Source organism: Euleptes europaea, chromosome 2 (assembly GCF_029931775.1).
Source record: "Euleptes europaea isolate rEulEur1 chromosome 2, rEulEur1.hap1, whole genome shotgun sequence".
In the NCBI taxonomy this organism is placed as follows: Eukaryota; Metazoa; Chordata; class Lepidosauria; order Squamata; family Sphaerodactylidae; genus Euleptes; species Euleptes europaea.
In genome coordinates this window covers 61,159,800-61,231,888 of record NC_079313.1, presented here as the reverse complement: position 1 = coordinate 61,231,888, position 72,089 = coordinate 61,159,800, and the positions used below count along the sequence as shown (strand labels likewise).

The following is a 72,089-nucleotide window of genomic DNA, read 5'->3' as shown; positions in this document are numbered from 1 at the left end:
CAGTGCTTTAGCTGCTTGTACTGCAGCATCAATATTATATTATGTTTTCATGGATCCAAATGGGTTTCTATAACCAAGTTTGGGGTGGATTGGTCAGTCTATCATTATTTTAGTATTCTCGAAGATATAACAGCCTTATTTCACCATTGTTTGACAACAAGTTACTTCCTATGGGATCAAGAATTTTATGAACAGATTGATGGAGTAGCTATGGGAAGTCCACTCAGTCCAGTAATAGCAAACTTTTACATGGAATATTTTGAAAAGACAGCATTAGAATCAGCACCTTACAAACCTACAGTCTGGTTCAGGTTTGTAGATGATACATTTACCATTTGGAGCCATGGTGAAGAAAAATTAATGGACTTTCTAAACCATCTTAATAATATCCATCCAAACATTCAGTTTACCATGGAAAAGGAAAACTCCCATTTCTTGATACCCTTGTCATCCGTAAAACAAACTTTCAGTTAGGTCACAAGGTCTACCAGAAACCAACTCACACAGATCGCTACTTACACAAAAACTCCAACCACCACCCCCGACAGAAAAGAGGAATAATCAAAACATTAATGGACCGTGCAAGACGGATCTGTGAACCACAGTTTCTCAAGGAAGAAACTAATCATCTAAATCACGCACTGCTAGCAAACGGCTACTCCAAGAATGAAATCAGAAGGGCCATTAAACCAAACAAAAAATCAGAAAACTCAGGAAAAACAGTCTCCCATAGGAAAGGTATTCTTGCCATTTATTAAAGGAGTCACTGATAGGATGGAGAAACTTTTGAAAAAACATAACCTACAAGCAGTGTTTAAACCCACCAAGAAAATACAACAAATGCTACGATCAGCAAAAGACAAAAGAGACCCCTCACCTCTACAGGAGTATATCGTATACCTTGCAGCTGTGGAGAAGTTTACATCGAGACCACAAAACGCAGCATACAAACAAGGATAAAAGAACATGAAAGATACTGCAGACTTGGCCAACCTGAGAAATCAGCAGTGGCTGAACATGGACTGACACAAACAGGACACAGGGTTTAATTCCAAGACACTGAAAGACTGGACAATTCTACCAACTATTTTGTCAGATTACACAGAGAAGCCATTGAAATTCATAAACATCAGCACAACTTTAACAGAAAAGAGGAGAGTTTAAGAATGAATAAGGCTTGGCTTCCTGTTCTAAAAAACCTCCAGACTAACAAAGACAACATTCAACAATAGCCATGCAGATTAGTTTTGGATTACACACATTAACAGATCACTTCAGGATACAATGGTTCCATATTAACATACCATACCATCATTAGCACATTATCTTGATACTTACAGGACAATGATTAGCACATTACTTTTGCAGGACAATACTCAGCTCAAACCCAACCCCTTTCTGACTATATATTACTCTTCCTACACCCTTGACACTGAGAGACACTGTCCTTCAGTGTTACTACTCTGAAGATGCCTGCCACAGTTGCTGGCGAAACGTCAGGAAAGAAAATTCCAAGACCACGGTTACACAGCCCGGATAACCTACAAGAACCAATTATTTTAGTAGTTGCATTGATACTTTTTTTTGGCTATTATAACAGACCATTTCAATTGAAAAAAATATTACTTTAAAAACTGTTCATTGTTATTTAAAACAAACTGTTCCATTATTTTGAAATTTGCTATTTATCTTTATTGCATGTTTTAACTTGGGTATTGTATTACCTTTGGCCGGGGAGGGCAGGTTATAAATTTAACAAATAAATAAATAAATAAAGATAAATATTTACTCTGTGTATGGTTTCAGATCAACCTGTGAGCTACGTATGACCATTTTTAGACAATGCCTATTTAAAGTTCAGATTGTGTGTGTGGGGGGGGGGGAAAGCAATGATCAAAGAGTCCCAGAGGCTAGGGACACAGTTGTGTCTGGCAAAGCTCTTTTTGCTTTCTCTACGTCTAGCAGAAGCAGAATAAATTAACAAAATAAGCAAACATATACAAATATGCTTGAGTAGCACATTTTATGGGGGCTCCAAAATTCTGCTTTTCTTAGATTGCTTTTTTTTTTTTTTTTTTTTTTTGCTGCTTTGGCTCAGAACACTCATTTTCTGACCCCTCCCCCGTTTGGGTGGGAGGTGTTTTTGACACCACTCCTTATAAGCAATAAGGAATTAAGAATGCTATTTTGTACAACATCCATTTAACAAAGGGAAGATTATTTATTGCTAGCCAGCTTTTTTGCATCAGGCTTTTGCTGAAAACCTGCCCAATGGTGCCCATACTTCAGAAAAGCAATGTGGGATTAGCCAGTTGCTTTGAGGTCAAGCAGAAATGTATTGGTTTAGAGAAGACTTTGGTTTTAACCTGTTCCATCTTGTATAGGACTGATTCGGCAATTATATTGGTCTGATCTGGTGGGATTGGTTAGGCCCTAACTAAGGAGTTTGGCAGGATTTGTTCAGGTTATGTACTAGAATTTTATTGTAGATTGGTTAGCACTTTGAGCTATTTGAGGATGGGGGAGGTACCCAAACTAGCCACTCATGGATGACCAGACCAAGAAAGATAGGGAAGGAGAGCCCTTGGTGATGAACATCACCATTTGAACCCTTATACTAGCATGGGAGGATGGTTATGATCTTGGGCACATAATTGTATACATGCAAAGAAAAGCAAGGCATGCCAGTTTTGAATTGGAGCCAGATACTGGCAACCCCATTGGGAAGCAATTTAGGAAACCTGAACTGTAGGATCAGTATGAATTGACAAACTATTTCTCTTAACATAATCTCCCTCAGCAGAGTAGTAAAAAATGACTGAATATGTAGCCCGTGTACTTAAGACCGTACGTTCATGCAAGTCTTGGACATCCATCTTTTAAAAATCACCTACTTTATATCCTTGAGTATAATAACTGCTATAATAATGCTACAAGGGAATGAATACTGCTTACAGTGCATATTACTTGCTCTAGTATGTCAAAAAGTGAGAGATTCACTTGAAGCCATTCCTAAAGACTTTAAAAGTTGCAGCAGCTAGATGATTCCAAGGATGGAAAGGCAATACATTATGTATTAGCTATAAATTGGTACGTACTGCTTTTATATGACATTTTTGTTCTTGAACAACAAAACAATTGCTATCAAAGCAAATAGTGGATGAAGTCAACAGTTCGTCTTAACTGGCTTTCCACTCACCTCTTCCACTGATCTTTGGGGCACCAATGGCCTTTGGCTATAGCGATAAATCTTGACTGAATTCAATCTTTGGGGTGCCTGTTTCAGAGAACTTGGCTAAGACTGGCTTTCCCAGCTGGTCATCTTCAAAAATTAAAAGTACAGTACTATGTAACACAAATTGAACACACTTATTGTTCATTTATTAGGATTTATAAGCTGTTCACTCTTCCATCTCACTGGGAAAGATGGCCCTTAGTTATATGCTGGCATTCAGTTTAACCTTGATATGAAACTGTCTGCACTCATTTTCTGTAGGAAACTGCTGAAATTGGATAATTATGGGTGAGACAAGAAGAAAAAAAGCACAGTGCATGTTAGCATTGTCACAGCATGCATTCCCCTCTGGCTGTTCACATAAGCAGCACCATATACTTGAGGTCTAGATAAATGATGTTTGTTTCTTACATACTGTTCCTTCAGATAGGAATGGTTCAGTATTGGTCTGTACAAGTATACCTTCTATTTTAAAAAAGTGATGGTCTACTTTTTCATTAACTTATGTGGTGAAATACTACATTTACAAATTATTTGTGCTAATACTTCATTGGGGATTAAACAATTGCTGTTCTTCTTAATGTTAAATGCACATCTAGAAGACTTTAACCATTCATGCCCTCTTGCATTGAGCGAAGAAGTATGAATAACATTGCCTTGTAAAACATCATCAAAAATCTGATTTCAAGAGATGGTCACAGTGCAGGGAAATGAAGCCTCTACTCAGGGCAACCTTCAGTTTGAGAGCAGGTTTTCGGGGGGGGGGTTATATTGGAGCCAGCTGAAGTCATGACCAAGGCAGTTCTTGTGAAGGAGACTGCTCATCCATGTGGGTGAGGAGTCTTCTTCAGAAGCCTGGTAAGCAACTGTAGAAGCTGGCATTTTTTAGTTGGAGGGTATATCCCTCTGGACAGGACTGGGTGAGCCCCATCTTTAAAATAACCCTTATGCTTGATGCAGAATTGTAGACCCACTGCCTGGTTGGTCAGACCAAGTTGGCTCCGATTACACAACCTCTACCTCAAAAGGGCCCCATAGTTGGGGCCCTAACAAAACCATTCAAAGATAGAAAAATGAAAGAAAGCACAGAGCCATGCATCTGAGCAAAGACAAAATGGCTGAACAAAAAAAAACTGAATTATTCAGCTTTTCGGGAATCACCTATTTGGCTTTGGGTAGATTCCCATGTTTTGGTATTCGGTCAACCCAAAACCCAAATATTGCTGAAACAGCTAATTTGGGGTTTATTTTTGGTTTGGGTATATTGATATGCACAGCCCTAAGACTAATTCAACAGCTGAAATTGACTTGTCTCAAGTTGAAATGTGGACATGCCAGGAGTCTTCTTCAAACGTTAGGTGCTTTCACACATGCTGAATAATGTACTTTTACTTCACTTTCAATGCACTTTGCAGTTGGATTTTACTGTGTGAAACAGCAAAATCCACTTGCAAATGATAGTTGACAGTGGATTGAAAGTGCATTATTCAGTATGTGTGAAAGCAGTTGTTTTGGAATGTTTTGGAGTCATTGCAGAAGTGAGTAACCAAGTGGACAGGGAAAATGATAAAAGGAGGAGAGAGATAGAATTGTTCAATGGGATTTAAAAAAAAATGAAATCAGACACTATAATGAACCAATAAATAGAAGTGAAAAAGAATAAATCAACAGGGTTGATAAACTGGAATACTTAGGATCAAAAAGTGTAGTCATCAGTAGAAAAAATAGGTGGAATCCAGGTTAATTTTTATGCAGAACAGAACCTTTCTGCCTCCTCCATTCTGCTGCGGCCCAAAATGCTACTCCTGGGGGACGGGGGACTCTCATGAATGACACAAGGAATAACTTGTGGGTCTGCAGCAGGAAGGGGAAAATGGCAAAAAGTACACCTCTCATTCTGCTAGCAAAAAAATTAGTTTGGATCTCTTAAATTATATAAATGGTTGAAAACAACAACAACAACAACAAGCTAGCAGGCCTAATAGCATAAATTTGACTGTACATAAAGATTCAATAGGTGTGCACTTCAAGCTAGTAGGTAAAGGTTTTCGTATGTCAAAAGAAAAGCCAGTCATATTGTAAGGTCCTTTCTATCATCAGCCAATATTAGTCAAACAAGTTTACAATTTACTCTGGCATAACTCTTTAACTTGATGCTGCTTATCTGAGAACTCACCATAGCAACACTAATAGATAAATTGATGCATACAGACTGGAGGGAATGTGGTCACAGGGAAGACGTTGAATTTGGATTCAAAAAAGAGGTCGAATCCCAAGTCTTTCTTTCTTTAATTCCCCCTGTTCTTAGACCAAGGTCTTGAACAATAAAACCATAAAACCTAAATACCCATATCTAAAAACATCTCCCTTCAGTGCTTCTCTGCAGCCTCTAAAAGCAAGCAACAAAATAAGTACATTGAGGGTCAGACTCCTCTAGGAGGAATTTAACCTTTTGCTCTAAAGTTAATAGTGAAAACGTGGACCATTTATTAAAACATGACACAATCCATTTTAGCCTAAGTTGAGATACATAAGGACATTGCAAAAAGATATGTACCAAGGAGTCTGCTGACTGGAGAGGGCAAGAACATAGCCAGTCTGAAAAAGGAATCCTTAGCAGATGGCCCAGCAAAACTATTGAAAAAGGGCAATTAAATCTTGAGTGCATAAAGGTTCTACATAACTTTAGACTAACTAGAGAATCCAAATAGGAAGGAAGATTACCTCTAGCTAAAAGGCCCAGAGCAAGCGGAGAACATGTCCTCCAAGCATCAAATTGAGTATAACTCTTATCTCTAGCATAGATTAGTTTGGCCACATGTTTTTTTACATTAATCTACAGAAAAATAGAAAAGGTCTTCTACATTATAAGAGTCCCTGAGGGTTAAGCTTACCAAGCTACCCCCAGGGGCCTCAAAAATAGATGAAACCAGACATGTACCCAGGCACAAGCTTCTGTTGAGCTAAGACCAAGCTTATAACAAAGGGCCAATGATGAAATGCACCTGGGAAGCCCTCCAGTTGCTCAAAGGAATGAGGACTGCACTCTACTTACAGAATTGTCTACAGCAGAAATCCATATAGGGGCACCATACAAAAGTCGTGCAATCGCCATTGAGTTAAAGACTCTAATAGTTACTGAATATAATTTGCCCCATTAGGGAAACCCCCCCACACACACAAAATTGCCTTCATAGTAGCCATAAACGTCTGAGTGGCCAGGAATGGCACTAAAAGGCACCCCTGTCTAACCCCCCAGACAATGGGAAACCAATCCCAAGTCATGAGTACACTGTGTGTCTTTGGTCATATCACTATGTTATAAAGATGTTATAAAGTTTGGTTCAATTTCAGTGAGTTGTGATGTCCAAATGCAGATGGTCCAATAAGCTATGGATTGTTGGTTGGTGCCAAATCACAATTTAAAACTAGGGTTTGTAGCTGTTTTGGTGGTACTAGCTGTGATTAACTGGGACATTGGAATGCCCAAATTGTCATTTGTTCAGTAATGCTACCCATCACAGTAGCCTAGGTTCTGTTGGGCTTTCACTGCCAGGGTGTGCCTGGGTTCTAGATACCTGCACATTGCATTTCATCGGAGTTCATCGGAGCTGGCAATAGTGCCCCCACACCTTCAGTTATTCTGTGGTTTTGCAATGGTTCTGTTAGGATTCCACTGCCTGAGTGCACCTGGGTTCTGCTTGGTACCTACATGTTGCATTTGATTCATCTGGGCTACCAAAATTGCCCCCGCTTGATTTATTTTGGTGCTGTGATTGTCTGGTTTGACATTGGTTCTGATAGGCTTTGCCACATTGACTTGTAGGACTTCTGGATTCTGATTTGGTTCTGTTTGCCTTGTGTTGATTCTTGGGGTTGAAGATACTGACCTGTGGTTGCTCACAGGCATGTCTCTTTGCTTCCCCCCTGCAGGATAAAAAGCGGTTTTACCTCCATTAGAAACAACAGAGAATGGATGTGGGGCAGATTTAAATGTCTTCATTGAAGCCTACGGAGAATCTTTCCAGGGCTCTGGGGGGCTGTTTTTTAAAGGTAGAAGCACCATGTTGGCAGCATAACTGCTGGTGACTCTCCTTACAAGATTGAGTCAGGGTGTCCAATTTTATTGGTACCCATTTTACCGGCGGGAGGAACCAGAGGAGGGCGGGGTTTGGGGAGGGGAGGGATTTCAATGCCATAGAGTCCAATTGCCAAAGCACCCATTTTCTCCAGGGGAACTGATCTCTATCGGATGGAGATCAGTTGTAATAGCAGGAGATCTCCAGCTAGTACCTGGAGGTTGGCAACCCTAGTTATGAGCCTGCTTACTGCCTTATTACCCGTGCCTAGTTGAGCCATGTCTTTGAGCTGCCCACCTACAGCACAAGCTTACTCTTTTTCTGTGGCGCCGTCAATGTCATTGGACACTCTCCCCAAGGTCACGAGGAGGACCTCTATGCAGTCCACTCTCCCTAAGAAGTGTCAGGCCATTTTTTAAGGTGGGCATTTTGCAGCTGATTTCCTAAGAAGAATATTATTTTGAAGGAGAGGCATATATTTGTGTTCTTCTAGTGTGGCTGGTTTTATTGTTTCATTGTCTGTTACTGGGGTGGAGGGTTAGATTATTTTTGCAAACCATCTTGAGCTACACATAAGGTGGCACATAAATATTTAAACAAACAAACAAACAAATAGCGGGGGCCATTCAGAAGGTGGTCCTGGAGAATTTTAATTCAACTCTATGGAACTTTACAGTGTAAATGCCAGGAATAGAGTTCAACTCCCCCAGAAGCACCATCTCGAACCTACCAGGCAGGTAAAATTGGAAGCAGCAGAGTGAGATGCCTTGCATAATCCAACATTTTATCACAGAGGTATCATGACTGATGGTATCAAGAGCTGCTGACAGACAGAGAAGAATAAACAAGATCACACTCTTCCTGTCTCTCTTTTATTATAAATGAGTAAGAGCAATTAAAGCATTTTCTGTATTAAATCCATGTGAATACACATTTTCAGGTGAACAGGGCAGGTAAATGCTGGGAGTGAGGCCTACTCATGTAGGCAGAAGATCACAATGAAGATTCTAGAAATGGTAAGGGAGGGTGAAAAAGCTTAAGGCTCGTATATACCAAGTGCTATCTGTAAAACAGTTTTATATCTTGCCTGTGTTACTGACCTTCTTGGTATACTTGTTGCTTCCTCTCTGTGATAATTGAGATGTGTCTGTTTTAGAGCTGCTATTTATCATTTACAAATGAACATCCTGCATGTTCAACCTTTTGAAAAAGTATTCTGCAGTAAAATCCCCATATTAGTCACCATTCACAATACAACGAAAATACTAAGCACAAACACCATTAGCTGAAGTACTGGTGGGCATAGCAACATGGCATAAAACAAATTAAGGCATAGACCACAGTGTTTGCATTCTGTTGGTCAGGAGCTCTTATCTTTGAGTGCATTGCTAATGTTATTATTTATGAAGAGGCTTTTTTGTATATGAAAGGATGAACTGCGTAGGAAGGGTCCTCTCTTTATAGATTCTAATGATGATGAGGGAGGAAGAGATCAAGCGCTCACATGTTGTAGAAAGAAGAAGCATCCTGTCCAGAATGACACTGGGAGAAAAGGTGAGCTCTAATACCTACTGTTTAGATTAGGTCTGTACGGGGTGGAGTCCTGATGCCACTGGAATTTAGACTAGAAGCCTCTTCCAGGATTTAGATCATTGAAGGTTTCAATGATATTTCAAAATGATAGCTGTGTTAGTCTGTAACAGCAGAATAAAACAGAAAAAGTGAAGATTGTTGTGGAATCCACAATCCAATATGGAGATCGATGGGAGTAGAATGGATCCAAAGTTAGCTCTCTCAAAATGTTTTGAAATTGATTCTGCTCATTCCTAATAGTATCACACATTCACTGCAATGTCCGTTGACTGTTGTTTCAGTTGTGTGTACTGCTAACACACATCACTCAAGGTGCTTCACATACCAGCTAAACCAGCATGGTGTAGTGGTTAACAGCGGTGGTTTGGAGCGGTGGACTCTAATCTGGGTTTGATTCTGCACTCCTCCACATGAGCGGCGGACGCTAATCTGGTGAACTGGGTTGGTTTCCTTGCTCCTACACATGAAGCCTGCTGCGTGACTTTGGGCTAGTCACAACTCTCTTAGAGCTCTCTCAGGCCCACCTACCTCAAAGGGTGTCTGTTTTGGGGAGGGGAAGGGAAGGTGATTGTAAGCCGGTTTGATTCTTCCTTAAATTGTAGAGAAAGTCGGCATGTAAAAACCAACTCTTCTTCTTCTAATATAAAAACAAAGTGTAAAATGAACCTATATAGGAACATCAATATAAGGTGTACAATGTCCATCAGTATGCCAGCCCTAGTTTGTTCTGGAGTGGCTATAATTAAAAGCCAGCACCTAACCAAGGTCATAAAATGTAAACAACAAAGGTAAGCTTGCAAGGTTAAAACAAAGGCATAAGAACTGATGCCAGATAAAAACTAAAACTTAAAGTCCAAGTACAAGTCTTAACTTGTCACCAAACACTATACAGCCTCTTGGGAAAGATATTCCATAATAGTGCTTTATACTTCAGGGAAGGCCCTGCTCCATATAGCTAAAGTAAACTGTTGTTAATATGGGACATCCACCAAGATCTCTCTGGAAGGTCTTAAAGTATGTTGAAGTTCTTAGCTAGTAATAAAACATGTTGTGTCCAGGTCTTTAAATGTCAGAAAAGTAGCTTGAATCATTTTCAGAAGATCAACGAAGTTAGGTCAAACGACCTCCTAAAGTATATTCCTGTAAGAAGCCAATGGAATCATTCATGGAGAGGACTGGGCTTTTTCTATATAATACAGTTCAATGTATTATATAAGGTTATCAAACTGCTATACTTATCCTTTTAAAAGCTTTTGTTCAGTCGGGGGGGGGGGAACAGTTCAATGTGAACACCTGTACTGCCTTCCTTAGATGGGGAAAGAAAAGATACGTTGTTGCTGAGTTGTGCCCTAACTGAATGACCAGTAGTGCATCTCTTTCCCCCGCTCAGAGAATAGCATTAAAAGAAAATGGAAGCTTGATTAGATGGTTTCCCTCTGTTATTGGCTGTCCCACTTTGAAATGGCCTTTATGTGATGTAGGAGGAAGATCAACAAGGACTCGATATTAATCACTGCAGTAACAATGGAAGGTTGACCTCAGGACAGCTCAGAGGTTTCTACCTCGGGCTGTTCGCTGATTGTTACGCCTTGTGCTCCGCACAGAAAAGTAAAAGAACAATTTGTTCAAAGTAGGAAAAGATTTTGTCCTTGTTCTCTTTCTTGCTGGCTCTAATTGATAAAGAATCAAAGTTGGGCTGCAACTCAAAGTGCAGTTGTATATTATGTTTGTGCTTAGTGTTCTATCTGGCATGGAAGCAAAGCCACAGAGAATGGCTGAGGCATTATCTGTTCATGTCATTAGTGTACTGCCCTGTGAAATCCTTGCAGGTAAATTAGATATGACTCACCTGTTAGAACATGCTACTATAATTTTAATATAATGCTCCTATCACTTGTTCCTCAATCCTCTGAGGTTACTGATACACTCAGAACTCTTGCACAGAATCTTCTCACCATTTGGTGGGAGATTACACAACACGAGCAAGTTTTGTGCATTCAGATGAGTTTTTCTTTTTAAGGGAAGGGGGAAACTCCTGCAAGTGGGAGAGCTCTGTTATGCATCAGGGCTTCTGGGCATGCATGGGTTTGCTTAATCAGTAGGGTTGCCAACTGCAGGTTGGGAAATTCCTGGAGATCCAGGAGTATAGTCTAGGGAGGGAAGGGTTTGGGGAGGGAACGGACCTCACCAGGGTATAATGCTGTAGAGTTCACCCTCCAAAGTAGCCATTTTATTCTGGAGATCAGTTGTAATTCCAGGAGATCTCCAGGCTCCATCTGGAGATTGACAACTCTATTAATCAGGCACTATTAATCAGTGTTGTTGAGAGGCAGTATGATCAAGAGCGTGGAAAACCTGGCCTCATATCTCATTGTAGATGTAAAGTGAAAATCGCAAAATGCATGTGAAGCACTTGTACATACAAATCTCTATGGCAGTTTCTGCACAATAAGCACAAAAAGGTACACATCTCTTTGCTAACACCAGCCTTACATTTATTACATCTCGAACTGTGCTGTTGGCTGGGAAGAAAGCATCTGTTGGGTAAAAAGCGGCTTGCCTGGCGCAGACACAAAGCTAGTGTGAGACAGAACATCAGTTCATGAGCCCCATCTGCATAATTAGCAGATTATTTGGGGAACTGGCATATGGCACCCCTAAATGCACATTCTTTGCAAGTCTGCTTTACAGTCACATTACAGATATGATTACAGTCACATTACAAATATAGATTACAGAAGTATGTGAAGTCTCTGTCGTGAAACCTCGCTGCATAATAAGCACTATCGCTCCTTTTTCCTTCACACTTTTGTGTGTGTTAAGTGCCGTCAAGTCGCTTCTGACTCATGGCGACCCTATGAATGAAAGTCCTCCAAAATGTCCTATCTTTGACAGCCTTGCTACATCACACTTTTAGGAAATCATAAACGTCGCTGGTGTAGTTTTCATGATAGCACAGACAACCACGCAACTCTGCTTTTGCCTTTGTTCACAGATTTTTGATCTCCCTCAAGTAAACAACCAGGAACCGAGAGGACATTGTGCATTGTTAGATAGCCTTTCTGTATAACTATTGTTGAGAGACAAGGCCAGTAGGTCTAAATTCTCCTCAGTGGTCACTCTGACCTCTTAAACAGCTCATGGATTTTATATATAATGCTAATGGACGTTGATTAGATGAATGAATGACCACTGCACTGGAAAATAGCTTTTATGTTTTAAAAAATACACATGGAAGTCCGTGATAACTTTTAAAAGAGACTTAGGGCACAATTTGAGCATTTCTTCTCAACATCTCGTTCATTACAGAGGAAAGTGCTTCCTGGCAGTGAGTTATAGACAGGGATAATGCAGTCAGATTGGTAGCACATTTGGTCTTTGTACAGTGCAGCCAATTTACAGCGACCCCTGGTGGGATGTTCAAGGCAAGTGATTAAGCAGAGGTAGTTTGCCATTGCCTTCCTCTGCAGTCTTCCTTGGAGGCCTCCTTTCCAAGTACTGACCCAGTTTAGCTTCCAAGATCTGACAAGATCAGGCTACACTATACCATTCCCCATCCCAAACAACCAATAGTCTCTCTCAAACAATTGAAGCCTCATTGACAATTTATCAGCCCACCATTCTGAGGATTTTTGGCATGGCAAACCAGTCTTGTAAATCCATCATGTCTGGATTGCACCTCACCACAACATGAAAAAATCTTCATTATAGTGGGTTGTTCAGGACACCTGGTTAAGCCATCATCTACAACATGTGTGTTGTTGAAACACTAACTCCAACATGCCAGAAATAATTAAAAGCAGATCCACCTTGTATTTCATTACCACACAATTAAAAAGCTGTCTGTATCTGTTAATGATAGTGCTGTTTAATGGATCAACTGAAGTATAAAACATTCAAAACAGACAAAGTGCTTCTTTCTCTCTCTTCTTTTCTATAATCTTAAGGTTTGTAATGGTACTCCAAAGAATGCTAGCACAACTCCTTCTGTATTCGTAGCTGCACAAAATTACAAAACACCAATGGAGTATATCCTGGACTGTACCTGCTCTCTGTATGGTCTCTCACACAGAATCAACAAGGTAATAATGGAATCAGTAGCTAGGGCTGCAATCCATGTACATATACTAGGAAATAATTCAAGTTACTCATTGAATTCAATAGAATTTACTTCTCGGTATACATGCTTAGCATTGTACTATGGATGGCTAAGATAAAACACAAGCCACATAGAATATGCCTATCCTTTCCATGTGCACTATTATGTGTGTATAAGAGGCTTTATTTGCCACAGGCACAGGGCTTGAAAAAAGTTGTCCGTGATTTGACTTCCTTTACCAATACTCTTGAGAAGGACTACTTCATCTACAGAAGCAAGTTGTTTCTTGGGGCAGCAATATTTTTAGGGACGCCACTAGGGCCTGAACCGAAAATAAATCCGAAAAAGGCCTTTTCAACTTCTTTCAGGTTTTATTTTAACCAGAATATTAAAACTAGGAATAAAGCCGAAGCCAGATAGTCGATCGCCAAATCAGCCAAATAGGTATTTGGCTTTTTCAGCTTTGGCTTTCCCCAGGCTTTTCACTATGGGATTTTTTAATGAGCTCGGGAGGGGTGGGGTGAGGAAGGCATTTTTGGAGTTAGAGTTCCCAAATTTTCAGGGTAGTTTCAAGGAGCTCTCCTTGCATGAAACCGAACGTTTGGTGAAGATTAGGTCAAGGGGTCAAATTTTATGGGGTCCCGAAGTGGTTGCCCCCTCCTCCATAGAAAAGCATAGTCAAGTTTACAATGCTTTTCTATGGAGGAGGGGGTCCAATTTTATGGAGCCCCAGATCTTTACCAAACTTTGGGATTCATGCAAGGAGTGTGCCTTGAAGCTACCCTGAAAATTTGGGAACTCTACCTCCAAAAATGCCCCCACTGGAGTTTCAAAAAAATCCCCATAGACTAAAATGGGCCCCAGTTTTTCAGTAAACCCAGAAATAAAGCTGAATACCCCTTTAACGGTATGGATATTTGGCTTTTTGTGGGTTTACTGAACAAAAATCAGACCCAATAAACCCGAAATTTACCGATTTTTTCCCCCAACCCTAGACCCCACTAGTCACAGTGGGTTTTTTTTCAGTTTTGAGGATCTTTTGTAATGTTGTCTAAGATGCTTGGACATAACTCTTGGATTGTGGGGCACTTCTACTTGAAGTAGGAAAATGACTTTCTCTGGACCCTGTGCTGGAATTATGGTCAGCATTTTGCCAATTTCCAGGCAGAGGTGGTGTATGACGTCCTTCTGTAATAGAGTATTGTTAATACTTTTCCTGATAGTTAAGCAGCTTGGGTTTTGTTGATCACTCTAACGGTGTCTATCTTATTGTGAAAAAACTTGATGTGCTGCTTGGACCCTATGTTCCAGGAGCGGAGCTGCGCTCAGGGGAAAAAATTTTTGTATCTCCTGACCTAGTGTCAGGCCCTGGAGTACAGAGTCCCTCAGAAAATCTTAGGCAGGAGGACTACTTTATACACACGCAGAAAATGGAATTATTCTTAATATGTAGGTTTAACTGCACTGTTAATAGAACCTGTATTACTGGGAAACTGAAACTACGTAGTACATTTTATTGGGTACAACTAAAATGACAATTAGGTTGGTCCTGATAAAAAGTACTACGTGGTTTTTGTTTTGTTTTAGACCAGTGCCTGTAACTTCTTTAGAGTTTCACTGACATCATTAAACCCTTGCATAGCTAAAAGATTGCACTGCCAAAGTGCAGGCATTGTGAATAGCACAATTGTTTCATTATATTTATATTGTACATTCATTACTGGATTATAGCTGCCCTAGAAGGATTCCAGTTTCTCTTGGATTTGGGTCGCCAATAGCTGGGGAGCTCAAATATCTTTGTCATCCCAATACTTTCTGAGATTGATGTGGATTTTTAATAACAGATAGATATTCACTGAAGTACAGAAAATGTTGTTTAACATATGTAAAAGGCTTTAATCATTAGAACTACCCCTTATAAGGAATAGTTGAAGGCAGCAGAAAAAGAGGTAGACCCAACATGAGATGGATTGGCTCAATAAAGGAGTTTGCAAGACCTGAGCAACAGGGGCGTGCATTCAGTAAAGCTGAACTGAAAAAAAAGGGCTTTTTAAACTGTAGCTGGTAATCCCAATCCTGAAAAAGTTGAAAAAATTCAGTATTTTTCTGGGATCATTACTGGATTGCCAGATACAGCAATAGAAACCCTTTTTAGAAGGGAAAAAAATGTTCCAGCATATTTGCACCAAGTGTTTTAAAATTTAAATTCCCCCCTCTCTTCTCCATTATAGTCTATGGGGAAACTTTCTGGGGCTCAGGTGGGGGCTTTTTTAAAGTTAGAGGCACCAAATTTTCAGCATATTGTCTGGTGACTCTCCTTAAAAGAACCTCTGGGTTTGGTAAAATTTGGGTTAGGGGGGTCCAATTTGATGGGCCCCCAATTTGAGAAAAAATGAAGCCCCATAAAATTGAACTCCCTGACCCAATCGTTACCAAACTTGGGGGTTATTGCAAGAAAAGTAATCACCAGCTATGATGAAAATTTGGTGCCTCTACCTTACAAAATAGCCCCCCTCCTCCAGAGCTTTGGAAAGATTCCCCATAGACTATAATGGAGAAGAAGGGTGGTTAAATTTAAAATGTTTGTTGTGAGTAAGCTGGAGTGGGTTTTTTTCTCTTTTAAAAGGGATTCTACTTTCTTCTTGTAACGAGGGTTTAAAAAGATCTTTCTGCTGCTGTAGCAGGAGAAAGGGATGAAATACTTTTAAAGGGGGGGGGGAATGCTTCAGCACATTTGTGCCAAACGTTTTAAAGTTTAAATCCTAGTGGAGGTCACTAATTCATAGAGTCACAGTAAATTGGAAGCAATTTGACGGAATTTAACACACACGTCTTTAATAATGGCATTGATGTAATCCCAAAGCTTAGGGGTTTTCTTTTCCAGAATTGTGTGTGTGTTGTACTTAATATCCTTTTTACGTATTATGATGTTCCTCTTGAAATCCATGCTTTCTTAGGAACAGATTCTCCTTTTATGACGATCTAAAGCTGCTATTACAAGAGAAAAATTAAATGTACAGTGGATGTATAAAAACATCTACGGCTGGCTATATATAGATTTGAACAGAAGAAACAATGTATTGCGTTATTTAACTGAAGTCAAATGTTTTAGCTAGCAAGACTGGAATCCTAAGCAGGTTTACTCAGAATCTTTTCAGGTCTAGTCAACAGGGTTTACTCCTAGGAAAGCGTTCTAAACTGAATTGTTTTTTCTTCTCCCTTTCTGTTATTACACAATGGAAGTTTGATGGCACTTTACACACATTGGCTGTTTACCAACTCACTTTCTTTTAGTTTCTAGGTTGCTGGGTTTTTTTATGTCTTGTAAAAAAATATGTTACAACCACCTATTTGTTTTATTAGCAGATCTGACTAAGGTTGTCAACTCTAGGTTGGGAATTCCTAGAGATTTTGGAGCGGTGAGGGAGCTCAGCAGGAATGTGATGGCACAGAGTGTATTCTTTAAAGCTGCCATTTTCTCCAAGAGAACTGATCTCTGTAGTCAGAGTTGTAATTTTGGGAGAACTCCATCTTCCATCTGGAGGTTTGCAACCCTATATCTGACCTTGCCATGAAGTAAAAAGTAGAAGTGCTCTGTGAGCAGCAGATTCAAGAAGGGGTCTCATTTTTCCACCTTTAACCTTCTTTGTGTCGCTAAAGACCTCAGCTCCATGACAGGGATTATGGTGGTGCCATTTTGGTTTGTGTGTGTGTGTGTTCAGTGCAAAATAGCAGCCCAAATAGCCCAGCTTAGCCCAGGCTTGTCAGAGTTTGGGAGTTAAGCCTGGTTGGCCATGGTCCATACTTCGATGGGAGACCACCTAGGATGACTGGGGTGGCTATGCGGAGGAAGGCAACCATCTCTGCACATCTCTTGAGTGGAACACACAATGGATGGGGTTGTCATGAGTCATTTGTGGCTCAACAGCACCTTCTTCCAGTGCAAAACACAGAATGACTGTACTTCTAAAGTTCCACCATAATTTTCAATCTAACTTTTGCTCTCATCCAAACTTCCAGTGATTTGAGTAGTGAAAGAAACATAAGCTTTGTCCAGACTGACTGAAAGATTTCCTTTGTATTTGTGCTCATGGGCAGAAGAATGATTGTTCCTTAATGTTTCACAACCTGAAGCCGAAAAACTTGGAAGTAAAGGCAGTTTTTATAAAATGTCAGAGTGCCTCTGTGATGTTTTACTCTTTCATTTGAGCTAATTAAGAGATGCAGAACAATGAGATTATATCTGCACCTCTGAAGTTCTGATGTACAATGACTCTGATGACTTAATATCTGTTATTTTCCTCTTTCATCTGTTGAGTAATGGTGATTAGGGGTCTTCAACACCAGTTGCTTGCTCTTTATGAAAAAGTCTATTTAGGATTGTTCTTAGTGTATCTAAATTCCACCTTTCTTCTGTGGAACTCAAGAAAGTATACATAGGATTCTCAAGAGGCACTGATTAGACCCAGACCTGCTTGGTTTCAGCAAGGTTGCTATACTGTGTGCCTTCGGACCATAGCATGAGGCTATTTAATTAATAGAGTCTAACTCAGGATATATTGCCCTGGCCTGGATGGCCCAGGCTAGCCTCATCTTGTCAAATCTCAGAAGCTAAGCAGGGTCAGCCCTGGTTAGTATTTGGATGGGAGACCTCCAAGGAATACCAGGGTTGCTATGCAGAGGAGCGCAATGCAAACCACCTCTGTTAGTTTCTTGCCTTGAAAACCCTATAAGACAGGGGTGTCAAAGATATGGATCAGGCCCGCCGAGGGCTTTTATCCAGCCCACAGAGCCAAGGGAGCCACCCCCGCTCCTCTCCCCGCATTCCCGCTTCATCCTCGCCAGCCAACAGTACCAGATCTTGGCGTGGGCTTAGATCATGTGATCACAAGCCAAAAAAGGAGCTCTTTTCAGCCAAGAACTTGCAGGTTGTCATTGCCCTGCTCAGCCTCTGCCTTCCACAGCCCCAGAGCAGACTGAACAGCTAAGTCTGGAGCCTGGGAGAGGAGGAAAGAGGTGCTCTTCTTGAGCTGAAAGCAGGTGAGGCAGCAACACTGCCTCTCCTAGCTGCAAGGGGGCTTCAGAGAGGCAGCAGGAAAAAGGGTCGCAGCCACGACTCAATGCAAGTTCCTGGTGGGGCCTGCCTTTTCTGAAGCTCGCTTTTCTCTCAAAGCTCCCATCGCAACTCACTTGAGATAAACTGAAATTATTGCTTTTTGGAAGCAAAAATGACTGGAATGCTGTGTGTGTTACAGAGCTAAATACACACACACATGGGGTTTTCTAGAAGGCATGGTAAATAATACATTTTACAGATGACCTTAATGGGATATGGTAGGTTAGAGCAAGTGGCACAGCACACCAGCCTACAGGAGCAAGACTCTGATCCCTGCCTAGAGTCCCTCAGATAATGTAAAAGTGTAATTATTCATTAACAATTCATGGAAGTCAGCCCAATTTATTCTATCGTTTAAAAGAGTTGGTGATTATATATGTATATTTAAAGAAAAATATGTATATAATATACAGGGACATGTTGTACTTTTGCCCCGCTCCAAAAAATATAGGTCCAGCTGTGCCAGCCAAGGCAGTCACCCGCCCCGACTAAGTGACATTTATGTCATAGCCAGCCCTCGTAACATATGAGTTCGACACCCCTGCTATAAGGGGTCACCATAAGTCAGCTGCACCTTGATGGCACTTTACACATGCAAGGATATATTATTTAACATCAAGCTGCATTTATAGGATCTATTTAGATGAAGGATGGTTCAAAGGTACATGATGTCACTTTTGTTCTAAAGCTAGGGGGTCTGGGTTTGGCCAGATCAGCAGCAGGAGGTGGCCTGGGGATCTCGTACACAATGACCTCTTTGAAAGACAGGAGAGGTAACAACAGGATGCCCACATTGCCAAGGGCATCCTTGAGCCAACCTTGAGCCTCTGCTGGTGGCAGAGGAGCAGGGGGGCCACCAGGGTGGGGCATTGTGCAAGGGTCTGAAGTGCTTCCAACAGGACCCCAAGCAGCCTCTCGATGTGCCCTTGCTCCTCCCCAATGTTCCTGGCAACAGCAAGAAGCCCCTCCAGGTACCTGGCAGCCACCATCACAGATGCTGCTAGCCCTTCCATGCACAGGTGACCACTAGAGAAAGCATCCTGCCACTCGCAGCTGCTCCTGCTCGATTCCCACCCACATGGAAGAGAGGGTGGGGGATGAGCTGACCTGGCCGTGGGCCCCATGCCCAGGCAAAGGGCCAGAGTTTCTGGCATCACTGGGGGCACCAGCATCCAGAACACCCAGCTCAGGAGGCTGCTGCCTGCCTCTCCCACCTCCACTCTCCCCATTCTCCGTTGCTCCCATTCCACTGCCAACAAAGAGGTCAAGTCCGGCCACTTCTTGGCCCTCCCTGATGTTCAGTTGACGTTGTCGATCACTTCCAAGCCCTGTTCCTCACAATGCTAGCTGTGGCAGCCTGATCAGCTGTTCTGCATCACAGAGTCCCTGGGGCAAGCAGCTGAGGGCAATGAAGGGCCATGAAAGAGCCTGCATTTTTTCTCCATTTAGAACACTGTATAATTGAGCCCCCCTGGCCCAATCTTCACCAAACATGGGGGTTCGTGTAAGTAGAGTCACCAGCAATTATGCTGAAAATTTGGTAGGTCTGCCTTAAAAATTGCCCTCCAAAAATCCCCCTAGGGCAAAATGTACCTGAAAAAGCCACCCCCCCTCCCCGCCAAAAAAATCACTTTTTCAAATTTGCCCTTTCAGCTCCATTGAAATGGTGCCTTTTTTCGACCTTTTTCTTCAATTCAGCATATCCAAATGCACACCCTTAGTCTGTGATTGGTTTAAAATGAGCATGTTGCATTAGCTACAAAAACAGAAACTTGAAACTGCTAAAATATTTAAAGTCATTTTGAAGCTGACTGAATATGGTGAGATTAATTACTGAAAAATAATTTTCATAGCTAGTGAGAATTATCTGATTAGTACTGGTAGAATTTGTAGTGATTTTATTGACTAAAGTATAGATTGCTCATCATTTAATGAATTTAATGAATTAATTGTGTAGCAAAAATTTTGCAGTGGGCATTGTCAGGTTTGACTGATCTGAGTGTAGTTTTCAAACACGTGAAAGCCCCTTTTACTGGACCTTTTAAAAACTGGGTTTTATTTGTGCCATCTCTAGTTCAGTGTCAGTCATGCGATATCCTGTTGCCATGTGAAGGCTTACATAAGGGTGGTTTAGGATTGCTACTGAAAAAATCGCTATTTGTTGGTCTTTGAAGACCATATAGCCCATTTCTGAAGGGCGGGGTAGTTAGGTCATGGATGGGAAGGGCGCAGCCGTGCTGCCTCCTGAGAGGCTTCCTGGACTGGACAAAAAATGTTTTTAAAGCATTAAAAGCATGAAACCCTGTGAAACTTGCCCACTGAGTTTCACGGGGCTGCGCCAGTTATTTTGCTGGTGTAGCTCCACCATAGTTCAAAGGGGTGTTCCCAGGATGAAAAGGGTTGGGAAGCTGCCTAAGGGCAGTCTGCCCCTGGAAATGCCCCAGGAATGCCCCCTCTCATGCCGGCACGGGCACTCGCTTCCGCGAGCGTGGCAGTGCTGGTGCCCGAGGCCATGCCGCTGCGCCGTTCCCAGGGGATGACATAACTCACCCTGCGCTAGCGTCTGTTCCATTTGTGTGGCACAAATGGCGTAGGGGTAATGCCGGCTCCTATGCGGCCCCGGCCCTCCCATTCAGGATTGCACGGTCACAATGCAGGTCAAAAAGCACTTTCCTGGGAGTAAGCCCTATTATGTAGATGTGATTAGGATTCTGAGCAGATCTGCTGTTAAGTCTTCAATGGACTGAATAAAATAAAGCAAAGTATATTTTAAAATCAAAAAGTTCACAAAATAAACATAATGATATTAATCACTTAAAAAACAAAAACAGAATTTTAAGTCACTGTAGGGAAGGAATAGTGGGGAAGGAACCAGTCTTTAACTAGTAAAAATATTCCGTACAAAGAACAACATGGTGAGATCAATTTGTTCTTAATCTTTATTGGTGCAATGCTGCAATAAATGTACTACTACTACTGGTGAGATCAATGGGTGGGAAGAGATGCCTTGTTCATCTATAGCAATGTCATAGGCACTGTGCAAAAAGCATTCATGATGTTGCCCTAAATATTCACAGCACCAATTAATGCACTGTCTGGGGAAGAATATTTTAGTGGCAAAATACTGTATTTGAGATAATGTAAAATACTGTCCTGGGATAATGCAATAAATCTGCAAAACAACCAATTTATTGAGAGAAGACTCAATAATAATTCACAGTAATAATAATAATAATAATAACCTTTCACTTGTACAACAAGTAAGTTAATACCACGAGCTATCATTTGAAAATACCCTTGAAGTGTTTATTGATGATGAATAATTAGTGTGGCAACTCCATGCATTTCATTGGTCGCTTGCTACAAAAACAGCTAAGCCAATAATATGTACAACAACATTTTCAGTTCTTCATCTTCTTCCCCCACTCCCTGAATCGACATGAAACAGTTCTTCCTTCTCTTTCAATGTAAAAAAGAAGGCTGGAAATAGAAGAAAACATCTGGCCATTTTAAAACCAGTCTTTTCAATAACTTATTTGCCATTGAATCTACATTCAAAGTTCAATTTTAAACATTATAGGTTCTTATCCCATGTTGCAGGGAAATCCAAAGGATGTCTTTGGTACATGCACAAAAAAAGTGGCAACCTGGGCTATGAATTACAAAAGCAACATGACTTGTACATTGTTAGTTCTAGCAATTTCATTTCTTAATAATTTAACTATTTCCTTCCGACAAGGAAAAATATCATATGCATTTAAAAGATCACTGAATATAACACTTCCCTGTAACGTACATAGAGAAGGCATATCTCTCTGATGCCCCGATTCACAGTAAAATATGACAATGCGTGGAAAGTTGTTTACATGCAAGTTGCTTCAAGCGACTGTTGTGTGTCTGATTTTGTCTGACAATATGATGTGCCGCCCTTTCCATCTGTCTTTAGAGTGGCAAGAGATGGCATTTGCTACCTGGCAAACCTTTTGCAGGAGAATCTTCCTAAACAGCAGGTAAACCCAGGGGTCTAAGATCTGATTGAGGGAGGCCAAGCGGATTGCAGTCAAGAAGAAATTGCACTCTTTGTCAAGTTCCGTGCTTTGAGTTTGGTTGCAGGCCATTTCGCATTGCTTCATAGAGACGGGGCTGAAGGTCACTTGCAACATGATAATCTGTGAAAACAAGAGAAAATGTGTTTGATGTAGACACAGAATTCCTAATTTTGCGATGTTGCTTTACAAGGGACACTAGGCACCTGCATTAAGGGAATGGGAATGGAAGAGGTAGTTTGGAATTTCCTGCATTGTGCAGGGGGTTGGACTAGATGACCCTGGTAGTCCCTTCCAACTCTATGATTCTATGGTTATTTGAAAAAAACAACACTAAATCACTACTAGAAAAGTGCAGTCCCTTTGTTCAGTCCCTATTTGCTTTCAGAGGTGGTTGTTGCGAGCCTTTTCCTGTTGCACATACTTATTCCTCGGTCATTTCTTTCTTTTGCATTATTTCAACAGCATTTTTACTACCAAGTATATGTCGTATATGATTTCTACATTAAAATATTATAACAATATAAAAATAACTGTGGTTATTTTAATGAGAAAATTCAATGTGAATAAACAAAAAATGGTATCAAAACTCATTGGTTGGATCCACACAGGCAGGAACCAAATTATAATGGTGTGCTTTGAAGTTTGCGTTATGTTAGAGTTGCCAATGCAGGCTTGGGAAATTCATCAGGGCTGTTAGAAAAGACAGAAGAACACTTATTTCCTTTTTTCAAGTCCAGTTTACTCCATCTCTTAAAAAGCTACTAATCTGTAAAGCAAAGCAACTCTGCAATTCATCTCTATTTTATACATCTCTGACAACCATGGGACATAAGTTTCTGAAAAGGACAGAGAACCACAGAGTATTTATTTTCCCATGGATTAGCTGGGGTTCGTTTTTCATTACCTAAGATCTCTATAAAAACACCACTCTCCTAAAATTTGGTGCCGCTTAAAGGTGTGCAATAAGCTTTGCCTTCACCATCATTAAGGTTCATCAGGTTCTACTGTGGTGAAAATATTTTCTAGTAACCATAATTAAATGGGAAAAACTAATTAGATTTGGCACAGAATATTCTGATACTATGTTGGTATGACAATTACTATGCCCAGGTCTGGTTATGTGTAAAATGTGTATGTGTTTGGAATGATAACAATGAGCTGTGAATTAGCATTTTAATTATGATAAAGAAACAAACCAAGGCACAATTCAGCCATTCAGTTAGCTTGCTGTGCAGGGATCGCTGAGTTCTGCTGAAAATACAGAGAGCCAGTTAAAAGACTCTTCTGGTGTTGAAAGCCATTATGCTAGGTGTTTAGGGTTCCCAACTGCCTGCTAATGGTGGGCAATTGCCTGCTGCCTGCGCTGCTGCCTTCCAACACTCAGCTGGTCGGAAGGCGGAAGCGGGTGGCGAAAGGGGGGGCAGTGACCAGCACCCCTTACATGATGATGTCATTTCCAGTCTGACGCAAAAGTGCCGGCATTGCACTGATGGGGTGATCTAGCACTCTTCCCCATAAACTCTATGGAAACCATAGAGTTTTTGGGGAGAGTGCTAGAGCATTCCCCCAGCTTGATGCCGGCTCTTCTGTGTCAAACCAGAAGTGATGTCATCGAGCAGGGGATGCTGAACATCGCCCCCCGAACCCGCCTCCTTAAAGCTCCTGCTGGTTGCCAGGAAAGTCCTGGCAACCCTGTAGGTATTCCAGTCTTGGGGACCATTTCATATGGTCTTTACTTAGCCAAGATGGGACTATATAAGGTTGTTATAGAAGACAAGTATTATAGCTAACCTGTGCTGAGAAAGACCATAAGTGTATAACCTCACAGGTACAAAGCAGCATTAGAATGTGCATTGTCTGCAGCTTTTTAAACATGTTACCTTGATATTCGGAGAGCTGCTAAAGAACAATGTATTCTCCACAGCTGCACAATTCTCTGGAATTGGATTGAATAAGATAGTGGCCTTGTAGTAAAGTGGTAAGATGATCTCTGTAGATAAAGGTAAAGGTCCCCTGGGCAAGCACCGGGTCATTCCTGACCCATGAGGTGACACCACATCCCGACGTTTCCTAGGCAAACTTTGTTTACGGGGTGGTTTGCCAGTGCCTCCCCCAGTAATCTTCCTTTTACCCCCAGCAAGCTGGGTACTCATTTTACTGACCTCAGAAGGATGGAAGGCTGAGTCAACCTTGAGCCGGCTACCTGAAACCAACTTCTGTCGGGATCGAACTCAGGTTGTGAGCAGAGCTTGGACTACAGTACTGCAGCTTACCACTCTGCACCATGAATTTTCACCATGTACCCAATGACTAATCTTTCACAGAGTTATGTGACTGATATTTGCATGCTTTCCTTATAAAACCTTTCGATGACCCTGGCTTCCTATCTGAGAGTGGATTATTTCAGTGGTTTGGGAGCTGCTGCAGTGCCACTGCTTTAGGCACCACTGGGATAATACCAGACACTCTAGGTAACCTGGGAAGAGTCTGTGATGCAGTTTCTTCTACCACCCAGCATGAGTCCTCTGGAAACTTGGAAATGATGGCTTGAGGGAGAAGCCAAAGTGTGAGCTTTTCCCACAAGGTCTGGTGTTTTTAATTTTATCTTTGTGGCCTCGTGGCTTCCACATTGCTAAAGAAATATAAAGATCTGAAAGTCTGTTGTGGTAAACCTTTTCTTGAAAGACTCAAAGCAATCAGAAAAGAGGAGAAAAGCTAGTGGGTGTTCATAAGAACCAGGAAAAGGACCTTGCTTTCCTTGCTTTCAGGTTGCACTTCATCACAACCTAATTGTAATATTCCAAACCATTAGTACAACATAAAAATTATTATTATAACCATGTCTATGTCCCTGCCTGTGTTTATCTAAAGGGACTCAAAGAATATTTAGTGTTCTGTATTCAGTGTGTTTCAGAGGCCAACACCAGGTTTGTTTTAAAACTCTGGAACAGAACAGAAATGGCAGTACTTTGGCTCTCTCACATTTTTAAATGTAATGCCATATAAGCATATAGTAGCCTAGATGAAGATAGTGGAAATCACAAGGAGATAGTGGAAATCATTCTTTTGTTCAACAAATGCTAAGTGTTCTTGTAATATTTGGAGACCTCAGCAGACCTTCTGAACACTAAAACATGGTTAGATCTTGGATGGAATTAGCTGCTCAGTCCTAGCCATTTTTACTTATAGGTAAGTGCCACTGCGATGAATGGTGCTTACTCCAAGAAAGTATACATTGGATTGTAGCATTCCTAATCAATGAAACCAACCTTTGCGATAACCTGTGAGTATCTGAACCAAAATGAACCTGTTCATGAAATGTCAGTACATTGAGACTCTTTAGTATGCACACCTATGTATATTTTACAGTGCCCTCACTTGAAATGGTAGCTCGTTGTCTATTGTAACTGTTGCTTCAGTCTGTTCAATCTCTCTCTTATACAGTGGTAAAATGCTTAGATCTGAATCATGCATCAGAAAGATAGTTAACTTTTGAAACACCCATGCACTCTTTCTGGAAACACGTTTTTATTGTATTTCTTTAAAACATTTCGATGCCGCCTTTCCTTCCAAGTCAGGGTCCCGTAGGAGGTGAACATTAAAACATTTTAAACATTAAAACAGTGTTGAAACTACAAATGTATGTAAAATATTTAAAATAATTAAATAAAACATATAATCACATATAAACAGGGATGAGAGCTAGTAAGAGTTAGTGAGGGGATGCTAAAAATAAAAATTCTTCTGCTAGAATTGGTGCAGAAGTTATATTATTGATCAAATAAGTTTCTGTTACCCATTTTAAACACAAATAGCTTTCTAGGTCTCATTCAGTGCTGGCCCAACCACAAGGCAAATGTAGGCAACATGGGGCTGCCAACCTCCATGTGGTGCCTGGAGAACTCCCAGAATTACAACTGATCTCCAGACAACAGAGAACAGTTCCACTGGTGAAAATAGTTGCTTTGGATGGCAGCCTCTATGGCATTATACCCTGCTGTGGTCCCTCCCCAGGCTGTACCCCAAATCTCCAGGAACTTCCCAACCCAGAAGTGGCAACCCTAAGGCAACTACTTAGGACACCACATTTGAGGGGTACCAAATAAGCAAAAGGGGCCTCCTTTTTCCTGGAGGCTGAAGGAAGCTGCCACCACTCACCACCCTTCTTTCCCTTCCTCCTAGCTGTCTCATTCTCCGCTGCTGCTCTACAACCATCACCTACTAGCCCAGGCATGGGACAGTGTCGGAGCTTCCTGGGCTTCTGCTGCTGGAGCCAGCGGGGTGTGGGGGGGGGGAGGAATATCTATGGAAGAAAAGAACTGAAGAGAGTGGAGGTTGTGCCAGCAACAGCAGCACTCAGTCTGCTCCTGCCTCACCCAAGGCCCCGCAAGAGGAGGAGGAGGAAGAGAAACAGCAGCAGCATGTCTCTTCTGCTCCTGCCGCAGGCTGGGCTTGGCTCAGCCTCAGCCACCCTCTATGGTGGCATGCCTGTCTGTGGCAACAGAGAAAGGTAGTGTAGCTTGGGTCCTTGCACTTCCCACTATCTCCTCTGGGAGTGCAGAGTGGAGTCAAGGAGAAGCTACGGTCCTACAGGAAACCCTGCAAGATGACTGGAATACTGTGGAAGAAGCAGGTATAGGAACATAAATAGTAAATAAGTTCAGTGATCTAGCATTCATGCATCCCACCCCCACCCCTAAGGTGCTCCAGATCTGCTATAGCAGGAGGCTTTGGCTGCCCACTGTACTCTGAGTAATGGTGGGAGAAAAAAAAATTAAAAGGCCATGTTGGCTGCATTCCTATGTAACTTCTGAGTAAAACTCAGAAGTCATGTAGAGGTAGATCTAGAATCACTGGAAACTCGGAAGTCATGTAGAAGTAGATCTAGAATCACTGAAAAATCTATGGTTTTACCATAGAGTCTGGTGATTCCTAGAGGTGCCCTGTATCACTATGTTTTTTCACTATCACTAGTACTGCTGGGCTGGGAGGACAAGTACCATTGCTCCTGTAGACAGGTTAGCCCTCCTGATTCCAGACAGCCATACTGCAGTGATAGCTTGAAGAGAAGCTGGGCATTAACTGGCTTCTAAATCCTCCATCTGTGTTGACTCTGGTCTTCTGTAGATATCATGATAGACATGGAGTGCTTTCGAAGAGCTTATCTATTTTACATTGTTCATTCTGAATGAATAATACATAAAACATTCATTTTAGACTTCTTAGTTTTATCTCTATGGGGTGTGTGTGCGGGTGTGTACCAAAGTCATACTTCCCTTGAATTTGTTTTGCTCATGACCTGTTGGTCCACGAGCATAAAGAGCAGAAATAAAGGGAAAAGTCATAGTTCACCCTAGAGTGCCCAAAAACCTTAGGCTGGCACTGCAGTCATGAACATGACATTTTGAAAATATGGTAACAGTATTGTGACTAAAAGCTCAAGAACTTTTTCTTTCTCTCTCTCTGTTTTTGCAAAACAATACAATTTATTATATCTTAAATAATCCATCACAGTTAACATTATAAAGTTATACATTATAATGTTTTCTCAAGAAACGTTTGTCAAATTTTCTGTTGCTACGACACGTCATATCCTCTTTTTAAATTAGTCAGAATGATAAGAAAAGTTTCTTTGCATTTCAAGATCCACTCATTGGCTGTGGGGCTTAAATCAGATTTCCAGTAATGTGCAAATAAGCAGTTTAGCAGCTGTTAATATATGGGAAATTAGATTGCGCTTATCTTTTGGAATCATAGCTGTGTAGCTTAACAATATAACTTCAGCTGAAAAAGGGAAATCTACCGTATACCAAAACCTTTTTTCAAATAATCTACAAGAGAACCAATTTTTTTTTTTTGCTCTATCACATGCCTACCACATGTGTAAGTAATCTGCATCAGATGATCTACAGGACCAACATATATCACATGAATCTCTGTAGAGTTAGATAATTTATGTGGTTATACAAGTGCCATTGATGTAACATTTTTATCAAATTTTCTCTAAATCCAAGGGGAATTGAAAAAGTTAAACCATGCATAAACATATAACTCCACTTTCCTTCAGAAACGTCATAACCCAGATCTTTCCCCCATTTGGATTGAAATGGATGTTTAGACACATTGAACATAAAACTGCATGCATTTCTGAAAGTAACTTCTCCTGATTCATGCATATGGTTTCTTCAAATCTTGTCAGGCATCTGATTCCTAAACCTCTATGCAAATACTTAATCAAAAAGCTCCTGATCTGCAAATACTCAAAACCAATTAATGTTACCATAGCTTGCTCAATTAACTTCTTGGAAATCAACAGTAGTATTACCTACCATCAATCAATTATATGTATCTAAAGTGTATAACTCCCATTTAGCCAAGGAATTAAAATCAATTTTTTTGCAAACAATCTAGGACTCTTACTACTAATGCCAAAGGTGAAATATCAGGTGATTGTTTTTTCTTATAGCCATCCCACATTTGCAGGAGACTGTTTATAATCCTAATTTTTTTATTATATACTCTGTTCAAGAACCTTTTCAAATGAAAGTGGTCTTCTTAACTTTTAAACATACAATTACTGATTGTTAATCTGTAATTTTTAATCCACTCCCATTTTGTATGTTTTCCACAATTCTCCAACTAATAATATAAATTATGAAGCAATGACACCAGAAAACAATGATAAAAAGGGCAATGATAAAACAAGGGCTACTACAGCTATAAGCAAACAAAAGACATGTTTGGGTGATAGCACCACATGGATACCTCCCTGGTGTTGGAGGCATGGCCAGTGAGCAGGTGAGCAGAGATGTAAGAAGCATCTCCACCCCATTCCTCATAACACATGGGAACAACAGCATATTGTCTGAACCAGCCCAACTTGTCTCTCATTCTAGTTAAGGGCTGTGAATTCCAGAGGATTTAAACCCAATTGAAACAAATGGGATTTGAATAACATTTTCATTGATTTCATCACACCTAACTACAGAATGCATAATTCAGAAGTAATTTCCAGTTATTTTCTTGGAGTATTCTTTGTATAATGTAGAAGAAGAAGAGTTGGTTTTTATATGCCAATTTTCTCTACCTGTAAGGAGTCTCAAACCAGCTTACAATCACCTTCCCTTCCTCTCCCCACAACAGACACCTTGTAAGATAGGTGGGGCTGAGAGAGAGAACTGTGACTAGCCCAAGGTCATCCAGTTGGCTTCACATGTAGGAGTGGGGAAAACAATCCAGTTCACCAGATTAGAAACTGCTGCTCATGTGGAGAAGTGGGGAATCAAACCCAGTTCTATAGATTAGAGTCCTCCTCTCTTAAACACTACATCACCCTGGCTCTCAGCATCATTATTTTCAACATGTCAAAGTACTGAACTGGAAAAACAAAAATTGTAGTTATGGAAAAGATAATATAACACACACATATTTGTGTCCACTTCTAATTCCAAGTCTGAAGGCAGTAAAAAGACACAGACTTCAGCATATCATGTGTTACTATGATGTATTCAAGTTATGGGAATTTTGGCTCATAAGACACCTGGGTTTCCATCCTTGGAATATATCTGCTTCTCTTCTTTTGTTTCTTGTTGCTATTTGCCTCAAACAGATTTCTTCCTGCTGTTGATTTAGTAAGGTTGTGACTAGCACAAATTATTATCAGCAAATATAGGGAACAGCAATCATATTAAATAAATAACATTTTATTTAGGAGGCTAAATTGATGCTTTTTCCATTTGGATAATTACCATGTCTGTAAGCCTAACTGCCACTGAGTTCTCCATGAAGTTGCATTGAGATAGGCAGGGAACAAACAGATGCATGATTCCCTCTTTAGTTATTTTCTCCCAAAAAATTATACTGCACAATTTCTTCCCAAAGTGGCTCACAAAAAATCTAAGATATAAACAATAAAAACAACATGTCAAATAATAATCTACAGTGAAAAAAAATATACACACCATAAAAGCCCAATCAATTAACTGTTGCATACTTTATATGCCCCCTGAATGAGCTCCAGATTGCATGCTAGGGTTGCCAGCCCACTGACACCGATCAGCTGGCCAGTGGTGGGACTCACCAGGAGCAGGAGGCAGGCCTAGGCCACTGTCACTCATGATGTAGTGATGTCACTTCGCATTGCCAGCGTCATGGTGATGCTCTGAAATTTGGGCAGAACTCTATGGTAGAAACCATTTTTAACAGAGATTTTGCACAAATAGCAGAGCATTGCTGCGATGCCAGCGACGTGATGATGTCACTTCTAGTGCAAGCTGAAAGTGACATCACCAAGTCACCGGTGACGAGGCCTAGGCCTCCCTACCACTCCTGGTGAGTCCTGCCTGCCCCCTGCTGGTTGCCAAGAGGGACCTGGCAACCCTATTGCATGCCCTCCTAAAAATCAGCAACAAATATGACATTTTGACCTCCTCTGGGAGGCCATTTTACAGAGTGTGAGCAACAATGGGAAAAGCTTGTGACCAGGCCAAAACGTATCTTACTAGTCTGCACAATAGAATTTTGAGCAGAAACAAAAGTGTCATACTAGTTGATATAGGAAAAGATGATCCTTCCAAGGCCATAAAGGGCTTCAAGATCAGAACCAGAATCTTTAATTGAATTCAGAAACAAATAGGGAGCCAATTAAGACATTCTAAGTTAGGTGTTATGTGTTCAGATCAACTAGTCTTGCCAGGAGTCTAGCTACTACACTCTCCACCAATTACAGTTTAAATAAGAACGTAAGAACAGCCATGATGGATCAGACTAAAGGCCCATCGAGTGCAGCATTCTGTTCACACTGTGGCCAATCAGCTACCTCTAGTAAGTCCACAAACAGGAAGACTGCAAAAGCGTTATCCTACCTGTGCTCCCCAGCAACTCATTTAAAGAGGCATAATACCTCTGGTACTGGAGGGAGTAGACATACATGATGATTAGTAACCATTGATAGCCTCGTCATACATTAATTTGTCCACTCCCCTTTTAAAGTCTTCCAGGTTGGCAGCCATGACCACATCCTGTGGCAATGAACTGAACAAATTAATTATACTCCGTGTGAAGAAATACTTCCTTTTATTGTCAGAGTTCATTGGTTCTTGTAGGTTATCCGGGCTGTGTGACCGTGGTCTTGGTATTTTCTTTCCTGACGTTTCGCCAGCAGCTGTGGCAGGCATCTTCAGAGGAGTAACTCCTCAGTGTTACTCCTCTGAAGATGCCTGCCACAGCTGCTGGCGAAACGTCAGGAAAGAAAATACCAAGACCACGGTCACACAGCCCGGATAACCTACAAGAACCAATACTTCCTTTTGTCTGTCCTGAATCTCCCATGCTTCCGCTTCAGCAGATGATCTGAGGTTCTAGTATTATGGGAGAGGGTGAAAAGTTTCTCGCTGTCCACTCTCTCCATGCCATGCATAATTTTAAAAAGCCTCTATCATGTCTCGCTCACCTTTTTTGTACGCTAAGCAGCCCTAAGTGTTTTAACCAATCCTCATAGGACAGCTGCTCTAGAGCCTTGATCATTTTTGTTGCTCTTTTCTGTACCTTTTCAAGCTATGATAGATGCCACAGATAAGAATACAACCCAGCCTAAAAATGTGTCAACAACCACATAACCCACATATAAATGAGATAAAGTTAGTCAAGGCACCCTCTACTAGTCAACAGAAGTACAGACAGATGGAATGTTTGGGAGAAATTCCTCACTTAAATTGTTTTAGGGAAAGGAACATTCTATTTTAAGAGAAGAGAAAAACAATTTTAATTTTGTGGAAGGGAGAAAAAACATGGGAGAGGGAACAGCAAAGATCATGCTCCACCCTGGCCAGTTTAGATAGCAATCTTGTTTTTTAGTTGTTGTTTTTTTGTCTTTGTGCTGGCACATTAAGTGGAGTTGCACATCTACTAAGTCATATCATTTCCCCATTCCATTTTCAATCTGTATAGACGTAACAAAATAAATCAACTGGGTGAATAGGCTTCCCCCCGCCCCCTTCTTTAATATGGCCAGAAGCGATTTCTTCCTCTGTGCTTTATGGCTTGGAGAAATAGTGTAAATTTCTCACAGCTACTTTTGCATACCAACAAGCATCGGCTGAAGATATCTAAATGATGTGCAAGAGACTGGAAGCAAAATAGAACCCCCGCCCCCGCAAGTGCTATAAACATACCAAACAACATAAAATAGCAAAAACTTCCATTCGCATCATTTGATGAATTTCTTTACTTTTTACACATGGGCAGGTCCCATGGCATTGCATGTTTTGGGCACAATCCAGCCACATTTAAAGCCTGCTCATAGTATCTGGATGAGAGCCCACCAAGGAATTCCAGGGTTGCTAGCCAGAGGAAGGCAATGAAAAACCACCTCTGAAAGTCTCTTCTCTTGAAAACCGTATGGGGCCACCATAAGTCGGCTGCAATCTGATGGCCCTTTACACACAGACAGAGGATTTCACTTTGGTCATATTTTTCTCTTCATTTGCAAATACATAATATTATCAAATTATATTCTTCTATATGAACAATTGTTTTTAAAAACATTTCTTATACTTTTTCTTCAGGAGAAAAATTGCGGTGCTGCTATCTCCTGAAACAGATTTTCTATTCTCCCCTCCCGCTCCCGGGGTGTATCTAATGTTTGGACAGGTAGTCATCCTTATATTCTGGCCAGGCTTGCTATGAAGTTAAGGATATAAAATGGTGAAACAAAATGCATACTCCAAGGTGCTCAAGGAGCCTGCCTTATAGCCTGGCATGGACCTGTATGTATAGTTAGTGCTTCTCAGTGCTAGGAGCCTGGTCCTACAGTTTCACTGTAATGTCAATTGTTGTTAATAATGCAGGAAGGAGAGGTGCTGTGGCAATAAGGAAAACAAACACTCAATGATGAAACGTGCTATACATAACAAAACAGAAATTGAGACTCATACTTGCTGTGTGTGGAACACAAGAGGATCTGAGTAAGTGTTGCTTGTTCCATGCCAACTGTCTGTTCTATGTCAGATACTAGTGCTGTTGACCTAATTGGGAAAACTTTTTTTTTCTTGCTCTGAGGCAAGGATGGGCCCACAGACAGACATTTTAGGGTGAGGGAGTATAAGAGTATACTGAGGAAAGGAGATTAGATTGCCAGGTCCCTAGTATTCCATCCCTGTGAAAGTGTTGGGGCCTTATGATGCCATAGTGAATAATGGCACCACTATGTCTTGTACCATGTGGCAGCTGTGTGTGTAGTGACAATTACGTGGCTTTGAAGAGATGAGCTATTTATCACCACACTAGCAAATACTTTTTTTAAAAAAACAGGAATTAACAATGTGATAACTATAACATTTAGTTGAGTTGTAAGTACCAGATCTCATCACCAATTTATATGTGCAATAGTTACCACAGGAAGGTGCGCATAGAAGAATTAGAAGAGGCCCTCAAATCTGCCAGCTGATGACAGTGAGATTTCAACCTATTGCCCTGGGAGTGAGGGCCAAGGGCTGAGATTTTAACCTGCTTTCATGAGACACTGAGAAATGAGCCCCCAAACCTAAATCTCCGTGTTAGACCTGAGACCTCAAAGGTGGGGGCTACCACAAAATTTGAAAAGGCAAAAGCTTAAGTAATTTTGATATGCTGAAAAGTTAATTTACTACTTTAAATTGAATGAATTTTAAGTCCTAGGTGCTCAAGCACCAAATTTGGAGGAATCAAAATAAAAGAAAGATAAATGTAAAATATTGCATCATCATCATCATCATCATGATCTTGTATTCTAATAGCAAGTCAGTCAAATCTTTGGATACTTAAATCCGATGACTGGAGCTGTGAACAGGCAAGACAGACTTTTCTACTAACCTGAAAAAGGCTCCAGGTTTGCAGGAAAACGTGAAATTAAAAATAAAATAGATTGGGGTGTGTTTTTTTAAAAAAAATCTGAAAATGGTAAAATAAGTGCCTCTAGCATTAAGCAACCATGTCCCCCAGAGGCCATTGCTAGGCAACCACAGATTCCAGACTTGGTTCTGTCAGTACACAGTCAATAATATCGAACGCTGCAGACATGTCCAGGAGAATCAAAAGGGACACACTCCCCCAGCATTCTCCTAGTGAAGATCAACTGTCAGGGTGACCAAGGTCGTTTCCATCCTAAACCCAGGCCTGAATCCAGTTTGAATGGGTCTAGATAACCCATATCTTCCAAGACCATTTGAAGCTGCAGACCACCACCTGCTCAAGCACCTTGCCCAAAATGGAATATTGGCCACCAGCTGGTTGTTTTTCAGGTCAGTGGGGTCCACTGATGCCTTCGTCGGGAGGGGATTGCATGACTGCCTCTCTGAAGGTGGTCAGAACTACACCCTCCCACAGAGAGGCATTCAACCAACCCAGCCCAGCTCAATACCAACAGTTACAGAGGGCAACGGTTGAGTCGAGACATGGTGGGCCACACACTTGAGCAGCCTGTCCACTTCATCAGGCCTCATCCACTGAATATTATCCATACAACTATGACCTGACTGCACTCCAATAGCATACCAAGATTGAACTGACCAAATGTAGAATCTAAGTCATGCAAAATGCATTACAGTGGGCCTGTATATTTTCTGGGTCTACATGTTCAGGAACCTGGGATAAGAGCCCCTTCACAATAAGAACCCCTTCACAATTTGGAAACGTTTTGCTAGATGGCATTGCGTGAGCAGATGAGTGAGCTCACTTTGCCACCATCACCGCCGCAGCGCAGGCATGATAATGTGTTCTCAACTGTGCTTGGTCATCTTCACTTTAAGTTTTCCTCCACTTGAACTTCAACCACCTACCCAAATGCTTAATTGCTCCAAGCTCCTCAATGAACCAAGGTGCGTTCCCAGCACTGCAGGAGGGTATAAGGCACTCTAGCTCAATCATGTCCACAGCTCTGGTCATCTCCATATTCCATAGATCAACCAGGGCTGTGACAGGAGCACCAAATGTAGCCATTTGAAAAGCACTCAGGTTCTTTTAGTTGGGGAAGTAAAATAGCAGGCTCACAGATCAGAATGGCACTAATTAATATTGTCCAATGATACCTTATTCAGTCTATAACATACTGTATACTGGGGGGTGACTTTCATGTATTGCTAATGATTCCCTAATTTTTCAACTAGAAGAAAGCAAAGGTCCTTTGGAAAAGGGTTATGGAACAAAGCAGATGAGAGTGAATTTTAACAGCGGATTTGACATAAATGGTCCCCCCCCCCCCATTTTTTTAATAGTGGATTTGACATAAAGGATCCCCCATTGTTTTCAATTATTGCTCAATTTGCACTTGCAACAGAGATTCCACATGAGAGTAATCTGGTTTCTTCACTTCATACCAGATGCAGATTACATACCTAACCACCCCAGATATTGTCAAACCACCGTCAGAATTCTCCATGCACCTTTATTTATTTTTTTTAATTGTGCATGCGCAGTATTGCTCCAGAATAGCAGAATAATCAAATCCTTGCAGTGGTTCTCAGCCTTTTTTGCTCCATCCCTTTCACCACTGTTTAGAATATAATTCCCCCCTTCCCAAAATAGTCTAACTCCAAAAAACAAACTACAATTTTACAGATTGTACATAATCTACAGGACATCACACTTTGCTGAATAGTGGTCCCAATTCCCCCCCCCCCCGAACACTACAATTTCCCCCTGGGGAATTGGCTTCCTGCTACTCAGGGGAAGAAGAGAATTTTAAGAACTTTTCAAATGCTGAGACAGAGGAGAAAAACTTTGGCCACTTATATTGTCATAATGTAGTAACAGTGCTACAAAGTTGCACTGATCCTTCTCCCAAATTAAAAGAAAATCTCAAGTTTTCTTGGTATCAGCAAGCCAAATCACTGAGAAAATGCAGAGGGAGGGGGGTATTTCCTTTCATTCAAACACAAGGCACACCTTCCCTTCTGGACTCATGAACAAGATCATCCCAACCACACCATGCCAGAAAAGACAGGGAGTGTTTTTCCCAGTTGCTTTTTTAAACAGAGGCTGTTCACAATTTGTGTGGGAATGGAGGATGTACAACTAGAATTGCTGAAACTGAGAAAAACCTCCATGTGGAATCGGCCAATAAGAGATTAAGGGAGAAATTCTAAGTGAGTGTACTTGTACGTCCCATTTAACTCAATGGGTCTTACTCTTAGGAAAGTGTCCCTAGGATTGCACTGCGACTCCTTCAACTCTGGAGCCACTATGCAGCTTCTCCTTTTTCATACCTTCTCAGGCAATCCACTGGAAAACTGCTTGGACATTTCCCCTTGTATCACTTTAAAGTTGGAAATATAGAAAAGCAGCATGAGCTATTTGTAAGGGGGCATAGCTCCCATATGCACCCAGTAGCTACAAGCTTGGATGGGAATCATTGTATGCACTTTTTGCAGCTGCTATAAGATGATCTGAGAACACTGGGGGACCTACATTTTTGGGGCCCTGCAGCTTGAACTGTTATGGGGGGCCCTTCGCAACCAGCAACAATAGGGCAACATCCAACAAGGTCCAAAGGGCCTTGCTGCCCTTGCAAGGACCTCGAGGCTCAAATGGTGGAGAACAGGGTGGTGGGATGGAGTTCTTGAAAATGGGCCATACAGTGATGAAATAAAACTACATAACTATTAAGCCATGTACCAACAAAGGATCTGACAATCCAGCTGCCAAATGTAGGCTGTGAATGGATTCTGGCGAGCTCAGTGAGCCCATACAGATGGGGGTTCGGGCCCTGCAAGTCCACGAGAAAATTTTGAAATTTAACCAATTACAGGGACACTTTGAGGCCATATGAAATGGGTATTAGAGCATATTCTAAAGTCAGTATTAAGTACTTCAACCCATTGGTTTATGATTCTATCACTTTAAAAACTCCATCGATTTTGTTGAGAAATTCACTCATTAAAAAAAGTTGCTTCAGGGGGCCCCTCCGGGATTAGGGGCCCTGAAGCTTAAGCTTCATTAGTTTCACAGTAGATCCGCCTCTGTCTGAGAATCTCAATCTCAGTTTCCTTTTCTAGGAAATATGTAAACATTATATCCATGGACAACACATAGGAACAAAATAATTAGGTGTTTGTAGAAAGTTCTGGCAAGTTCCAGGTCTTGCATAAAGATTTACAGGTTTTGTTTGTCCTCCCCAAGGACACTACCTTTGGAAGTTTGTCAGCAAGAAAGTAAGCACGTAGATACATGAACATATATTCTGAAAACACTAATTAGTAAGATGACATTTTGATTAATCATTATTCATGAGGCAGACCATGATCCCTAATAAAACAAGTTCATCCACTGAGATTTACTAATACTCATTTGTTAAAGCATTCATAGTGTGCTTTAAAATGTGTGTCAATTACATTAGAACCGATATTTTCTTAGAAAAATTAAAAATCTCCCCCACCAATGTCTGCCCAATACTACCATTTGTAGCATATTTCTTTGTGACCTCCCAACTACAAATTATAATAGTGAGAAAAAAGAATTGATGAGACAGTCATAGTGCAGATAGTATGAGAAGACTATGGGCATGAGTCGGTCTACTTAAAGGTTAACACGCAATTGAAAGAAGGGAAGTAACAGCCCTTATACACGCTTGGTGCCCTTAATTTTGTTATGTAGCAATTGCAAGATAGGAACAATTCAGAGGGATAGGGATAGATGACTTTCAGGTCTTCCAGATATAACTATTTTCTTGCCATCTCATTTTAAATACCTTACAAGCCCTTTTTGGTCTGGTCTCATTCTGAAAACATCGAATAAACCAGACATCCCAAATAATAATAAGGTAGAGCACTGGTAGCAGGGGGTGTTAACGAGAGGAACATTGATTGGAATTGAGTGAAACCTACTTGCTTAAAGCAAGTGGAAAGGGACCAATGTGTATGCAGTCCATTTCTCCTTGCCATTATATGATAACTTGGATGCCAAACAGGCCATCTTCAGAAGAAACAAAATAAACAAAGGAATTTTATAGGGTATTAATTTGAGCATCTCTTCAACTAGCACGTTTCTGGTTTGGACTGAGTTGCACATGCTGCCTTCTCCCAGCCGCATGTTGCTGGCAGGTCTAACGTGGGCTGCAGAGGCAACACAGCAAGGGAGGCTCAGGAGGTGGTCACATCTTTCACACATCCCCCTTGGATGTGGTTGGGGCAGCATGGGAGGAGAAACAGGGCTTCCAGACACACCCATGCAGCTGTGAGCAGGAGGTGCTGCCTATTTGGATCTTGCCTTGTATGCCTTGAGGATGATGAAGAAGAAGAGTTGGTTTTTATATGCCAATTTTCTCTACCTTTTAAGGAGAATCAATCTGGCTTACAATCGCCTTCCCTTCCCCTCCCCACAACAGACACCTTGTAAGATAGGTGAGGCTAAGAGAGTTCTGAAAGAACTGTGACTAGCCCAAGGTTACCCAGCAGGCTTCATGTGGAGGAGTGAGGAATCAAACCTGGTTCTTCTGATTAGAGTCCACCACTCTTAACCATTACACCACGCTGGCATGGAAGGAAGGTACATGAGGTGGCAAACTGATCTGAGCCAGTTCTGGCCTGGTACCAAAAATTTCCCTGGCCAAATGATTGCTTGAGTACTTCCGAGCAGAGATAGCGACAGTAGCAGTCTATTTTACACATGAGCTGGTTAGCCACTGACAGCTGGTATCAGATGGAATAGCTTTGGTTGTGTTTAATAAGCCCCAGAGGGTTTTTTCCCCACAAGAGATTCTGCTGGCATGAAGAGCCAAAGCTGAAGAACTCCTCTTTGCTAAGCAGTAAAGTAAGGGCCATTAAAAAAGACAATTTACAACAGGCTCCACTTAGCAGAATGAGCTTCAAGCAGCTGAGCAACCAAAATGGAGCTTGGATTCCACATTGCTGCTCTTTCCCGGCTTCTGTCATAGAATCACGGGTTACTTTACCAGTACATTTAAATAGTGTATTTACAACAACTTACTGTTCTAGAAAGTAAGCCATATGTCCCTCAAGCAGTACTGAAACCATTACTAACTGCTACCAAATTTTGATTCCCCCCCCCCCCACATATTCATGGACAATAAACCACTTCTTCTCTCCTCTCATTTCAAACATAAGATAGAGAAGGGGGACACGTTGCAGCAGATGGCAAGCAGAACAAAAAGGCTGCCAACTCCAGCTTTGTAGATTCATGAAGATTTGGGAGAGGTGCCTGGAGAGGGAGCTCGGTGGGAATGTGATGGCTTAGAGTCCACCCTCCAAAGCTGCCATTTCCTCCAGAGGAACTGATCTTTGCAGCCTGGAGATCAGTTGTAATGCTGGGAGAATTCCCTGCTCCAACTTGAGGTTGGTAACCCTGCTTTCTACATTATGGGAGGCAGCAACCCTGTATTTTACATCAGTGTACACATCTTTCATAACTTGTCTCCTTGATAAATTACATTTTTAGCATCTAAAGTGGCCGCCCCCCCCCCAAATACTTGGACAACTGAATGAATTGATATCAATAGCAGATCAGGCTTGAAACTAAATAATTTGTTGTGAGAAATCAATGCAGAAACGAATACAGGTATTAATTTTAAAAATTAAGTATATAATATAATTCCAGTGTCTTAGCACTCATTGGCCAGAGCATACAGGCAGGAGGAAGGAAATACCATTTGCAGCTGTCTTTGAACTATGACAGAAAACCATATACCAGGGGTGTCAAACATATGGCCCATGGGCCGGATCCAGCCCCTTGAGAGCTCTTATCTGGCCCGTAAGCCAGCCAAGGCAGCCAAAAAACCCTCCCCCAGTCCTGATCTGGGATCATGAGTCCATGCCAGGCTCACCAGCTGAGGCAGCTAACCCCCCCCCCCCACTCCTGATCTGGGCTGACAAGGCATGGCCTGGCCCAACCAAGTGACATTTATATCGTATCCAGCCATCGTAAAAAATGAGTTAGACACCCCTGCTGTAGACCATCTTTCAAGTTTGACACATTATCTCAGTTACATTATATTCATGAAGAGTTTCAGAAGGTAGCCGTGCAGGTCTGTAGTAGAATGGCTAGATTCCAGTACAGTAGCACTTTAGAGACCAACAAGATTTTGGGGTGTATGCTCTCAAGAGACGAAGGGAGCTTTGACTCTCAAAACTTGTACCCCCAAAATCTTGTTATTGTCTAAGGTGCTACTGGACTTTAATCTATCTATTATATTCATGCTTTTGCATAAAACACTTTTTGAGCAATTGAGATAATGCCTCAGATTAGAAGGATCCATACAGGCCATCTAGTACAACCCCCTGCTTTATGCAGGATCAGCCTAGCGCATCCCTGACAAGTGCTTGTCCAGCCTCTGCTTAAAGACTGCCAGTGATGGGGAGCTCACCACCTCCCTAAGTAGCTGATTCCACTGTCGAACTCTTACTGCAAAAAAAATTTCTCCTAATATCCAGCCGGTACCTTTCCAACCACAATTTAAACCCATTATTGCGAGTCCTATCCTCTGCTGCCAACAGGAACAGCTCCCTGCCCTCCTCTAAGTGACAGCCCTTCAAATATTTGAAGAGAGCAATCATGTCCCCCCTCAACCTCCTCTTCTCCAGACTAAACATTCCCAAACATTCTCAGCCTTTCCTCATAGGGCTTGGTCTCCAGGCCCCTGATCATCCTCGTCACTCTCCTCTGAAAGGCCATCAGATTTTTTTTTCAAATTCTTAATTATTTCAAGTGGAAAAACATACAAAATATGAGGGTGGCAAGCTCCTCTTTAGAAGAAACATCATACCTTCTCTCACACACAAGAGAATGCATCTGAATAGTATCTGCATCTTTACGTGCACAGATCCCTGAAAACATACCTCTGCAGATTCAGCTACCGATTCACCAATTAACTAAAATTGTACGATTGACTACAATTTTAGTAATTTGATGACAGCCCTCTTGGCGATATTTTGGAATATTTACCCATCTCTAGCTGGAATTGCTATTTTTTCCAACTGCTGATAGCTAGCTCTCTGCCAAGTACCTATGATATAGAGGAAAAAAGGAGTGGGGAATCATTGCTATTTCCTTATTACTCAGTTTCCACACATCAGTTTCACACCACGCCATGGATTTCTCTGCCACAGTAAAACAGCACACATAATCAGGAAGCAATATCAATACCAGTAATTACTTAGGACAGGGGTTCCAAACATGGTGCCAGTGGGCATCATGGCACCTGTCGACAACTTTCCTGGTGCCCTCCGAGAGTTTTTAGAAAGTAGGCAGGGCCAGGTGGAGCTTCTGCCCAGCATGGCTTCTGATTAGCCAGCAGAGATCTGATTGGCTGCGCAGACAGAAAAAAATTGTTTTGGTAGCTGCTGTCACCACACCACAAGCATATTCACTGTATGACTGAAAAAAAGCTGTACATATGCAAGAAAAATATTTTAACACAATATGTTCACTTAAGAAGGCATCCTGTTAAAAAGAGCTTCTGCCTGAAACGTTGAGGAGTTGTGCATAACCTTACTCCCTGACATGTTGTGATTGGCTCCGCCTCCTATGGCAGCCATTTTGTGGTTGCACCCACCATCCAGTTTCAGATTTCTATAGGTAACCACAGACCAACCTCTTTTTGGGGCTTTGGAGAGGAGCTTATTTTCCTTAGAAGATGCAACTCCCACATCTCCCCCTTTCCACCATCTAATAAGAGACACTGAATGCAAAGACATAGGCCTATACCCTACCACTCTGTAACTTAACCTGTTCTTCAGCCAGAAGTAAGGCACTTAAGTAGGGGGGAAGGCTTTTCAGCTGGAGAAATTCTTCAGACTTTGTTGAGTGGAGTGGTAGGGTACAGGCCAATTATCCCAATCCCACTGGAGCTCATATGGGCTGCTTCCAATGGTGATGATTCTGCAGGCTGCATTCCTCAGCACTGCAAATGCAGACACATGTGCACTGGAAACAGAGCTTCTGCACTCTGTTTACTGCACACATTCCTCTGTCTTCTTTCCAACTTTCCCCTTCCACTGTGCTCTGCAACTTTGCATTGGCCCTCAGGAGTGTTCTCAACACAGTTGCTGTGGTGACTCCCCACCTTTTTTTCTTCATCCATGTATTATAGTACTATAAAGATTCTATAATATTAAAAGTTGAAATAGACAAGTGGAAAGAGATTGTTATAACACTGTAACAATTAACATTAAAAACCCTCAAAAAGCCCTCCAGAAGCATGGCAGGGAAAATGCTCAGAAAATGGCATCTGTGTGGGGCTGATCATGGAAAAGTGACACCAATGTGAGCAGGACCTTTGCAAAGCAATAAAATGTGCACCATCCTACCAGCTTAGACGGCATTCTTTCCAAAAAAGATTGGTTTGGGTCAAGCAGGTTTGGAAAGTGTTTTGTGGACAGGGGCAACCAAGGGAGCAGGACAATTACTACACTATGTTGAATGGAAGCTCCACAGCAAAACAAAAACCAAGAAAAAGGTTGGCAAAAAGCCAATGTTGCAATAAAAGAGAGCAAATCTGTTAGTTAACATCTTTCTTAAGGATTAATTTTCTCAGGTAACAAAGTTAGTGGCCAAGTTTTATAGAATAGTAGCCTGATCTCGTCAGATCTCAAAAGCTAAGCAGGGTCAGCCCTAGTTAGTATTTGGATGGGAGACCATCAAGGAATACCAGGGTTGCTGTGAAGAGGAAGGCACTGGCAAACCACCTCTGATAGTCTCTTGCCATGAAAACCCCCAAAAGGGGTCGCCATAAGTTGGCTGCGACTTGACGGCACTTTACACACATACACACACACATTTACTTATAGGAAATCTACGGTAACTAGAAATGAAAAGTTGTAGAGGGGATTGTTTAAATTTACATTGTTGACCAGTTTTTAAGTGTTTTAAAGAGAGTAATATTTTGTGTAGTATTCAACCAAAATGTATTGTTTTATACTGCCGGTTTGAGTAAGGCAATGTAACTGAAAATATTTTATGTTTGGTCTAAGGACTGTAATAATAATAAACTATAATAAACTAACAAAAAAGAACAGGTATTTTATTAAATTAATAGTCCCTACATGTTTCCCTACATGGTAGGAAATGATAAAGACGGCAGGAAAAGAAGCCACGACTGTTGATAGGACCTTTTGGAGGTTATTAATGCATAGGGTCACCATAAGTCAGAAACAGCTTGATGGCATTTAACACAAACACGTTTCATATTAGCATTGTTAGGAGATCTATAAATTATGAATGATGTTATCATACAGATCCCCTGATTAAGGTAATGCAGAATTTGTAGGGATTGTTAATTTAATAAATATCTGTTCTCCACTTTTTCGTGTTGAAGCTGCAAATAAATGCTTCCATTTGGGAGACAAGTTAGAGGAAAACCTTCCATGTGGAAGCAGCCAAGCATGCAGAAGCAAACTTTCATGTGGCAGCATGTGTCATCCCAATTTAGTTGCTTGGGCTGCCTCTGTATATCCTCTTCAGATAGTCGGCAACAGTGTTGAGGCCAATGTTTTGGAGAACTGGAGACGATTAACTTCGCCCTCAGCTAGTGATTTTTCAAATTCTCTTGGAAAGTTCTTACGCATCATTATCTTTGGTCATTACTAGTGGCATTTTGTTGTTCCTAGTCATGTCATTTCCCCCCCCCCTCCGTTTTTGGTACTGCCATTGGTGGGAACAACTATTTTGGAGATCACAAGAGTGGTCAATCTGGAGCTCTCTTTTTCTGCAGAATTAGTGGGACTAGAAGAAACTAAATGTAAACACAGTGATGATTGCCAAGAAGTGTAAACAGCCAATAAAAATGTCAATGCGGAGACATTTTTAACTAATGTAGAACTACAATGCAAGCAAGACATGACTTTGGCAAAAGTGAGTTGCCGCTGGTTTTCTCTGAAGCAGCACAAGAAGGTGTGAGATCTTTTACTGTGCAGCATGGATAAGTTACAGTCTTTAAGCCTTTCCCTGCCTATAATGTCTATCTTCTCCAGAGTTCTGAAATCAGAAGATACCATTGTTGGGTGGGGGTGGCGGCACCAGGGGAGAAACTGAGTATGTATCATTTGGTGGAGCAGGCAATGCAGACAGAAGAGGGTTAATACTCTGCTCTTTCATGCTGCTGTTTAAAATGCCACAATAACTTGATGCATGGTCTGCACTTTGGCTCATGCCAACACTGAGTTTTGTCCTGAGGATGCTGTCAACCTGGTCTGGGTTGCTACTAGACACGCCGAGTTTGATTCATATGTATCATTCTGCTTACGGAAGCCGTTTTTCTATGAACAGAGGGGTACCCCCTCCCTGTTCTTTTAATAAACAAGCCCAAAGAGTTACTGAACCTCATAATATCAGCCCACTAGAGCCCATATTACGGTGCTTCATAAACTCCTTTCACAGAGCCAGAAAGCAAGAGTTTCCCTGACCCTGGTTATTCTCTGTGAAGGCTTTCCTACGGCAACTCTCTGCCAACCAAGCTAGACCTGAAACAGCATAACCTTTTCTTCTCTTTGCTCTGAGATTCTGCCAGATCAGAGGGAAAGCGCAGTGTGGTTCACATTTTTTAAGCAAAATTAATTTACAAGACCGTCTCTATCTCATAAGTTCTCTAGAAAAGACTTTTTGGAATACAGATGCTAGGGAGTTTTTGGTGGAGGAAGGTTAGATAGCTGAAGGCATGATTAACTGCTTCTGGCGTACTCCGCTCATTGTATGGTCTTTTCTCCTAAAAGGCTTTTTTTGTACTGCTTCAAAAGCCTCTTAGCGCAGAAACAAGGAATATGTGCAAACACCATGGGAAAGCTGGCTCAAACCACTTTCAACACTCTCAAAAGCCAAATGCGGTTCCCATCCTCATGCTGCCATATTTACTAAAACTAACGATCACAACATGCAGTAATGGGCTCCTATTAAAACTTCATAAGATTGCCATCTCTATTCATCCTCATCAACATTTGTGAACAGCTATCGGCCTAATACAGAAGGTCAGAGCTCCATGCTTTGTTTCATTCTCTTCACCCCCCTTCATTCCCCTCCCTGCCTGTGAGGGTTACCGCATTATGTATTCCCAGCGATGTATTAAGAGTTTGAAAATGTTATAAAAAATACTGTTTGCACTTTCTATGTATTCCCATTTCCCACTGATGTATTAAGAGTTTGAAACTGTTATAAAAAAAATACTGTTTGCACTTTGTTTGGCCCCTTTAGCTGTGAAGACGTCTTCCAACCACTTTTTAGCCGTGGCATCCAAAAACCCTTTCAAAGTAATGTTGTTTATAACATTTTCAAACTCTTACTACATCGCTGGGAATACATAAAGCGGTAACCCCCTATATACTCTGAAGTCAGTGTATATTCGGAGAGAGCAAGCCAGTCCAACAATGCAATCCTATGCAGAGTTCCTCCTGTCTAAACTCATTAATTTCATTGGATTTAGACTGAAACTGGAGGAAGCTAGGCATTTAAAGGTGGAAGCCAGGCACTCAAAGTTGTGGGCAGATTTATAGGTTGTTAATTTTGTTCTAAATTGAGGTTTTAAGTTCTCTCTGTAGGGATACTTTTAAAGGGGGGGGGGAGGAGAGAGAGAGAGAGAGAGAGAGACCGACCCAATCGGTCACAAAGTCACACACGTCAACAGTGAAATCAGAGCCTAGGAAGCTAGGCGTATAAAGTTGCAGGCAGGTTTACGGGCTGTTCATTTTGTTCGAAATTGAGATTGTCAGTTCTCTTTGTAGAGATACTTTTAAAAGGGTGGGCGGGGGGGGGGAGAGAGAGAGAGACGGACAGACCCAACCGGTCACAAAAGTCACCCAAGTCACTCATGAAGATAATTCCCAGTGGGTCGCCGTGTTAGTCTGCCTGCAGTAGTAGAAAAGATCAAGAGTCCAGGAGCACCTTAAAGACTAACACAAATATTTTCTGTGAGGGTGTGAGCTTTCGTGAGCCACAGCTCACTCTGGCAGGGTGTGAGCTTTCGTGAGCCGCAGCTCACTTGAGCTGTGGCTCACGAAAGCTCCCACCCTGCCAGAAAAAAATGTTTGGATGCCAACCGTGAAATCAGAGCAGAGGCAAGCGACCTACCAAAAGGGGGGACCAGCAGGCCAGGAGGACGCACATGATGCCCAGCAGCTGGATCAGCGTTTCCGTGGCGATCCGGCCCCACTGCCTCCTGGACCGGGACTTGGAGCTTTTGGCCCGGCACCGGCCCACCAGCGCCGCGATGGTGGCCACGTTGCACGCCACGGTGACCGCCAGGGAGGAGAGCCCCAGGCCGGCGAACAGCGCCGCGAAGACCAGGCTGCCCGTGCGGCCGCCGCCGCCGCCGCCGCCGCCGCCCTCCTGGGGCCCCGTGCCGATGAAGCACCAGGTGCCCGGCCACTGCAGCGCGTACCTGCCCACGCCCGCCAGGGGCAGGAGGGCGAAGGCGAGCCCGGCCAGCCACACGCCCAGCAGCACCCGCTTGGCGGCGCGCGTCCCCAGGCGGCCCGCGTAGCAGTGCGGGGCGCGGGTGGCCAGCGCCCGTTCCACCGCCATGGCGCTGGCGATGAGCAGGGGGCACAGCCCGAAGGCCGTCATGCACAGCCCGAAGAAGGCGCACAGGCGCCGCGAGGGGTCCACCCGCCCCCAGTCGCGGCCCGCGCGGTACACGGCCACCACCACGGGGCTGGTCACCAGCTGCCCCGCCAGGTCGGTCAGCGCCAGGGCGCCCAGGCACAGCAGGAAGGCCCTCTTGCGCCGGTTCTCCTTGCGGCGGTAGGCCCGCGAGACCAGCAGCAGCGCCAGCGCGTTGCCCGCCAGCCCCGCCACCATCATGGCCAAGGGGAACCCCACCGACACGGCGCCGCACGGCGCCGTGCCGTTGCCCGCCGGCGGGGCCATGGCGCTGGCGTTCAGCCCTCGGGGCACGGCCCGCACCGCCTCAGGGCGGCAAGCGGGCGCCGCTCTCGCCCCGGCCCATGGCGCGCCCAACTCGCCCCGCTCCGCTCCGCTCCGCCCGTCGGGGCTCCCCGGCGCGCCGCACTGGGCTGCCCGCGCCCGCCGCCGCCGCCGCCGCCCTATAAGGCGGAGGGGGCGGAGCCCCGCCGCCACCCACCCCCCTCGCGCCGGCCGGGACGCAGACCTCGAGGGCGGCAGGGAGGCAGGCAGGGAGCAGCCGGCCGTCTGGCAGAGCTGCCTCCTCTGCGGAGCGGAGTTTGTCGCTGGCTCTCCTCCCCAGGTCCGCCGGGCCGGGGGCTTCCTGGGAACGCCAGAGCTCCGGGCGGTCGTCGTCGGTGCTGTATGCTTCTCGAAGCCCCACTCGCGTCCGCTTCAGTCAAGCTAGTTTCTTTCTTTCTTTCTTTCTTAAATTGTATTATTATTTTCTTCATTTAATATATCAACATCAACATCTGGTTCTCGTAGGTTCTCCGGGCTGTGTAACCGTGGTCTTGGTAGAACCGAGATAACCTACGAGGTAACCGGATAACCTACGAGAACCAATGAACTCTGACCGTGAAAGCCTTCGACAATAACATCAACATCTGTTTACTAAAAAAATTGATAGTGGTAAAAAAACAACAACCAAAAAATAGTCATTTAAACTTGAAAGGACTTCCCCCTCACTCTTTTCCGTCTCAAAATAAACTGTATAGACTTTTGCTGCCAGAATTAATCCCCGCATTAATTAAAATATACTTATCTTGTTAAAGTTTATAATTTCAATACCTTGATGTAACCATCATGCCAAGTACAAGGAAGGGATTAAACCACAGTCAAGCTAGTGTTTCTTGGAGGTGTGGATGCACGGGAGGTTTGGCCTCGGATCCGCCGCTCTCTCCAGGCGCCTCCCGCCCCCTCCCCCGAATTCTCCAAACTCAACGATTAAGCCCCCCTGCAGAGTTTTGAGAATCCGGATGGCGAAAACGTGCCTCTAGAGAGCGGCAAATCCAAGGCAAACCCTTCCAGGGGAGGTTTGGCATGGGAAGTTTTGCCTTGGATTTGCCGCTCTACGGGCGAAAACGCACGGTCGCTTGAGCCTCCTTTCTTCCCTGTTCCAGCCAGGATTCAGCCAGGATCGAACGCACGGTCGTGCGTTCGATCCTGGCTGAATCCTGGCTGGAACAGGGAAGAAAGGAGGCTCAAGCGACCGTGCGTGTTGTGTGTTAAGTGCCGTCAAGTCGCTTCCGACTCATGGCGACCCTGTGAATGAAAGTCCTCCAAAATGTCCTATCTTTGACAACCTTGCTCAGATCTTGCAATTTGAAGGCTGCGGCTTTTTTTTTATTATTGAGTCCATCCATCTCTTGTTGGGTCTTCCTCTTTCCCTGCTGCCCTCAACTTTTCCTAGCATGCCTGTCTTTCCCAGTGATTCTTGTTTTGCCTTGGAATTGCCGCTCTGTAGATGCACGTTTCCCCCATCGGGATTCTCAAAACTCTACGTAGTAGCTTATTGCTGAGTTTGAAGAATTGGGATAGGCCGGGGGGACGTGCATCTAGAGAGCGGCAAATCCAAGGCAAACCCTTCCGTGCATCATTGGCCTTGGTTGCTGTCTTGCCGTTTCTCCCAAACGACGCCTGATCAGTCTCCAATAGATGCGTGCTGAAGGACGGCTGCCCGACGGCGCTTGCAAAGACAGGCGCAAAACACCCCCAGAAGCTTTCGCTAGAGTTTGAAGCGGGCAAACCGCCGCCGCTTTAACAGAGGCAAGGAGGACATCTAGCGGGAAGTGGAAGACCGCGCCAGTAGGCGGCCACGTGGCGACAGTAGGTCCCGGGAGTAAACACCCGCGAGGCTTGTTTTAATTTTTAATTTTGAAATCCGGTTGGCGGAGCTTTGATTTTTGACTAGGAGAGGGGCGCAGAGGACGGCCCTCAAAAGACTGCGCCCTTCCTTACGGTGACCTTCCCACAAGGGGATAGCTATATACTTTAAAAAAAAATCCTGCATTGATAACATGGAATTTACACAGGTTTTAAAAAATAAATATTACGGTGCACATTTATAAATCCATTTGTTAGGAGTCTTCATCATGTGACAATTTAAATAATTTGTCCAGCCTATAAATTCAATATTACTTTCCTCATGCAATATGTATGGAATATTAGTAATGCTTCAAATATCAGTTCCGTGATTTAATCCTATACCCAGGCATAAACCTGAAGCTTGTAGTCTGGCTGAGATATTGCCTCTTTGATTCCTTTATTTATATGCCACACCGTGCAAATGGCTTGCATCAAATTCTTATATCAACTACTTATAATCTAAGAAAGTAAATAGAAGCAGCAGTATACAATAAAAATCCCAACATATGAAGCACAGAAATTAACAATGCAACCATAAGACAGTACAGAAACAAAAAACAAAACAACCCCCCCCCCCAGCTGCTTTTGGATTTCTAATTAAGTAGATGGGCCCATTTGATGATTCGGCGGGAGAGCATCTCACACTTCTGGGGGTACTACAGAAATGGCCCTGCTTCTCATTGAGGCTAGGCTAAACTAGGCTAGCCTCGGGGGGAAATAAAGTAGTACAGGCTTGTACCTCAACCCCTCTGCTTCAACCCCCCCCCAACTTTACTGGCAAAAAAGTTTTACTTACTTTCACCCCTGGCCAGCCTCCACAAAAAATGGAAATTTTGGGACAATCTTATCAATTGGTTCTTGTAGGTTATCCGGGCTGTGTGACCGTGGTCTTGGTATTTTCTTTCCTGACGTTTCGCCAGCAGCTGTGGCAGGCATCTTCAGAGGAGTAACACTGAAGGACAGTGTCTCTTATTGACAATCTTATCAATTACCGTATATGTAATTGTCAGGAAGTGTGTGTGTGTCTGTAGTGTACTAACTATATCTTTGCTTGAGCAGGTGTGCAGTCGGGTAAGGTACTGCACACCTGTGCTTCCATTTCTGTCTGGCAAGAGTCACAGAAAATGGTTGCTCTGTTTCATAGCATTTGTGCCATGAAGTTCCTCAAGACCCCCCCCCTCTTATAGTAGGAGATATTTGGAGAGAGACGTGATCTGTATGCCATGATACCAAACTCTGTTTTGCCTTTTAGTCAAATTCAGGAAAAGCGGAGAAAGTGCTCGACAGTGCTTGCATTTGTTTCAATTAACCCTCACATGGCCTTTTACTATGAGCTACATGAGGATTAATTGAAATGTAATCCTGGATGGCCCAGGCTAGCCTGATCTCCTCAGATCTCAGAAGCTAAGCAGGGTCAGCCCTGGTTAGTATTTGGATGGGAGACCACCAAGGAATACCAGGGTTGCTGTGCAGAGGAAGGCACTGGCAAACCACCTCTGTTAGTCTCTTGCCATGAAAACCCCAAAAAGGGGTCGCCATAAATCAGCTGCAACTTGGCACTTTACACACACAATCCAGACTTGACAGAGAATCTTTGATAGCATTCCCGCCTTAAGGATCAGGTTCTTCAATTGGGACTGCTGTTAATCCAGCCCTCATTTCATTTTTCCCCCCGTTTTTCTTCTTGTTTTTACTATCCAGCCCTCATTTCAGATAAACAAAAGGCATGAAGCACCACTTAGAAACTTGGATTAGTGCGTCTTTCTGCGAAGAAATGATCTTGCCAGTTATCTACACCAGCTCTCCTTCCAGCCTCCCCTTTCCTCGCTCCTTTTGCTGTAGCTCGCCTTTCCCTTCTTCAAACACACTTTGCATTTGCTTTCCAGCTCTCCTTCCCGCCACCCCTTTCCTCTCTCCTCTTGCTGTAGCTCACCTTTCCCTTCTCAAAACAGACTTTGCAGGACACCCCTTTTCTCTCCCTCTCTTGCTGTAGCTCACCTTTCTCTTCTCAAAACAGACTTTGCATTTGCTTTCCAGCTCTCCTTCCAGTTGCCCCTTTCCCCTCCCTTGTTGTAGTCAGCCTCCTCTTTCTCTTGCTCTGAGGGGCTTCTCTTCCTTCCCTTCACACAGGAACACACTGAAACGAATAGGTTGTTGCTGGAAGAGAGCCAAGGTCTGGAAAGTACCGGGAAGGAGAAGTGGGTGAACTATGGGGAGAGATGCAGGTTGGCCACCTCTGGGATTGACACAGGTTTTGCTACTGGCCCTTGCTCCCCTAGCCATGGGGCAAGTGAGTTAGAAACGTCACCACTGATTGTGCAGGTAGAAAGCTGCCAGTGCTGTGGTTCAGCCTACCTGCCCCTTACCTATTTTTTTAAAAAAAGAATTGCTTACAAATCTGTCATAAGGAGATATCTTTAAAAAACAAGTTTTTGTTTCTGTGCTAAAAACTTTAATACAGGTATCCAGAAAGAGAACATAAGAACATAAGAAAGGCCCTACTGGATCAGACCAAGGCCCATCAAGTCCAGCAGTCTGTTCACACAGTGGCCAACCAGGTGCCTCTAGGAAGCCCACAAATAAGACAACTGCAGCAGCACCATCCTGCCTGTGTTCCACAGCACCTAATATAATAGGCATGCTCCTCCGATACTAGAGAGAATAGGTATGCAGCACGACTAGTATCCACTGTAACTAATAGCCATGAATACTCACTTGAGATAAACTGAAATTATTGCTTTTTGGAAGCAAAAATGACTGGAATGCTGTGTGTGTTACAGAGCTAAATACACACACAAATGGGGTTTTCTAGAAAGCATGGTAAATAATACATTTTACAGATGACCTTAATGGGATATGGTAGGTTAGAGCTAGCATGGATCTTTCAAAATAAGGCTTGTTTGGGGAAGGAGTTTTTCAGCTTTTTCTCCATTTTTGGTTAACCAGCCACCTGCAATAGAAGTGTTTCTTCAAGAGGCACAGCACACCAGCCCACAGGAGCAAGACTCTGATCCCTGCCTAGAGCCCCTCAGATAATTGTAATTATTCATTTACAATTAATGGAAGTCAGCACAATTTATTCTATCGTTTAAAAGAGTTGGTGTTTATATATGTATATTATATATGTATATATAAAGAAATATATGTATATAATATACAGGGACATTATGTTTTGCCCCTATATATATATATATATATATATATATATATATATATATATATATATATATATATATATATATATATATATATATATACATATCCAGTCCAGATCAAATTAAAGCCCAAGGACCAGAAATACAAACTTTATAGAAGACACAGGCAAAGCAAATTAATATTATTTTTATTTTATTTTTTACTTAAAATACAAACATGCTTAAAACAATAACAAAATAATATCATTAATTGACTTTGCCTGTGTCTTCTATTAAGTTCATCTCTCTGGTACCTGGCATTACATTTTATGGTATTTATTTGTATGTTTGATTTGGCACACATGGCCCAGTCCGACCAAGTGACATTTATGTCATATCCGGCCCTCATAACATGAGTTTGACACCCCGGTCTAGGGTCCGGAAAACTGGAAGAGCCAATCTAGTGAAAGACTAGCTCCATGGAGAATGAGTGAGGAGGGTATATTCTTAGTTTGTTTTATACCAGGTGAGAATTGGCTGTGTGCTTTTTGTCCTGTCCATAACTAAGTAAGAGCTGGTATCTGGACTTTTATTGTTTGAGTGTGCATCTATGCTTTTGTGTCACACTGCTGGTGTAATGTGTTTCTGGCGGGGGGGGGGTAGAATTGTGTAGAGCATGGTGCCATGATCCATAGGGTAAGGGTAGGGAGAAATGTGGTGGTGGGGGAATACACAGTGTAAGGGTAAGGGATATCAGACAATTGTGAGCAGTTGCCCCTTTTAATTATTTTTCCAGGCAGATTGATGCAGTTGACCATATCAAATATGGTGGGGTATGTGCTGCTGTTAAATGCTAGGTTGGTCACAGGTAAAACAGCAGCCATTCAGGATTTAATCCTGGGGGAGGAGGCTAACCTAGCATGCATCACCATGACCTGATCGGGGAAGCTGAGTGCAATTAACCTCTCTCAACTATGCCCCCCTCAGCATACTTGGTGATATATCAGGATTCTGTTCCCCGGTGCACTGACCTGTCCAGGATTTTTCCAGTGTGATTAGTGTTCAAATTAGGATGATGCTGTTGTTCCAGCCATTGTACCACCTAACTATTTCCCTCTCTGAGCTGGCAAAGGGGCTCTTGGAGGTTATGTTGAGAATTCCTAAGATGGTTGTTTTTTTGGGGGGGATTTCAACATTTATGATGAGTCTATCTTTTCAGCATTGCTTTAGGATTTCATGGTCTCAATAAATGGCTCCACGCACTTTGCAAGTCACACTCTTGATCTGGTATTTCTTTGGGGGCAATAAGGTGAGCTGAAGGTGGAAAAACTGAGGATAATCCTTTTGTCATGCATGGATCACTGCATACTATAAGTTGTACTTGCAAGGATACCAAGACCCACACTTGTGGGTCATCCAACAGCCAGGAGCAGCAGTTTGATGAATGTAGTGGGCTGCAGTGTGATTGGGAGCAGTCAGGAAAGATCTGTTCTGTGAGCGAAGATTCATATCAAAACGACTGCAAGTAACCCTAGGGATTCCACTACCTACGGTAATTGCATACCCAACCACAGTCAATGCATACCATTGATGCCTTTGTTTAAAGCAGGGCTGTTGAACTCATTTGTTAGGAGGGCCGGTATGACATAAATGTCACTTGGTCGGGCCGGGCCATGTGTACATAAATAAATAAATACCATAAAATGTAATGTCTGATACTGGAGATACAAACTATACAAAAGACACAGGCAAAGTCAATTAATAATATTGTTTTCTACTTAAAACACAAACAAGTTTACAATAATATTCTTACAGTATTTTCTTTTATTTAACAGTCTTATTGTCATTTTGTAAAGTATGTTTGTATTTAAGTAAAAAAATCATTACTTGACTTTGAAAGGGCCTTCTATGAAGTTTGTATCTCTAGTCCCTGCCATTAATTCAGAAGCTCAGAAAAGGTCAGGGGAAAGGGGGACTAGCTGCCTTGGCTCCGTGGGCCGTATGTTTGACACCCCTGGTTTAAAGTATCGGAATAGGTGTAAAGGATACAAAGTTCTCACAGCTTCTAAGGAAGCCATATTTTTACATTTAACAGAACATTATAGCAAGATAAAAAACCTGGCAAAAAGTGCATTCTCATTTCACATGATTATTAAATTGTTAAAACAAAAAACAGGATAACTGGCTAAAGGTATCTTCCTTATTTCAGTAACTCCAGTATTGCCTTGGAGGGATGTCAGCGCCCAAGAACAGATTGTTTACACCATTACATCAGATTTATGCCCTTTCTGTACCACAGATGTTTATCAACACTAGGCAACACTTCTATTATGGGAATGATTATCTTGATTTTATGAATGCTTTTAAGGCAAATCAATTTATAGATATTTTACCGGTGGTACTGCATACCATTTGTACTGCTTTCCCAGAAGCAATTCATCTATAGCAAAAGTTGGCAAATGAACTTAATGCAAGCGGAGAACTTAAAAGTTGTACACTGTATATTATGAATACATTGAACACAAAACACCTGTATCGAGATTCTTCAGTTCTCCAATTTACTGCCTTTTTTTCCAATATAGATAGGTTTTACATCTTCATTAGAACTTCACAAGCAAGGGACCAACAATGACTTGCAGGGGGAACCTCATTTTTCCTTCATTATTGCTTCTTTCTTCTGGCTTCCTTCTCTCCTTCCCACTACACTGATTTCTATGGGGTGACTACTACTGAATAGTAAGCAAGCAACTGAGCCTGGGTGAGTCATGCAATTCACATGGTAGCAAATTGTTCAGTGGCTGCTGCCAGGCTTGGCCCCAATAAGTCCTCCCTCAAAGGCTGAATAGGCCCTTTCCTGTTCCCCTACTTTTTCCTGAGAGAAACCAAGGCTTGAATATCGCTGGTTTCCTAGCAACAGCCACTGAGGGCATCTGATTCATAAAGATATAGGTACTTCTATCATTGGAGGCATTTAATCCTCATGTTGTTGTTGTTTTTAATTTCAGATTTTTCTGCAAAGCTGGGGCTTTTCTCAGGTTTGTAGAAAGATCTGCCTTGTTTGCCCATGCCCCCAGTCTCCAAATTTAGGTATCCACAGATGGTGACACTTTGAGATTAGATATTATTGGTGACTATGATGCTTGCATCCAGAAAGAGGTAGGCTGCAGGATCACTCACCATTTGCTGGTTGTATTCATATTATGATCAAGCTTTTTTGACCTCATTTTGAAAAATATTCTCTTCTGCTCTACTTCTTGCATCTTACTCCCATTAGGTTAACAAAGATTCTAACACAAATATAGGATGCAATAATATGACAGCAAGTAATTGCGCACTTGTGAATACTTTGGCTTTAATCAGATTGTACCATACCATCTTTTTAAATTATACATTTTATTTTCCTGAATAGCAACAATGACCTTTCCTGCACTCCCAGAGAATTTAAGCAGATATTACCTATTTACCTTAAAATGTGTCCAGTCAAATGTTATAGGTATTGGTAACACAAGAATAAAGTTTCTAGAATAGTATGTGGATATTATTGGTTAGGCTGGATATAGTCTGTAAGGCTATATGTGGCAGCAGAGTCTTCAGCTACTGCCAGGGACTACCACATTGCTATCATTTACAGAAGTCAACAAAATGAACTTTGCTTCAAGCACAGAATTTTAAGATCAGTATTTATTAAACTCAAAGAGTACCAGTAAATCCAAAAACAGACTACTTAAGCCAAGAAGGCTTACAGTGCAGCCATGGAAACATTGGATGGCCTCAGCAATCCAATATCTGTGTCAATCCAACCCTCTGAATTAATATATATATTCAGAAGCCCACTTATTCATATATATATTTAGAAGCCCACTTATTTGAAATGGGACTTACTCCCAGAAAAGTGTGCCTAGGATAGCACCCTAAGCACAGTCTACAAACAAACATTACAACAGTCTAATACTCAACGAGGCTGCACCAGCCAATATTAAAGCATTACTTTGGAAAGAACTAAAGAGTTCCTGGCATACAATTTATATTTTAACTTTTCTTCAGGAACTTAATGTTATGCACCTAGATAATAACTATTGTATTTCATCTTTGGGTATTTAAACAATGCAAGAAAGTGCTTACAGAGATTACTGCATATACAAACACTGCATTTATATGCTATTCTGAGACCAAATTATAATTTGAACACTGTAGCTTGCAACTATTAAATATCAATGGGCATACATCTAAAATTGCTGCCTTTGCAACTCTACAAAATGTTCAGATGGTGTGATTTGACAAATACATACATACATTTCATCTTTGAATCACATGCTTTATTTACATTTGTCTACAGAATTATTTTTTAATAGAACAAACCAGTACATTTTAATCCAAGCCAAATGAAACCATAATTTTCCCTTAGTTCTCTCTAGGCTACTGCTTTGCCAAGGTTAAAAACCACCTGTTACAATACTTAGGAATACAAAGCACAATAACTAACTTTAACATGTAGCATCTAGCAAGTCAGATTTTCACAATTTAATAGAAAGACTTTCAAGAAGTCAGAGGCACAGTTACAGGAGACTTTATTCTTGTGCAGTCTATGCTACATTAAGCAATTTTAAAAAGTAAAGAAAAAGCAATGAAGGAAAAATTGCAGGGCACTTTTCTTCTGCAAAATTTATCCAAAACATTTCTACAGCAAAACAAACATTTTGCTTTGTCCTTTGACCAGTCTGAAAGAAGTGTAGGATGTTCTTAAAAGGAAAATGTAAGACTAGTATGCTCCATTTATCTTTGTACAGCTTGCTTTACAAAGCAACGTTCAATATGAAAACTGAAGACATACTGCTTCTTCCATAGAAACACTTCTCCTTTCACATACTTACCTTGGGATGTCACTGAAGAGGAAGCATTTCTCCCAAATGGAGCTTAAAAATGGCCAGTATTTAACAAATATTGCTAGTAAAACAAGTTTTATGAAGCATTTTAAGCCACAAATTTATATTAGTGTAACAGAATTACCTGCAGTGATTTGTGATTACAATTATGCTGAAGTATGTATTTCCTCTAAGAGTTACAAACCTGGAACAGAATTCCCGCCAGTCTGAATTCAATTTTACTTATTGACTTAAAGTGATTTCATATTACATTCAAATTCCTTTACAAAAAGGCTCCAGAATATCTGAATGAAAGCAGTTCTTGATCCAACTCTTAATACTTCCTTGTACTATGCCCTAGCTGTTCAGTTTTTGGTGGATCCAAAGTTTCTGCACACATACTAAGAAAGAGAGTATGCCACATTTCCATTCTGATTGCAGCTTCTTATATCAAATTCTTGAGAGCTGTCTTTGGGAGTGATGAGTCAAAAGGCTGAACTAGGAAATGGTCTTCTGAACAGCACATATGAGCACAGAATACCACACGCATTTATTTGAATCCCAGCAATTACCAAGTTTCAAAAAGACTATACAACTATGAATTAGAATATAAGACCTAATTCACAGAGCTGAAGCTTATACATTCTACTAGTTTCTTTGAAACCCTGACATTAGGAAGTACTCACAGATGCACTATTCGGCTCAAAACTGTACATACTTTGTTTGTTTGCCAAATTTGCAAGCAGCTGTATAAGACAGCATATCTAACTGCTGGTATCTTACCTATGAAGAGATATTTTTTGTTTACTGAGGTGTGAATGAATGTTTCATGTATTCTTGTAAGGATGAGGGAAAAAGAATCAGTTCAACTTTGGTATAAGTGATGTTTATACACATCCATATTGATCTGTACGTAGCATATCTGTACGTGGCAAATGTTAAGGCTAAGCAGCAAATCAGAATGGACCATACAAAGCTCTCAGAGACCAGGAATTAACAAAATACAGCATCAACACTTTCAAATCCAGTAAAAAAATGGAGCAGGCATACATTTCTGAAAGAAAAACAGAGCCATATTACTCACCTTTACTGAGTCAATTTATGGCTTAAAATGTTCCATTGTTTTTGTTTCATGAATTAAAACAGCTGCAGTTTTCCATTAACATGCACCTCTACTAGCAGATTTAGCACTTCTGACCAAGTAAGACACCAACTTCTTAAAAAATGTCTCATGCACTGGACTAGATGGTTTGTGTATGAGTGAGAACCTGAATACATTATTTCTTTTTAGAACTTGTTCGGGATCCAGAATGAGAAGATCCAGATGAAGACCTGCGGTTCCTGTAACATACAAAATGAGAAAAAGCAAGCAAACAAAGTTGAGTTATTATGACCTTTGCCCAAAGCAGAAAAGAGGAAAAGATGGGGTAACATATAAACCGTGGATATAATTATTTGGTCTATCTCTGTACTGTAAGTACGGAACAAGTTCACAGGTGTATTGCTTTTATTACTAAGAATATTTTAGCAAAATTAACTACATGATGGACATTCTACACTTTTAAAAATAAACCCTTGTCTAGTAAATTTAAGAGTTGTTACAAATTATACATTTTAAGGCTATGATTTAGAAAAATATGGAGCCAGGCAGACTGAAATTCGTTCAAATGGGAACAGATATCTTCAAACACTCAGTACCCAAATATTCAACTTTCCCTAGCTCCCACATATTCAATCAACATATAAGGACCAACCATTCTTATTCTACAGAAACCCAAACCTTTCAGGTGACCGTGATCCTGTTCGCCTTTTTTTGCGATCACCAGATGAAGATCTAGATCGACTTCTCTTTCGGCTTCTCTCAGGGGAAGAGGATGAATGAGAGCTTGAGTAAGATCTTTTCCTTGGGGTTGATGAACCCCTGACGGACCTGGAGCTGGATCTTTATTAAGAGATAAGGAAGATTTAATCCTAATACAAATAATGAGCAAAAAATCTATATTATGTATCACTTAAATGACAGACACATAAGATCAGGCTGAGTAACAAATACTTACAGCTGTGCTAACAAGGAATTCAACAACCTCAGACAATGTTTCCCAAGCCTGGACCTGTGGCTTAATTTTGGAATTCATATTGGCATTCAAAGCAACATTTCTTTCTTATAACTGGTAACAATATGGAAACCTTTAACGTTACTTAATTTAAAGTTTCTATCTCAACAGAAGACTCAAGGGAGCAAAGCATTTGCAGAATAAACTACCTCTGTATTAGAAGAGTGGGAGAATCAGCTTAAACTTGGAAATTGTAAGCAACCTACCACAGATCTTTGAAAACAAATTTCTGGTAAATTTGCTAGAAAGGCCCAGTGACCATGATCCTTTGCACACATGCATATCAGAAGCATACTGCATATATGTGCAAATTTCTATGGAGAAGCCATAAGAGTGTCATAATAAAGATATTGAATGTTATTTTACCCTGCGTATTTAACAATCTGAAGCAGGTAAGGTAAATAATATTTTAGAGCATCTTGATTACAAGGGCAAACAGCCTTGCTGAGGGGAAAAAACAGGGAGAGGCTAAATCACCTTCATGCCTGCAAATGGTCAGAGGCATCTGCCTTGCTGCTATCTGAAAAAAGAGTACTATTGTCTGGGGTGACAAGAAACTGAACAACTGCAGTTTCTTGGAAGAAGAGAACTGGAGAGGGAGTCTGTTTTCCTGAGGAATATAAGGAATAAGTTAGTTTAATGTATGAAAAGTATGTAATCTTTTTGTACTTTGATCTCTTGGGACTGGGGCCAATGTTTCAAAAGGTGTTGGGGGCATTAATGCCATCTAAGTCACACTTCTTAATTTCTAAGTGTGTAGGGAAAGATGAGGCTGCAGCTGAGGTGAGAAAGCACTTTGCAACTGTTCAGAAGTACTTTACTACTTGTCCTATGCTGAAAACAGTGCCATGAATGCACCCACTGTTATTAGACTAGTCACTTCTGGCTGTGCTTCAGAATTATTCAACTGTAAATGGAAACAAGTTTCATCTAAATTATATCAGTGCAATATCTTGCATACGTGTGTTGCGTTACCTCTCACTTGTCTGCTTTTAACTAATTGCTAGTTTTTGCTTTTGGCACAATTTGAGTCTAGAGTGCATTTGTCCCATCAGTACTTGTCAGACTGAGCTGTTAAGCTGCCAGACTCTGCCCACAGGCCCACCCACTGACAAGCACCCCTATTTTCATCTGTGAAATGTTAGAAAGAATCAAGTATTACTGCAATTTACATCTCTAGTTAAAAATATAACAGAAGAGAAGCTGAACCAAAGCCACTGGTGTCATGTATGTTTAAGGCAGCGGGCATTAGTCTGTTAGCAGTGTGGTCCAGCCTAAGGATATTAGGGTGGTATCTCTGAAAGGTTTACAGGTGGGTCAAGGGGAGGAAAGGATATCACATGACGCATGATGTCACATACAGATGAAACCCTGGATGAGGTGTAAGTGCCTGGGGAAACACTTTGGCCATCCCCCAAAACTGGGGATGGCCAGAGTGTTGCTCAAGGTGCTTACATCTGGGTTTTCAGGTGTATGTGATGTCACTTTTCCCCCCAGACCTTTCTCCCATCTGTCTGGAGAGCAAGGGCAGCCCTGTCAGCAGGAGTCTTCCCACCATAAGTTGGCACATGGCAATCCTACTCCAGCACCAGAACAGGAGGCTACTGTGGCTGTGAGATTGAGCTGCCAGCTTGAGCCTCTGAGTAAGCTTTAAAATCAGTATGAGTAAGCTTTAAAATCAGATTAGAACATAGCAAAATCGCTTTGCAAACAGAGAAGCAAATTAAGCTGTGTGCTAGCTTGCAACTTTTGTTTACCAAGTGTTTTGATCTGGACCAAAAGTATTTATTTACTCATTCATTTAAGCCCCACTTTTCTCCCCAATAAGGAACTGAAGTGCCTTGAATCATTCTCCCCTCCATTTTATTCTCACAACAACCTTGTGAGTTAAGTTAGGCTGAGAGTGTGTCTTTTCATGTTTTCACTCTCCTCACACTTCTGTCAATTACTTTGCACCATCAAACAAGGATAATAATTATACAAAAGCAACTTGTGAGTTATTTTGCCAAGTTATTCATTGTATATCAAGACACCAGGTCCTCCACCACTCCGGTAGCCATACATACAGACAAGCATTGCACTAAGACAATCCAAGGAATGGTAGGTCTTTATATACCTCTTATATTCCCATCCAAACCTCTGTTGAGAAACGTTACATGAATTTCAAAGAAAATACAGACCTATCCCACCCAAGACAGTTTGGTGCATTGCCAGCAGGCAGGTGAAAGTGGAGAAATGTGACTTTGCTGAATCCTACTTTAAACATACTGACCTAATACTGTTACTGCTTTAGTCATTAGTACATTCAACAAGCTTCCCCAGCCTCAGGCAAGGGAATGCAACACTAATAAAATTCATATGGGGGAAGGGGAGAAGAGCTATCAAAAAACCTATGGCTGAATACAGCACACTACTCATTATCCTTTTACTCTCTCTCTCTCTGCCCAGCAGAGAGGTTGCTACCTCATTCACCTTGATTTCGACCCACGAGATCTAGAATGTTCTCTGGAAGTAGAACGAGATCTTGATCTTGAACTGGAAGAGCTTCTTGACCTGAAACAACATGAAGGATTCTGTTTTGGACTGAGCACTCAAGATTGAGGGCAAGTATAGGTAAAATTTTATTTTATCTCCTGGAGTGCAGCAAATATAGATAAAAACTATTTATCTCCTGGAGTGCAGCAAACAGGTTTAAGTACAGCATCTCACTAAAATGACCCTAAAGACCTTTTGATGTGATATGTACTAATCCAGTAAATTTTTCCATTATTTTTTTCTTTCAACAGCTGATTACCATAACACAACACATACTGCATAGGAGTTTGCCATGCAGTATGGAGGGCTGCTGCTGTTAGATACACACAAATTAAATTCCAAGAATCCAATATGGCTCTTTGGAACCTGGTTTGCCAATGGCAAAATGCATGTTTTATCAAAGTAACAGGCATGCTATTTTTAAATTCTGAGTATAAATTTCAACAGTGTTTCAGTGTATGGATTTAGAAAGTTTACTGATTGTTCTTCAGAGTCAATGAATATTTATGTACAACACAATAGTTATAAATATATTTTATTTTGAATTTTAAAGTTATTCAGTTCTAGAAGCAGAAAAGTCATGTAACAGAAAAGCCTACTTAAGATTTTAAAATGCTTTAAAAAGATATACAGAGTTTCAGCTCTTTAATAAAAAGTAGAACGCTTTTCAGCCAAGACCAAAATGCCATTACTCAACCTGTGCAAATCACTATCCAAAGGCTCAGGATAATCTTTTTAATACAAGAGTTTCAGGAGTTATTTAAAAAATCAAACTTAAGGTCATTTTTAGAAAAATACTTAAGCGTTGGTTAAGATCTGATTTATTACAATGAGGTTAAGCATGGGACATACTGATTGCTGAAATAATGTCATGAGATTCTCTTTCAGGTACTTGTAGCATTTTAGATGAAGCCCCAAGTTTTCCTTGTTCATGTTCAATTAATATTATGCAAATGTCTCATCTTTCATAATTTCTACTTTCAACTGTAGCAGAGGATGTTCACAGGATGATCAACTTCCTTAACTACAGCATGTTTTTCCTAAGGTCACAAATGGCTGTAGTACAAAATGCAAGGCAGCTGAGCAATGTACAGAAGCCACATATGCGACTCCTGGATTCTACACGCCAATTCTTATTTAAAAGAGTAATCTCACATTAACTAGTAGCAATTCTACAACATAATGCTCAATTGAGAAACATCTGCCTTTTGTCAGGGATTATTTATGATCTACTAAGGATTTATTCTCAAATAACTCAGGTACCATTAAAAAATTGGAAATTAAAACCCTGTTCAAGAGTGCAGTTGTAGATTAAATATCACTAGAATACCAGTTGGCAGCTATATAAAAGATGCCCTATGATAAATATCACTAGAATACCGTTTGGCAGCTATATAAAAGATGCCCTATGATAAGAGTATAGAACATTAATATATACATAAACTCTGTATAAAACGAAACAACTGCTATCCAATATAGTTTTGCTTGAAACACCAATATGTCAGGAATGATAGAAAGAAAGAAAGACAGAAAGACAGACCTTTCCACAAAACAAGAACACTGTGGAAAACTGCACAAAATGTACTAGGACCTTTGGTGAGGAAACAGCAGTAAAAAAAAACCAAGTGTTTTTATTAATACTTCAAGCTTAATCAGTAAAAGGGATTTTCTATGCACAGAAAACTGAGTGCTTATTTAGAAACAGATATAAAGCAAATGTTTCTCCTCTCCAACCCAAAGTGTTAAAAAGTTCAACTATGAAATGTTTTCTAGCTTAATAAAACAATAAGGCTAGTGCTTTACCTTCAGCAGACCGCTATCAAAGTCATATGCTAAAGCACTTAATGTCATAAATTCTATCAGGCACAATCAAATATCAGGCCAAATCAACTGTGGCCTAAGAAAGTGTTAAAAAATCAATTGTCAAGCCATTCACTTACATTGTTACAAGCCAGTACATATCCTCAAGTGTATGATTACCTAAAATAATCTCAAGAGTAATCTACTTGTGCAGGTGGACTATTTAAGATTTATTAGACCAACTCAAACTGTGAAAAAAACCAGTCACAAAAAAAGATGTAAATAAAGAAGTTAGATACTGACATTTTGTCTGGCGTTACCCTTGACCTGTACCCGTTTACCTGGACCTGGACCTTGAGCTTGAATGGGAGGATGAGCGAGATGAAGATTGTGAATGGGAAGACCGCGACTTAGAACGGCTTTGTCTAGTCTGGGATTTCTTTTTCTTAGCAGAATCTTCCTCCTCACTGGCATCGAGATTATATTTTGAGAGATCAGCATCATCTTCATCCTCATCCTGAAAATGTAAGCTATTATGCAGATTAGGAAGAAAGCATTTACATAATTTTTAAATTAAATAGGTCTTAGTTCCACCTCATATATTTCGTGCATGTATTGGGACTTAGAACAGGAAGTACTGGGTTCAGATACTCACTTGCCTGTTTGATTTCATGCAGCGATTTCTTGCAGCCCAACCTACCTCAACAGTTGTAAAGATGAAAGGGAAATCATACTCTACCCCTCCCCCCAGTTCCTTGGACAAAAGACAAGTCTTTGAATATCCTACATGTCCCCCAACTGTAGAAAAAAACAAAAATAGTTTTTCCAATACTCTTGTTAATTTACTGTTAAAAACCAGATGCTGGGCTAGACTATACTGCAGCTGTTATTTCTGTACACAAATTACATACACCTGAGCACATAAGTATAATTCCCAGGATGCTGCTTATAATTGTTTAACATCAAACCATGAGATAAGCCGCTGCTCCCTTTTGCACACCTATTCTTATGACAATTTGGTTTGCTGTAAAGTCAGCTTCTTACCAAGCCATAAGCAGCTGGTAGCCCACATTTTTCCTGCTGCTGAATACTGAACTATTGGTATATTTCTAGGTTCCCTGTCAAGGTTCTTGTGTGTTACTGAAACAAAATCTGGCCTTCTTTGCTGTTTAACAGTCAGGAAGCAACAAGCAGAGTAACTATGCCTGATTCCTAAGATCCTTCACCATGCTAATTTATATTGCTGTTCCATGATACCTGAATAGCAGTTAGAATTAACCACATGTACAATATGTTTAGATTACAAGAAATGATATAAAATAAGCAGTTTTACCTCATCCAATTTATATTTAGAAAGATCTCCATCCTCATCCTCCTCTTCTTCCCCTTCCGATTCCTTATCTTCAACTTCCTTTAGGATAGATGCAGGACCAACTGGCTTTCCTCTGTATTTTTTCTTTTTGCGACCAAACTGAATAGAGATGCATTGCAAACAGCTAAGTACGGGCAATGCCAAGCACTGATCTTTACTTAATATCCTTTACAGTCTCATTTCATTTCATTGTCTCATGTCTACTTGATGACAATCAAATGGCTACAAAACTATTTTTATTCTTTTTTGCCTACACAGATAAACCATGATTTATACAATCATATATGGAATTATAAAGTTTAAAAATCTATGCTGGAATCCAGGGAAGTGATGGACAAGATCAACACAAGCTTCTTATGCTGTGACTCTCATTTCTGAAGGAGCAATAATGATATTTTATGGATAGACTTGAGTCCAGTAGCATCTTAGAGACCAACAAGATTTTTGGGGTATAAGCTTTCGAGAATCAAAGTTCCCTTTGTCAAATATTCACATAAGACAAAGGAAGTTTTTACTCTGGAAAGCTCATACTCTGAAAATCTTGTTCATCTCTAAGGGGCTACTGGACTCAAACCTAGCTGTTTTACTGCAGACCAACATGGTTACCCTCTGAAACAATTATATATTATATTAATTTGTATTATAATTATTGCAAACAAATATATGGCAGGCATATACTACACTTATACTTTAGCATGCACGAAAGGACTTCAGAGACAATTCACATCATATATACCGCTAATTGTTTTCAGCTCTCCAAGTTGTCTACTTTTACAATAATTGAGCCAGCAAGAGAAGCAGAAACTTCTATATGATCTGGATTTCGGCACCTCTATGATCCCAGAAGCAGAAATCACCGTATCCCATGGTTTCCTTGCACACAAATTATACTTATGGAACTAGTGATTAATGCATGCATTCAATTTAAGGGAAGACCACTGTGGATCCTTTTGCACTGTAACCCATAAGATTCCACCTATGAAAGGAAAATTCCTTCACAAGTTTTGCAGAGAAACTTGTTTTTCATTATAAAATGGAAACATTTTTTTAAAGCAAAAGCAAGCTGAACATCAAATTTTATACTTTTGAATGTTATCCTTGTTCACATTAAAGTTAACTAGCAGCTTGGTTTCCTTCAACCAATAAATTCCTTTACCTTAGTGCAATTATAGAAAGCACAGTACAAATTTATAGATTAGTACCTACTATACTTAGATTTCCCATTTGAATTACTTTTTAAAAAGATAAGCCTGTTCACAATGCAAATCCCATTTACCTCATCGTATTCCCCATCAGATTCTTCACGTTCTATATACTCAACGTTCTCTCTTTCATTGAATCCCCCACCATATCCTGCAAACAGAAGTTTTCAAGAATCTCAAACAAGTATTCCAACCCAGGTGCCAATCATTTTTCAAAACCTGCCTAAGACCAATGGAAATTTCTAAATATGAAAGTTATCACAAAATATGTAGACCCTTGCCATTTGAAGTTCTGTTCTTAGGATTACTGTCAATGGTGAAACCTGTGAATACAGGAGGCAGGGGATCAGTAGTCTCCAAGGATGGACTGGGCTGCAGAAATGGCCCTGGAAAGAACTTACGTTCCCATGGAGGTAGACCCAGCCTGGAAAAAAATCACATGTGCCCGGCTTAGCTGCAGCATTTGTGAGTCAAGAATCAGCAAATGATGGGGGCCTACTATACAACACAGAATGCAGAGTATAATTACTTGAACAATTAAATTTCAGGGTAGGAAGGGGCTGTTCTGTGGATGTTTTCCCAAGATAAGCTGACTAAAAAATTCTAAGCAAATAACAGAATTTAAACTTATCTGACCACAATTCTTTGCTGTGCTTTGGCTAGGTAAAACAAAATGTGTGATCATCACATTAACAGAATTATTCTGAAAGTGTATAGAAGCACCACACCCGCAGTCAGAAGAATCAAAACACTTTTCAGCAGCATATTAAATATATACAGCTGTAAACATAAATACACATGCAAGAGTGGTAGAAAGCACATCCCTTTTTAGTAAAATGCCTTGTATGTAAAAAGTGCCTGGAAGAAGCCCAGGTTACTGTTTTTTGATCCCCATACTTATATGTTGCTAGGCACTGTCAACACCAATGATATCTTTGGTAGTATGCATGTATTGCTCATGCACCTCTGAATGCAATACTCCCCATCACAGTAGAATTTTAAAATGAATTATGGGTTTCTTACTGAGAATGGAACATAACCCTATTTCCACTTTATCAGTGGCTATGGCATCAAACAAATGTTGATATTGTGATCACAATGGACATGGTAGTACTTCTGTGTACCTACTGCAGCTGCTGAAATATTCTCTACACTCAATATTGAAGCCCTTACACTCATGAAAGCAATTATCAAAAGCTGAACAACATTTTAGAGCAGTTACTGATATAGTAAGGAACTGAAATGGGAAACGAGGCAAAATCTGGATCACAAGGAAACACACCAGGGCACACACAAGGTGCTCTGATTGTAGATCCTGTTAGGAAATAATTCTTCATCAAAGTAATTGAAAAGGTTACAAGTATGAAATTGACAAAACAATCAGAACTATTTGCATTCAAAGTTATTAACAAAAAAAGAAGGTATGCAATTCATGCAGCTGCTGAATAGTTTTCTACGTATTTCACTCCAGACAGGGGGCAAAGTGCTTATTTTAGTCTCAACTATTCATTACAGCTTCTAAGCAGCAAAACTGCATCAGGCCAGTTTACCTGTAGCACAACTGCCGTGTTGTTTAAAAAAATGTGCGTTTTCTTTAGGACAAGATATTATGATCACTATCTCCCTCCAATCTGGATTTCAAGAAGCAAGGTGACTGTTTTGTTGTATAAAATACTGTGGTTCTAGATGAAAGCCCATTCAATGGGTATCCATTCAGTGGAATCAGACTGATTCCATGTGAACAGTCACCATCTCTGGGTTTAGGGGCAATCTATTTCAGTTACACTCCAATGCCACTGCTGCTCTCAATTTCCACACAATTATATGTTGCCTCCCCAGTAAACCTTTAAATTCTTTGTATGCAATTGTATATGTGTGGTAATCTAGACAGTTGCACAGGCTGTCTGTAGTAGAATACACAGCCAGAGTGCTGACACAAAAGATCATTGCCACGTCACATTAACACAAGACGGTGGCTAAAAACAAAGAAAAGTAATCCCTCCACAGCAGCTGTTTCCTACCTGAAGTTAAGATTCCTGGAAAACTCACCAAGTGCTGAAGTGATCTTTGGGATCTATTCCATGGCCTACTGAGCTTTTCTAGGATCTTTCAACTGTTTCTAGAATCTTTCAATTTAAAGATACAAGTGCCAAGGCTGACCCATACCCCTCAGAAATTTTATTCTCGGTTGCCATACCCATAGACATGATGTTGAGACAAAAGCAAAAACGAATCAATCGTAATGGTTAGTGCCTTTGAACCCCAACAGAAACAGCTTTTTTGCAAAATAATGCTTACCGTATATACTCGGGTATAAGCCGACCCGAGTATAAGCCGACCCCCCAAATTTGAGGGCAGAAAAGGGAATTTCTTATTGACCCGCGTATAAGCCGAGGGTCAATAAGAAATTCCCTTTACCGGCAATGATGCGCTCTAAAATGGCGGCCGCCACTTTAGAGCGCAGGGCCCCTGCCCCTGGTCGCCCTCCCGCCGGCCTCCCGACCCACCCCGACCCCAGTGCCATCCAAGCGGGGGAGGGGGAAGAGCCCCTGAACCCCCTACTTACCGGGAGACGCGGCGAATCGGCGGCGGCGCTTTCCTGGGACGGCAGGAGGCCTTTCCAGGCCCCTGCCGGCCGGAGGAAGGCGCCTGGGAGGCAGCGGCGCGGCCGGCAGGGACCTCCTGCCGGCCCAGGAAGGCCCCTGCCGGCCGGAGGTAGGCGCCTGGGCGCCTCCTGCCGGCCAAGGAAAGCCCCTGCCCGCCGGAGGAAGGCGCCTGGGCGCCTCCTGCCGGCCAAGGAAAGCCCCTGCCCGCCGGAGGAAGGCGCCTGGGCGCCTGAGCAGAGGGACCTCCTGCCGGCCAAGGAAAGCCCCTGCCGGCTGGAGGAAGGCTCCCGGCCGCGGTGGCGATGGCGGTGGTAAGTTCCCTCCTCCCCTACCCTACCGTATTGACCCGCGTATAAGCCGAGTTCGGCTATTTCAGCCCTTTTTTTGGGCTGAAAAACTTGGCTTATACGCGAGTATATACGGTACATCAGAAAAACATAGTTTGTACATTATATAAAAAAGCATTCTTTTAAATTAAATAATCACTCTACCTGTCCTTTCCTCAAGCTTGGCATATTTTGGAGTGTTGCACATATTGCATTCTGATCTCCTTGCCCAGTTAACGTTACCACATCTTTTGGAGAGAGTGGGGGGGGAGGGAGAGAATCAGCAGTTGAAATATAATAAAATAATGGCTCACACACATACAGTAGTGAACTTTAAGAAAAAATTAAATACCAGAAAATTCACAGAATTGACAATACAGTGATCTCTTTTAGCTCTCATGACCAACACTACTGAAATTAATTCAGGCAAAATACAATCAGGAATGACCAAACAAAACCTTGTATTTGAAGCCAGTAAAAGGTTAATGCCTAGGGCTTCTTCTTCCTTTTTTTTTGCACTTCAGTGACAAAACATGCTCTTCAGTCAGGTACAGATTTCAACATGATCATTCAGTTCCCATTGGCTATCAATGAAAATTTAGAAACTATGAGCTTATTCCTGAAGGGGGGCACAGAGCTCTTTAGGAGCCAGCGTGACCCCGCACTGGCATAGGTGCCACTTTATCATAGAATACAGTGGCATCTACGCCAGCGCAGGGACAAACACGCCAGCATCTGGGAGCTGCAGAGCTCCACTGGCCCCTGCTGCCTGTACAGCCACTCCGGGAACTAAATAGCAGTATTCTTATTCAATGCATTTTTATACCACTTTTTCATAAGGAAATTGTACCCAAAATGGTTTACAAGTCATAAAAGACTACAAATTTAAACAGACCTTATACTCTAAAGTATAAGGCTGTGTGAAAATCCTCTAGTTCCACTTACTTTCCATGAGTTTATTACAGAAGAGTAACAAATAGCACACTGGTGCTATCAACTAAAGATTTATAGCTGATTTTAATAGTTTCCAAGCCCTATTAAATGGAAAACAACTCAGTAAAATAATTTGCTACCCCACTAATCAAAATCAACAACACTGACTAACCTATTGATCAAACTGATTTAGTTTGGCAGTCCTAGATAGGATAAGGATAGTATGGAATTAAGGCTGCAACTCTATGCACACTTACCTGGAAATAAGCCCACTGAATACAATGGAATTTACTTGTGAATAAATATACACAGGTTCAAAAGGTTGAAGGGAGCAAAATGATACCACAAATGAGTTACTAACCCTAAAAAATGTTTCATGAAAATTAGAGATTAACTGTTATATAAAAGAGTTTTAAAACTAACATACGTTTTACACTGCCAATCATTAGCACTGAAGAGACCACGACTCTTTTCAGCAAGGGTCTTTCCTATCTCAGTCCCTCCAGCTTTCATCATCTTTGCCTCTGTTGTTTTTTCTGAAAGAAGTCAACAAAAAAAGAACACGTTTCAAACACCACCTTACAAATTTAACATTTGCTTCTCATCTACCTCTCAAAAGTAAAAACTACCATTTTAGATAATTACCTCGGCCACATCTGTTACAACTCGTTCTTCTAGCAAAGTTAACATTTCCACACCTGAAAATAAGAGACATCATTTAAATAACTTATTCCTTACAACCTACAGGCTTGGAAGTCCTTCTAGGTTCAATATAACTTATTCCCAGTAACAATGCTGAAGACTCTTTGTTTTTAATTGATTCTAAATTTTCACAAGGCATAAATACAACATGCATAATATTAGTTTCTAACTGCAGTTTTTCTCTCATGAAAAAGAAAACCAAACACACCTAAAGCATACAACTCTGAACTTCTCTCAGTCTTTTAAGCCTAATGAGCTGAGTTATTCACAGGATAATAGTGAACTGGAAGCTTTGAAATTGCTGTTTCTTTGCGCCCAAACACCACAAAACACCATTATCAAAGTGAATATTATGTGGCTGGGAGCACACAAGCTTAAGTTGGTTGATGGGTGGGAAGGAGAAAAGGAAGCAGCAACAGGTCCTCATCTTGGGGTTGCCAGGAGGAGGGGAAGAGAAAATAGTGTGGGGAAGGGGCTGCAGGAAAAAATGAGGTGTCCCTGACTCCACACTGGGCCCAGCCCAACCGCCAGCACTGTGCAACTGGGGAATAGTTTTCCCAGATAGAGGCTGCCATGGAGAAGGCAGGAGGAACAGCTGAAAGCATGGGAGAAGACAAAGGAAGGTTGCCTAGAGGATGGGAACGAGAGAAGGAAGCAGAAAAAGGGGACAGCCTATGGGGACCCTCAGAAAAGGGAAGAGGAAATAGTGGGGGAGAAAAAAAATGAGATTTCCCTTCAGGTCCTTGTGGGTCCCCTGCCTGTAGTCATCTGCATAGCAAGTCTTTACAACTCGGTATATTTAAAACACGGAGAAAAGGGTTTTGCACCCCTATATGATCTCAGGAAGTTGTGCGGTTTGTGTAGATTTGACTTCAAAGGAATAACACTCGACAAAATTATCAGACCCACTACGGCAACAGCAGCCTTAACATGTCTCATATTAAAAACAACAATGACGGAGCAAAAACCATGAACTGTTACACAGACTCTCCTCCCGTACCACAAACACCGACCATTTGTAGAGCGATGGGTAGGTTGCCAGGAAAAAAAGGGCGGAGAGAGAAGAAGAAAAAAACATGACTGGACGCTCTCTCACCCCCTAACTTTGTTCGGACGAAAGATAAACCCCCACCCCCACCCCCACCCCCACCCCCCCTTCCCCGCCCATCTTTTCAAGAAGGGAGCCCGTGTGCTGCTTCTCTCCCCGCGGCAGTCCTACGCAGGCACCATTTTCACGCGGAGGCCTCGCCGCCACCAGAGTCCCTCGTAGGCCAAGGCAATGGCAGGCCTTCCTTCGCACGCACCCCGCTACTCACTTTTTGTCCGGGCAAATCCAGTCACCGTCGCTGACACGGAAGTTCTTAGTCGACATTTGGGAAGCTCGCCACGGCCACGGCCACGGCCTCCCCCTCGACTCAGCTCGCGGCGCGGGGACGACGCGGCCGACCACGACGCCCGCAACAACGCCTCGGCGGCGGAGAGCGAGAAGGACCCCGGGGCCCTGCTGACGATAGGCCTGTCTTTCGCAGCGCCTGTTGCCAAGAAACACTCTCCCGACAACACTCGTCCTCTGGCGAGACGGGAAAACTC

The 72,089-nt window shown here is 41.7% G+C and overlaps 2 protein-coding genes across 3 annotated transcripts; both read right to left on the bottom strand.

Moving 5' to 3' along the window:
• Nucleotides 1-21,812: 21,812 nt before the first annotated feature.
• PTGER3 (prostaglandin E receptor 3) lies at nucleotides 21,813-55,307 on the bottom strand. Its single transcript, XM_056844758.1, has 3 exons — nucleotides 55,225-55,307; nucleotides 46,214-47,369; nucleotides 21,813-22,291 (listed from the first exon to the last, which is right to left on the bottom strand). Exons 1-3 carry the CDS (start codon nucleotides 55,305-55,307, stop codon nucleotides 22,001-22,003), a joined length of 1,530 nt encoding a protein of 509 aa, XP_056700736.1. The 3' UTR covers nucleotides 21,813-22,000.
• Nucleotides 55,308-57,928: 2,621 nt separating this feature from the next.
• On the bottom strand, nucleotides 57,929-71,886 carry ZRANB2 (zinc finger RANBP2-type containing 2). Of its 2 annotated transcripts, none has more exons than XM_056844297.1 (10): nucleotides 71,816-71,886; nucleotides 70,443-70,495; nucleotides 70,225-70,333; nucleotides 69,030-69,112; nucleotides 66,007-66,083; nucleotides 64,692-64,829; nucleotides 63,700-63,875; nucleotides 61,496-61,576; nucleotides 58,690-58,851; nucleotides 57,929-58,250 (listed from the first exon to the last, which is right to left on the bottom strand). In XM_056844297.1, exons 1-10 carry the CDS (start codon nucleotides 71,869-71,871, stop codon nucleotides 58,187-58,189), a joined length of 999 nt encoding a protein of 332 aa, XP_056700275.1. In that variant the 5' UTR covers nucleotides 71,872-71,886; the 3' UTR covers nucleotides 57,929-58,186. The 2 variants fall into 2 exon arrangements, with proteins under 2 accessions (XP_056700275.1, XP_056700276.1); XM_056844298.1 differs by having other exon boundaries at nucleotides 63,700-63,869.
• Nucleotides 71,887-72,089: the final 203 nt, after the last annotated feature.

Excerpts from the sequence above, each read along its gene's own strand:
- PTGER3 (XM_056844758.1), bottom strand. The coding sequence starts at position 55,307 with ATGCAAGAAGTAGAGCAGAAGAGAATATTTTTCAAAATGAGGTCAAAA. Across the intron at positions 47,370-55,224 it reads ATGAATACAACCAGCAAATG|GAAGCCCCCGGCCCGGCGGA; the intron begins GTGAGTGATCCT and ends TGGCGTTCCCAG. Across the intron at positions 22,292-46,213 it reads CCTGCTGGTCCCCCCTTTTG|ATTATCATGTTGCAAGTGAC; the intron begins GTAGGTCGCTTG and ends TTGTTTTCACAG.
- ZRANB2 (XM_056844297.1), bottom strand. The coding sequence starts at position 71,871 with ATGTCGACTAAGAACTTCCGTGTCAGCGACGGTGACTGGATTTGCCCG. Across the intron at positions 69,113-70,224 it reads AATGATTGGCAGTGTAAAAC|ATGTGGTAACGTTAACTGGG; the intron begins GTATGTTAGTTT and ends TCTCTCCAAAAG. Across the intron at positions 58,852-61,495 it reads TCTCGTGGGTCGAAATCAAG|ATCCAGCTCCAGGTCCGTCA; the intron begins GTGAATGAGGTA and ends CTCTTAATAAAG.